The sequence below is a fragment of the Rhinolophus sinicus genome, linkage group LG05 (genome assembly GCF_036562045.2).
Source record: "Rhinolophus sinicus isolate RSC01 linkage group LG05, ASM3656204v1, whole genome shotgun sequence".
Taxonomy (NCBI): domain Eukaryota; kingdom Metazoa; phylum Chordata; class Mammalia; order Chiroptera; family Rhinolophidae; genus Rhinolophus; species Rhinolophus sinicus.
The window spans coordinates 102,246,937-102,319,025 of record NC_133755.1 but is presented as its reverse complement, the minus strand read 5'-3'; the positions used below and the strand labels follow the sequence as shown (position 1 = coordinate 102,319,025).

At 38.5% G+C, this 72,089-nt stretch overlaps 2 pseudogenes; both read left to right on the top strand.

The window, feature by feature from the left end:
- Positions 1-25,132: 25,132 nt before the first annotated feature.
- On the top strand, positions 25,133-26,155 carry LOC141571790 (sentrin-specific protease 6 pseudogene; annotated as a pseudogene).
- Positions 26,156-60,165: 34,010 nt separating this feature from the next.
- LOC141571789 (small ribosomal subunit protein uS2-like) lies at positions 60,166-60,957 on the top strand (annotated as a pseudogene).
- The last annotated feature ends 11,132 nt before the right edge of the window (positions 60,958-72,089 follow it).

Sequence of the window (72,089 nt, the reverse complement as noted above, 5' to 3'; positions counted from 1 at the left end):
ACAAAGAGATAGGAAACATGAAAATGCAAATATTAGGTTGGTACAAATGTAACTGCGGTTTAAAAGGTTAAAAATAATTGCAAAAACTGCAATTACTTTTGCACCAACCTAATAGGAAGGATAAAAAAGAGCCAGTCATAAATGAAGAAAACAATAACTGAAATAAAGAATACATTAGAGGGAATCGACAGTAGATTAGATGAAGCAGAGAATCAAATAAGTGATTTGGAAGGTAAAGTAGCAGAAAACACCCAACCAGAACAGAAAAAAAAAAAAAAAAAGGAATCCAAAAAAATGTGGACAGTTTAAGGGGCCTCTGGGACAACATCAAGCACACCAACATTCGCATCACAGGGCAACAAAAGGAGAAGAGACAGAACAAGGAATTGAAAACCTATTTGAAAAATTAATGATGGAAAACTTTCCGAACCTGGTAAAGGAAAGAGATAACAAGTTCAGGGAGCACAGAGAGTCACAAACAAGATGAAAACCAAAGAGGTCCACACCAAGGCACATCATAATTAAAATGCCAAAGGTTAAAGACAAAGAGAGAATCTTAAAAGCAGCTACAGAAAAGCAGTGAGTTACCTACAGGGAGCTCTCATAAGACTCTCAGCTGATATCTCAACAGAAACCTTGCAGGCCAGAAGCGATGGGCAGGAAATATTTAGTGATGAAAGCAAGGACCTACAACCAAGATTACCCTACCAAACAAAGCTATCATTTAGAATCAAAAGATAAAGAGCTTCCCAGACAAGAAAAAGCTAACAGAGTACATCACCACCAAACCAGGATTACAAAGAATCTTAGAGAGACTTTTTCAAAATGGAAAAAAAAAAGATTAAAAATATGGATAATAAAATGGCAATAACTACATATCAACAATTATTTTAAATATAAATGAATTAAATGCTACAATCAAAATACATAGGATGGCTGAATAGATAAGAAACCAAAGCCCTTACATATGCTGCCTACATAGGACCCACTTCAGATTAAAAGACACCCACAGACTGAAGGTAAGGGATGGAAAAGGATATTTCATAAAAATGGAAATGATAAAAAATCGGGTACTTATATCAGAGAAAATAAACGACAACAAAGGCTATCATAAGAGACAAAGAAGGACCCTGTAATCCCACTTCTGGGTGTTTATCCAAAGAAACCCAAAATATTACTTCAAACGGACATGTGCATCCATCCATATGTTTACTGCAGCATTATTTACAATAGCCACAATATGGAGGCAACCTGGATATCCATCAACAGATGAATGGATAAAAAAGAGGTGGTACATATATACAATGGAATATTACTCAGCCACGAAAAAGAATGAAAGCTTACCATCTGCAACAAAATGGATGGATCTAGAGGGCATTGTGCTGAGTGGAGTGAGTCAGACAACGACAAATGTTATATGATTTCACTCATATGCGAAATCTAAAGAACATGATAAATGAACAAACAAAACAGAAACAAGTTAATAGATATAGAGAACATTTCGATGATTTCCAGATTGGGGGAGAGGTTAAAGGGATGGGTGCAGAGAAGAGAGGATTAAAAGGTACAATTTGGTAGTTGTACAAAATGGTCATGGGGATGTAGAGTACAGCACGAGGAATATAGTCAGTAGTATTGTAAAATTGAGTGAAAATCTGGAATTTATTTTAACTCATTTCCAATGCTCAGTCCTGAATAGTCAATATCTAGAGAAATATTTCAGCATTTTATAATTCCTAAATTAAGTATCATAGAATGAAAATTTTGTTTTTTGTCTAATGTATGTCCTAAATGCTCTTAGAAATTTCTAATGTATTAAGCAATAGTTGTACCCTTATTAAATCTCGAATTTCCTGGTGAGACCAGATAGATAGATAGATAGATAGATAGATAGATAGATAGATAGATAGATAGATTCTAACCACATGGACTTTGAGGAAGGTAGCTATGTTCCACCCTTTCATTTTCAAACCAACTTCCAAATGAAAGCTGCTTTTTTTTATCTTTAAACCTCACTCAGATACAATACTAAATCCAGAATGTATTAAGACAACACATTTGTCCTTTCATTATCTCATTCAATCAACACAACCACCTAGAAACCTCAACTCTCTCCCTCATCTAGAAAGAATCTAGCATTTCTTCTTTCCTCAAGAGAGCTAGGCAATTAGTCATAAAAACTGCTTTCTTCTTTTAGCATTTTTTGTGTGCCAAAGTAGGAAGAAGTAAGATGGTGGAAGTCTCAAACTGCCTCTAGCTAGAGAGGGAAAAACTGAAATTGGCCTTTTACAGGCTTAAATGGCTTGAAGAATTCACACAACAGGTCACAATTATTCGATTTCCCCTTTCCTTTATAGCAATGAGTATCAGGTACAGGAGACAATAAGTATGTCAAGGTCATGTTTACCTAACTCTAATGAAGCTAGGAATAAATCTCAAATTGTTAATCATCTGCAGGGAATGACTGTTTTTTGTTTGTTTGTTTGTTTGTTTGTTTTTTCAGAAGCCAAGTAATTAAAATGGAAAAATCTGTTTAGTGTTAAAAGAAACCGGAATGTTACTATATTAGCTAAGGGAGCAGTCCATGACCACATAATGTCATTAAAGTGATCGGAAATTATGTAGTCCCTTAAATTGCTTTATTTCCATCAGCAGAATATTAATTTCAGGTGAGTAAATTAAATTGCATTAACAGCAGACTCCTTAAGATGACACTTCATTTAGTCTTGAAAGTTGATGCTGTTTAAGATATCACCCCAGCCTGCCATTTCACACTGGTGCTAACTTGTGACAGATTGTATGTTGTTTTTTCAAAATACCATGGGGACGTCCAATGCTTTATGGCAAACCTGCTATTTTATAGGAATATGCAACGTAAATAAACCAGAGAGACATTTCTGTAAATTGCCCTATTTTAGACGGAAAACATTTCAATTAGATGTATGAGATCAACTGACAGTTTTATGAACCAAATCATTTTAGAAATATCCTTTACCTGCACTGGGTATCATCATATTTTCAGAGACCATATGGTATGAAGTAGATCCACGAGATCTTCAAGGACAGGCGAACTTACACTCAGCACGATCTCGATTCCAGTGCCTGTGTCTCCTTCGCTGATAAAGGTCTAGGTGAGACAATTTTCAAAGTTGCTAATTTGGTGGAAAGGAAGTATCAAAAATACTTTTATAAGAAATTATTTATTGTGATTATTTTCCTTATAAAAACAAGGTGAATGCATATTCCTCGGCTCTTCCATGGACCACCAATCCAGTAACTCAAACAGTGACAGACCACTAGAGCCTAGGCTAAAATAGGTGACAAGGGCTATAGGATTAAGTATGTGTTTGCATAATCATTGCTTTGTTAGAACCCTTGCACATCAACTTTTAACATGAATAATCATTTGAGTGAGAATAGGTTTCATGAATGACTGAATGAGATTACTAAATGAGTCAAGAAACTTTAACCTAGTAGCTAATATATTACACAATTTAAATTTGCCTTTGACCTCCAAGCCCTCCTCAAATAAAGGGAAGGATATGTTCTAAATTGGATATGACAAAATCATTGATTCAACTCCCGTCTTTACCAAATAACTCTTTCTTCCACTTCTATGCCTTCTTTTCTAGCATTACAGAGGGTTATAAGCACCTTCCAAGAGATGTAACATTCATTTTATTACAATACAGGGCCTTTTCTTTCTCAACTGTAAATCCTGTTGCTGACCTTTTCTCCTATAAGCTCCTGTTCTAATCTGCAACACCTCTCTGCTATGACTTGCAGATGCACGCCAGAATTTTGCTTTTTGGCTGCTGGTATCCTTGGCGCCACTGCTTTTTTCTCTCAGGTGACTCCCATGCTGTTCAACTTGGTTGCTCTGATACTGCACTGTAATTGAAAAATTGCACTGTCCCTGACTGTCACTGCCTCCTGAATCAAGCTCACATATTCCAAGGCTATCTTCCCATCAAGGAAATTTCAGAGCGTAAATCCATACCAGCCTACAACTCATTTCACTGAGCACATCTTTCTAATTCTCATTCTCCAAAGGATGGAACAGATTCTCTCTCCAGAAACCCTAGGTTTGGAAAGAAGAAAAGCCCAGCCTTCCCAGATCACCAGCAGGAGTAACATTTCCAAACTCTAACTTCATATATGCTTCTTGTTAGCTCCTGGAGAGTAATCCTTGCCACGACTGTGAAACCACCCAGCCACAGGAGGTAGCAAAGCTTCCTGCCACCCAAGGGGTTAGGAGGGATAAGCACGCATTCTCTAACACATGCCCAGAGAGAAGTGCTCAAGTAAATGATGACAAAGAAGGATCTAAGTTACACAACAGGAGACCACTATCCAAGCAAGGAACATACGGCTATCTGGGATAATACGTAAATTATGGATAATCCAAAATTAGTCTCTGTTAAAAAATATAAGAAGTAACCTAGAAAGAAGGAAACACATTCTCTTTGTAATGATGAGGATCAGAATATGCTTCCCCGAAAACATGCCCCTTTGGCATAATGATTATTTTTGGCGGAAGGCAATTAAGAAACAGCAGATAGGAAGAACTCTCTGCCCTCCCCCTTTCTGTCTAAAAGCAGGGAATTAATTTCCCTGTGTGAAAGTTCCCCTCCTCACCTTTCCCTCACAAGGAAGAAGACATGACTCATCTTGGAGATGGCACTGACTTCAGTTTGAATAAACAAACCTTACTAAAATAACCCTTATCTTCCATTAGTTTCCCCCATATGTGTATATACAGAGGGTGCCAAAAAAATGTATACACATTTTAAGAAAGGAAAAAACTGTATTAAAATAGTAATACAATGAATGACGTTCACATTCATTTGATTAACGCCATCTTTTGAGCCAACGTCATACCACACATTGCTACTGTAATTCAATTCAACTTAGAAAAGTAATACATAGATAACATCTCTTAAAATGTGTATATTTTTTTGGCACCCCTGGTATTTACCTTCCCATAACTCACTGCCCCTAGAATCCCAAATCCGTTTTCCTTTGTTACGTCACTTCTCCACAATTTATTGCCCTGTATTAAAATGGTACATAAGCTCCTGGGCCTAATCACTCCTTTGGAATTTTTACTTCTTTTCTGTGAAGTTCCTGAGTGCATGCATAACAAACTTTTTCTCTTAATTTGCCTTTTGTCAGTTTAATTCACAGGCCCCTCCTACTGAATTTAAGAGGATATTAGGAAACGTTTCTTTCCTCTCCTACGCTGATAGTGATCACAATTACAATCATGTTTTATCCTTCAGCAAAAACTAGCAAAATGCTTCAGAAATTGGGTAGTTTCCTGTATAATAATGAAATGATGTAAACAAATAGAAGAAAATAATGAATCCTTTTAAGACTGTCTAAGTTATGGCATCATTATTCTATTTCCTTCCATTTGTATGTTGCTTTTAGGATGCTTCTTTTTTTTAAAGATTGTGGAGATGAGGAATCTAAATGAGAAAGCCTAAAGCCCTAACCCCTGTAAATATCATCTGGGTCATCTGTCGCTGTCATCTTGACACACTGTGTAGTTAAAAGCAATGGGATTCCAATGACTGATGCTGAACTCACACGGGCTGAGCAGCTGACAGAAATAACACCATTCAATCTCTGAGGAACTAAACACAATTTACAGGCTTATTTAATTTTAGCCCATCTTCTAACGACACTATAAAGTTGTAGGGGAGCAGATATTGTCATCATAGTGTGACAAGTAGGGAAAAACGAGGCTCCAGAAAAACAAAGTGAATAACGCCATTTGCAGGCCAAGGGGTTAGGAACTCAAGTTACATAGCAGGCCAGCACAGAAGCTGCTGTTTTAAGACGGACCCCAGGCTGGCAGGATGAACACTTAGATGAGCCTTCATTATACCAAGACTCTCCCTCTCCTTCTTTAGCATATAATGTTTTTATCCTGAGATGGTACCTAGAGTGGTTTGTGCTCACCTCTTCAACTATGGTCAGTCTATAATCCAGCCTTTCAGAAGATTCTTTCTCCAAATGAATGCAGCTTTTCTGTGTGTGTCCTCCCTCCCCCCAGAGCATTTTCTAATTCTTGCAAAGCTCATTCAGTTTAGACAAAGATTGCCTGCCTCTTAGGGATACTATTTGATATATCAGATTATTTTAAATTTTATTGTGACAAAGTGTACATAACAGAAAATTTACTATTTCTCATTTCTAGTGTAGAGTTGAATAGCAGTGAGTATATTCACTGTTGTGCACCATTCACCATCACCACTATTCACCGCCAGAAATGTGTCATCTTCCCAAAATTAAATTCTGCATCCATTAAATAGTAACTCCCCATTACCCTCTCCCCAACCCCTGGTAACCACTATTCTAATTAGTTTCTCTATGAATCTGAGTATTCACCACATGTAAGTTGAATCACACAATATTTGCCCTTTTGTGTCTGTCTTATTTCACTTATTATCTTCAAAGTTAATCTATTTTGCAGCATGTATCAGAATTTCATTCCTTTTTGAGGCTAAATAACACTCCATTGTATATCCATAAACAAATGAGTCACATTTTCTTTATCCATCCATCCTTTGATAGACATTTGGGTTATTTTCACAGTTTGGCTATTGTGAATAATGTTGCTATAAACACTGGTATCCAAATACCTGTTCAAGTCTCTGCTTTCAATTTTTTTGTTTACCTACCCACAAGTGGAATTTCTAGGTCATATGGTAATTCTATGTTTCATCTACTGAGGAACCGCCATACAGTTCTCCACAGCAGCTGTACCATTTTACATTCCCACCAGCAATGTACAAGGGTTCCAATTTTTCTACATCCTTACTATTACTCCTTGTCTTCTATTTTTTGTTTGCTTGTTTTTCATTTGTTTGTTTTGGGTAATAGGTATCTTAGTGGGTGTGAAGTTATACTTCACTGTGGTTTTGATTTGCATTTCTCTGATGATTAATGCTGAGGATATGATATATCAGATGCATGGCTATTTTATTCATTTACTTTTAATGGCACTTATCTAATTTTTTTTCTTTTTAGAGCTTTATTGAAGTTCTAATTTCTCTATATTCTTGTCAACATTTAGTATGGTCAGTCTATTAAATTTTAGTCATTCTACTGTGAGTACTGTAATATCTCACTGTGGTTTGATTTGCATTTCCCAATGACTAATGATGCTGAGCATCTTTTCATGTGTTCATTTTCCATCTGCATATCTTCTTCAGGGATGTATCTGTTCAAATATTTTATGCATATTTTAATTGGATTATTTTCTGTCTTATTGGTTGTGTTGTAAGAATAGTATGTGATTTTACAGATTTATTACATGTATCATACAATAGATATGTCATACATTGTTAGATATGTTTTACAAATATTTTCTCCTACTAGTTTGTCGCTTGCCTTTTCATTTTTTTACAGTATCTTTTGAAGAGCAAATGTTCGACTTTGATAAAGTTCAATTTCTTGATTTTTTTTCCTTCTGTAGCTTGTGCATTTTGCACTGTATTTAAGAAATATTTGCTAAACCCAAGGTCGCTAATATTTTCTCCTATATTTTCTTACATATAATATCTTATTTCCAAAAAAAATTAAGTAAAAAAAAAAAAAAAAGAAAAGAAAAAAGAAATGGCGGAAGACTGACTATCCAACACTACCCTGAAATAGCGTCACCGAATCTCTGTTAGTTACCCTTAGTATCCCTGATGATCCTATTGGCCTAAATGACTATAACGCTGAAGAAAGCTAACAACTTCATACATAAAAGTATACAAGGCCTAAGAACTGGGATAACAGAAACCAGTGTCCTCCATAAAAACAGGTCCTCAGTAATGCCTGATCCATCATTCCAACTTTCACCCAATTTTGTTCTTCTTTTTCAAATACTGTTATCATTCTGTATATCTACCTGACTATTTAATGACGTTTTCCCTTCCTCAGGACAGCTGGACTAGAATGTCCATAAACTCAAACTGCAATGAAGTTCCTATGGTTAGAGAAACTTACAATTAAACAAATTTAGTAAAACAGTAAGGAACATGCATTCCATTAGCTGAAAAGATTCCTTCAAATCTTTACAAATAGGAAGTAGAATCAACCATCAGATACAACAGAATCAAAACAATTTGCCATCTTAATCTTAAAGTGTTGAATGAAAGCCACATGGAGTAATGTGAAAATTTTACTGATGTCTTTATTCCAAAGGACCAGAGTTAGTTAATCATTAACACAAATTTTCAAGTATGACTGGATGGTTATGCACTTCTAAAGGCTAATGTGCAAACAAATATGCAAGTTTCCTCTTGTCTCTGAAATTCATTCTGATTCTCATTATCACTCTGTCTTCAATAAGTTCTGGTGATAAGTAAGAAATATGAGTCAAACTACCTTAGGCTACAGAGAAATTTATTATAAGAAAATAGGAGTATCACTCAGGACCCAAGATAGACATAAAATGTCACTGACACCCACGGCTCTTACCCTCTCTATCTCTGTCTCAGGTTATATGGTTTCATACATCTGCTTCTCTCAGAATGGCCACTTCTTCATTCAGTAGCTTTCTCTGATTCAGCATGAACACAGCAGATGATAATGCCTGACAACTTACAAGGTCACTTATCTTTAAGACAAGTGACCAACCTATAGAGTCTTGGTATCTTTCAATCCCAATTCTTAATTTGTAGGAGAAAGAAGCCAATTGGCTCAACTTTGTCCATCCAAAGCAACTATGGCCCAGAAGACAGCATTACGAGATACACACCTGGCTGATAGGGCCCTTCTTTGTGTATAAGGAGTAGGTAAGAGAAAGTTCGCGTAAAAAGAGGGACTGATAAGCTGAGGAGACATCGCATAATGTGTCCACTATATATATATTAATAGATTGAATTATAAAGTTAAAATAAGATGAGTAGAGTGTATGGAACTCTGTAATTAATCTAGAGATGAGCATTTCTAGCTGTCCATAATTAATGAATGCTAAAAAATTTACTCACGCACTCTACTAAATGGTTCCACCCTTTAATAATATCAAAAGAGATTATATATATTATTACATATAAGATACAAAAAATACTAACCACACCACTAGTAGGTAAAGATTGGTTCTCCTATCTACTGACTTTACCAGGAAGACAAGAAAATTAAAAATATCCTAGGAAATTTGGCAAGAGAGCACTTCAAAAGGAATTCAGCAGGGGACTTCCACTTTCAGCTCTGACATATAAAGAATTTAGAAGCTGTCACTCTCATTCTTACAACAATAAAAAAACTGAATAAATTGAAAATCTTTAACTTCTTGGACCTATCAGAAAACTGAGGTTACACAGCAAACCACCACCCCAAAATCTGGAGTGACAGGCACATCCAGAGATACAGCAACTGAGATCTGTTTACCTAGAGCAGAAGCCACTGGAACTACAAACTGGTAGAGGTGCTTAAACGGTAATTTTGATGAATTGCTAGAGGCTGAGCTTGGACTAGTGTGAGTAAGAATCTCCTGGGGACCCCCATACTTTCATTACCTTTCTCTCCAGGAATAGCATCAGGCTCTCAGCGAGGATTCAAGCAGGATCACCTCCTGGCTCTGGCAGTGGCAGGGAAGAGCAACCACAAAGCTTTCTACAGAAAACAGGCCTACTTTCCAGGGTAAAGGGCTTTCAGAGATCAATTCTGAAACCCTATCCCAGCTGGGCAAAGCAAATGCCTCTTTACTGCAGGCCTTCCATCCAGCTCTAGCCTTCTTGTTTCATTTAAGGGGTAAAAGAATCCATACTTAATGGGGTCAAGGCTTCAAGGATGTAGACTGGAAACACCTCATCTAAAAAAGGAAATAGTGGGCAAATTCTCCTTTACACTGAAGAAACACAGGAAGGCCCCAAGACACAGGCTTTCAAAAGGACTGAGATTATGGAATGCTCCCTTGCCCACACCTTACCACCCCAACAGGTCTCCAGTATAACAGTGGATTATAGCTGAAAGAGCTGTGAGACACAGACTCTATCTAAGGTGTATTCAGGGAAACCCCAAAAACAGGGGAGACCAAAAGAAAGACACTAGAGGAATTGGGGCCTCTAGTAGCTATAGATACAACAAACACTAAACATAGCCCGACTCCTAGCCAAATTAACATATATCCTCATGACAAAAGTCTATTTGCTTCAGTTTCTAGTACCTAATACAACATGTCCAGTTTTCAAGAAAAAAATTATAAAGTATGCCAAAAACAAGAAAACACCCCAAAGAGACAAATCAATAATCAGAACCAGATTCAGATATGATGCAGATGTCATAAATATCAGACATGGAATCGTAAATAAATATGATTAGTAGAATAAGGGTTCTAATGGAAAAAGTAGACAGCATGCAAGAACAGATGGGTAATGTAACAAGAAATACAGAAACTAAGAAATAATCAAAAGAAAATGCTAGAAATCAAAAATACAGTAACAGAAATGAAAAATGCCTTCAATGAGTTCAATAGCAAACTTGACATAACTGATGAAAGAATCAAGAGAACTTGAAAACAGCTTAATGGGAACTTCCCAAACTGAAATGCAAAGAGAAAAGAAGAAAAACAGTAACAAAGACATGCAAGAATTATGGGACAAAATCAAGAAGTATAATGTATGTATAATTGAAATAGCAAAAGAACAAGAAAAAGAACAAAGCAAAATAATATTTGAAATAACAATGACTGAGAACTTTTCAAAATTAATGACTCCACACCACAGATAAAGGAAGCCTTCAAAATACCAAGCAGGCTAAATGCCACAAAAAAAACACACCTCTGCAGATTATGTTTCAACTGCAGAAAACCAATGACAAAGAAAAAAATCTTGAAAGAAGCCAGAAGGAGTGTGTGTGTTGGGGGGTGTGGGGGAAAGAGTGTCTTAACCTACAGAATAACAAAGGATGATAAGTACAACCAACTTATCAGAAACCATGTAAGTAAGAGGAAAGTAGAGGAATTAAAGTGTTGAAAGAAAACCACCAACCTAAAATTCCATATCCAGAAAATTTATCCTTCAAAAATGGAGGAGGCATGAACACTTTCTCACACAAATAAAAAGTGAGGGAATGCGTCATCAGCAAACCAGCCCTGCAAGAAATGCTAAAAGAAGTTATTCAGGCAGAAAGAAAATGATATGTGTCAGGATCTACATAAAAAAAGAAAGTACGTCAGAGAAGTAATTAACGAAAGTAAAATAAAATCTACTTGTTCTTATTCTTAGTTGATCTAAAAAATCTCTTCAAAGAAATAATAGTAACAGTGTATTGAGTGATTATTGATTATAACATATGAATAAGTGAAATGAGTGACAACAATGCCACAAGAAACAGAAGGCATTGAGAACACACTGTTAGAAGGTAACTGTACTATATATGAAGTGGTATAGTGTTATTTAAAGATGGATTTAGATTATGTGTAAAAAATGTGTATTATAAACTGTAAGGCAATCACTAAATTTTTTTAAGTTATTGATATACTAAGAGAAGACACAGCGAAATCATAGAAAATGTTTGATTAGAAACCAAGAAGGTAGAAAAGGAGAAAAATGTAAGAAAACAGTTACAAACATGACTGACATTAATCCAACTACATTAATAATCAATTTAAATGTCAATAGCTAACTGGATAAATGCTGATTCTCTTACCTATCGACTTCACTGAAAATTTTGGATGAGGATTATATGGGAAGTCTCTACACTACCTTTGCAACTTTTCTGTAAATTTTAAAATATTCTAAAATAAATATTTTATGTATTCAAAAATAAAGAAGTTATTTTAAAAAGAAACCCAGTTAAAACCAAGAGTCCATAATCTTAGATACTTTTAAATACCCCCCCAAAATGCATTGCATTAAAAACCAATAGTATTTGAGTTCATCATCATCAGATTTAAAGACATTGAATAGCACTGCCCAATAAAACTTTCTGCAATGACAGCAACGTATTATAGCAGTGCAATCTAATATGGTAACCACTAACCACATGTAGCTGTTGAGGACTTGATATGTGCTAATGCGATGAAGCAAATTTTTAATTTTTTAAAGTAATAAAATTTTAAATTTAAATAGACAGATGTGGCTACTATCATGTTAGCACAAGTCTCTTGTACAAGTCAAACACAACTCTTCATTTAGACAATGAATTCACTCTCATACAGTTCTAGCATCAATTTTTTCTTTTTGTATTTTATAGATTCTAAGATTTTCATAGTTGGTATTTAATGACATCATGAATTTCAAGACATTATGTCAATCTTTACCAGCCTGTCTATATAATTTTGTGAGTACAATATCCTAAAAAGAAAAAGATTAATCCCAATTTTAGAAATACTTGTTTTTCCCCCAAATTACAGACTTCTATTTTGTTAGATCCTCTCTAACTCCAACTTTCACCAGAATAAGAGCCATCTATGAGCTAAACTGTGTGACTGTAGAATGGATTCTAAGTATTATCACATCTTTAAAGCTTATATCATACTAGCTTTCAGTGAGAACAGACTCTCAAATGGGGTAACCAAATTCCCATTAAATTATCTCAAGGCAGAGACAAAGATTATACACAATAGCACTGAAAACTAGAACCGACTTCACTGGAATTGGAAAGAATTCCAAGGAAATTGAAAGAATTTTCACTGGTCATGAAGCCAGTGAAATTGGATTGGGAAACATAGGCTTTGTCTTATGTCAACTTAGCCATAAGAAACGGGCAATTTATCTGCCTAAAGCAGGGCAAATGGCTATTAGTCCTCCAGGCATTACCTCTACTTCATGAAACTAATCTTTATTTACCATTCCTCAAAAGCAGCACCAATTAGTACTTGTCTTTCTTTACACATTGAGGAACCAAATTTTTCAACAACAAAAAGGGGGCTACAAATGAAGACACTGCAGGTAGCGCCAACCCCAGGAGGAAGAGCTATGCCCAAGAGGTGGAAGACGGACAGCCCTGGTGACACATGGTGGATGGTGCTGTCCAATACAGCCTGAGGTGATATGGAGAAAAACATCTCTGTTGGCAGACACACTCAATGACATTGGGAACTCAACCAGCACAGGGAACATCGACCCACTCACTTCAGAAGAGGGTTCACCTGGCATCAAATGGAAAATGAATTATAAATATAAAAAACTATGGGTTGTTCACAGATTGATCAAAAAGATGACGGGGCAGCTGAATGGCTCAGTTGGTTAAAGCACAAGCTCTGAACAACAGGGTTGCCTGTTCAATTCCCACATGGGCCAGTGAGCTGCGCCCTCCACAACTAGAGTGAAGACAGTGAGGTGCCACTGAGCTACAGGAGAGGCGGCCGGATGGCTCAATGGGTTAGAGCGCGAGCCCTCAACAACAAGGTTGCTGGTTCAATTCCTGCATGGGATGGTGGGCTGTGCCCCCTGCAACTAAAGATTGAAAACAGCAACTGGACTTGGAGCTGAGCTGTGCTGTCCACAACTAGATTTAAGGACAACGACTTGGAGCTGATGGGCCCTGGAGAAACACACTGTTCCCCAACATTCCACAATAAAATCTTTGCTTAAAAAAAGATGATCTGAAACCCACAAAAAATAAGAAGACATAAAAAACAATGAAAATCTGATAGATGTGGAGTTCAATCAATGAACAAACCAAGTTAAGAATTACAGTTTTTCCCAAAAAAACTGTCAGCATAAAACATGTAACAGAAATAATACAGACCGAAATGAAGAAAACCTGTCTAAGCTGATAAAAGAACTTATAACTTAATATAAAAGCCCAGCTATGTTCCAAGTAAATCTCAACCAACAGACGAAACTTCTGTTTCCTATTTTAAGCGCCCAATTAATAGGCTGAAACAAAGTCCATAAGACTCTAGGCAGAAAAAGCAAGTAAACTGGCTTCTCTACCAAGGAATATCAGGCTGGCCTGAGGTTTTTTTTTCCTCTGCAATACTTAGTGACCACACAATGACATTTTTAGGGCAAAAGGGCTATAACCCAAGACTGTAACCCTGACAAGTTGTCACTCACATGTGAAGATTCTGACATTTTCAATTACAAAGGGGATTTGTATGTTCAGAAAACGTACCACTATTATACCATTAGTTTTTAAAAGATCAAGAGCAGTTATGTTGGTGGAACCCTTTTCCTTCACTTTTCACATTCCCTCCTCAAACTACAAAACCACATTCCTGCTCAGCCCAACGTCTACCTTCCTGGGGAGGCCGGGGAGAGGGTGCCACCCCTCCATCCTTCTCTCCTCTCCAAGCAGGAAGCAGCTGCTGATCTAAGTGGAAGAGCCTATGCTTCCTTAGTCCTCACTTCTGAAGGGCAGTCACTGCGCCTCAAAGCAAGAAATGAGCTCCAGCACTCTCTCGGCTCCTCCTCTCTGACTCTGCTGTAAGGGTGTGCTCTGGTGGAAAATGCTGTCTTCTTTCTGTCCTCGAGTGGTAGGCCACCAGCACAGAGCCTCCAGGCTTAGGAAAACAAGGCTCGCAGTGCATCTCTGCTTTTCACTGAAAAGATAAATTAATTTCTGGATGATGTAGCCTCAGCTTTCTCAGCTATAATACTATGATAGATAAGAGATTTGGCTTTGGACATCCTTTTTCCAGAGAATATTCCTGTAAAGCAACGACTGAAAAACTAAACAATTCAATCCGTAGGCTTTTTGCAGCTAGAGTTTCCAGGTATGAGTTAGGTTGGACCAATCAAATACACTCGCAGACTTGGAAAAGAATTAGTGTTGCAGAAACCACCTTCTCCAGCTGCTATTTCTGCTGGCAAGCATGGCCATGCAGGCCCCTGGTTTTTCTGGGCAGCATTAGTAGTCCATTTCTAGCTTCATGGCTGCCAAGGGCAGGCCACAGGCCATCCACATTGCTGGCACACTTTGTAACAACTAGGACTAGGTTGTGTAGCCGGCAGCAGCAGCAGCAGTTCCCTGATCATGGCCTTGATAGGATCACTCGGGAACTGAACGCTTCCTGATGATACCAGAGGGAGAAGCTCCCTCGGGGCCTGGTTCTGGAGTGTGGCTTGCAAGTTGCTCTTGTAAGTTAACCTGGAGTCTGTTTCTTCAGGCTTTCTGATGATTTTATACACTATTTAAAATCTTATGACTTTTTCTGCATAAACCAGCAGCAGTGAATTTGTTTCTCTGCCACTGAATTCTCTGCCACTGAACTCTGACCAACACAGCCAGACAGTCATGTACTGTAGGCATTACTGATCCCACTTGGCTTCCTGTATCTGTTATCAATTCTTTAGAACTTAGAGAGGATGGGAGGTTAGGCTCTCACCTCCAAAGGTAGTCAACTGAGGATGGCATCAAAATTAAGAACTCAACATTTTAAACAACATTGTTGTATAAAAGGACTGGTGGTGAGCTCTGATATTAAACAATGATTAACTATACAAAATTATTATAAACATGATTGCATTAAAATGTTATGTAAGAATTAATTAATTTAACCACCCCTATGGCCTACTATTCAAGATAAAACTAATCAAGTTCAGGAATTTAATAGTGGGTCAAAAATGAAAGTGACATATAGGGATATCAAAGAAATGCAATTTCTTACTGAAGTACAGATTTAAATTGTAGATGGAAAGTTGTTTTTAAAAACAAAGTGAACATCTCAAATGCCTCCCACTTGTTGGAAGAGGAAGAAAAGCAAATAAAACATAGGACATTCATGGAACAAGTTGCAAAATTAGAAAATATTAATCACAACAGGGAAGATGAACCATAAAATAAGATGACAACAGTTCAAACACTTCAGATCATAAATATAAATAGTATAAATTGATCAATTAAATGATAAAAACACTATACACTGCTTACAAAAGAAACAATGAAATCGAATGATTAAAATGGGTTAAAAGTAAAAGCCTTGCGGAAAAAACATAAAATTCAAACCAAAAAAATACCAGGGGCAGCATATTAATTGTAGACAATGTCACATTTAAGATTTAAATTATTAAGTGGGCAAAAATCGTCATTTTAAAAATCGAATCCACAAAGAAGGGATATATATTATCATTTGATGAAATATATGAAACAAAAAATAAATACCAGGAGAAACGTACAGGCACACAATTGATGGGGAAGCTCATAAATTCAAGTTCTAGTAGACCATATTACTGTTTACATAGAAAAACACAGATATTTGAAACAATATATACAGGGAAAGAGAACATTTTTTCCATATAAAAAGGGTATAAACTCTCTTAGGAATACTCATCTGTTCCTGGTTATAGTGCAAAATGAAAAGACACCCGTTTTCAAAAAAAGTTGACACCTTATGTTAGAAATCTTAAAATGTTGATAATTCTACGTACAAAGATTCTATTTACACAGATGAATAAAGGCACTATAATTCTAAGTACACAGATATTAATAACAGTTACTATTTGAGTGCTTATAATCCCATTCATTAGGGCTCTACCTCATGACAATCACCTCCCAAAAGCCCTACCTCCTAATACCATCATATTGGGGGTTAAGATTTCAATATATGAATTTGCGGGGCACATAAACATTCCATCTATAACACTATCTACAAGGCTATGACAGGCCCAAAGACAGGACATAAGAATATCCTGGTTTTGTCAGATACCCCAAATAAAGACTGTACTCTTACTTAATTTGCCACTAAATGAACCTACACAAAACAAACATTACATCAGTATCTATTACCAAGGCACTTTATCTTTTAGTCCAAACAAAAGACCCACCCCAAATATTCAGATGAAATAAATATTCAGATGAAATAATGTATCTAATTACAAACCTAGCTGTAAAGATATATCGTTTATAGATGACCAGGATTGTACTATAAAGTCCACTATAAATAGCTGTAGTTTTTTAGTATGTGTATGATTTTTTAGTTGGAGAGGCGTTGGGATCAATTAAATTAAAAGTTATCTCACCAGATCAGTCAGTATGTTTTTGGTTGCAAGATACAGAATATACAAGTCAAATCGTTTTTTTTTATAAAAAGGGGGGGGCGGAATTAATTGGCTCATGGAACTTAAGAGTCAAAGGGCAAGAATGACTTTTAAACAAAGCTGAATCTAAGGGCTCAAACCATGTCACCAGGACCCAGTCTCTCCCCAGTCCTGCTGGCTCTGCCTCCCTCTGTACTGTTTCCACCCCTAGGAAGTCACTCCTATTATGGGGACAGTAAAGAGGATAAAATGGCTGCCAACAGCCTCACCCTTATATTCTTTTCTTCTCAACCAAAGCAAAATAGAAGGGCTTCTCTCACCCAACAGATTGAACAAAAGACCTGGACCTTGAATCCATTGGCCCAAACTGGGTCACATGCCTATTCCTAAATCCGTGCCTATGGTCACGGAGATGTAAGTTATACTGACAGGCTCAGGCCACATGCCAAATTCAGCCACATCCCAACAGCATTAAAATAACACCAATAACAACAACAATGATAAAAGGAATGGAGGTCTAGCAGACCCATAAGAATGTCTACTACTGCCAGATTTCCTATATAAAAAACCATATAGGAAATGAATTGAGATAAAGAAATGAGCTTAAGGAAACATTACCCCAGCTTTACTTTTTTAACATCTTGGTAATTGCTGAATACTCTGCCTTCCTTCAGCCATGCAGCACTAATGCTTTACTTCAGGTGTCTATGCAGCTGAGAAACACAGCCGAAGAATACTGACTAGATCTGGCAATGCACAATGTCCTGAAAATGTTCAGCTTTAAATAAAACCTTGTAGTAACCCACAAATTTCCAATCATACTTCCAGATAGATCAGCATTTGTAGCAGAAACTGTTCTCAATTTTTATTAAAAACCTCATTTGCCACTAGCCTCATATATTTTTTAAATGTCTGACCTAATTTCTTCAAATCTGCACATATTACATATTTTCTTGGCTGTAATTAGTCATTAAGACTTACTAGCACAGAAGTAGCTCCAAGAAACTCTAATTTACAGGTCAGCACTGATACCTGTTTTTCTGTTTTTCTTGACTCTCAGGAAAACTGTTTGCTTCCTCCTACTGGAAAAAGCCACCACATTAGGTTTCCTCTTTTTACCCTTTGAGAAGAGCTATTATTATTAGAAGGGAGCATTAGTATAAACTCTTAAAGTAACACATCAGAAGCATTAGGTAGAGTTTAAGCAGTCTCCCTCAAGTCTATGACTACTATGCAGCAAAACTTCCACAAGTCAGGAGAAAAGCCAGTTAAAACCAACCCTTTACCAGCTGCTACACGTGGGGTGGATCAATAACACCAACAACTTTTCATGTGAAATTCAAACAGTCTGAAGTTTCCCCTTTCTATCCCCTGAATATCTGTTCTCTCCATTTCAAAGGACTGTCTGCCGCTAAGCAAGGAGAGGTGGCTGATACACAACAGCAGCCCTCTTCCGTTTAAATTGTAACATCCCTCAGTCTGGGAGGCCAGGCTATGACAAAGGGGCACAGGGCTGACTGCTCATTCCTCAGCAGTGACGGCACAGGAGCCCTGTGAACACTGCAGGAGGTTAGGACTCAGGCATGGCTGGGTCCTAACCACAGCTCTGCCACCTACAGTCTTGTGTGTGACCTTGAGCAATTTACTTACCTCTCTGAGCTCTTCTTCTCCTCACCTGTAAAATTAATATTATAACAATAATATTTATCTTTCTTGGTTGGTAGGAGAATTAAGTATCTGTTGTGAAGTGCTTAACCCAAAACTTGCACTTTAAAATAACAGCTAATATTTACTAAGCATTTATTGTGTACCAGGTGTAAGAACCACCCAATTCATGTATTTATCCATTAAACAAATATTTATGAGTACTTATAATGTACCAGGAACGGTTCTAGAAGATTAGGATATCTCAGTAATGAAAATAAAGATTCCTGCCTGGAGCTTAATTCTTCTTGGATAGCTATTAAGATTATAATTAATAAGCATAATGCACATAATATATAAAACCAACAAGAAACATGAAAATTAAATTCCTCCAGGTTAATTCATATGATAGCGGCTTGCCTAAAGTCCTTAAGAGCAGTTGGCCTCTGCAAACACTTCAGGCCCAATGGCACAACGAAGTCTGCTGTCAGGAAACAGAGACTCTCCTGCAGCAGGGGTTCTGGTATCATTGTGCAGTCGAGTTCCTTTTGACTGGAGATAAATGCAAATGAAAGCATTATGAAGATTTTCTGCAATGTTGAAATGCTACAAACGTTCTGAAGATCTAAGGAAATGGAGTAGACTATTCATCTTTCTCAGTTCCTACAGGAGTTTTAGGATAGTCACTGCTCTCCCACAATTTCAAATTACAGCAAAGGGCCATTTAGCAATAGACAAAGGTTGAAGTGACACATGGAGCAGAGCTGTGACTTTCTGTTTCTATTTACTGGTATCTGCTCTCACACACAAAGTTAGATTTTCATTTTTGGACAGTACTCCTGTTCTTGACCTAGAATACATATTAAGCATCAGCCATCCAAATCAGGAACAGGATCAGTACTGTTTAAAGGGAAGCTGACATCCATTGTGTTCATCTCTATTGGTGGTTAGCTGGAAAAGGAAAACAAGAAATTTCACTCGACAAAAACAATGGAACCACGTCTATCTGTGGCAAAAGGAGGACAGTGCAAAAAGTATTGGGCAAGCCAACAGGGAAATGCAAATCAAAACCACACTGAAATACCACTTCACACCAACGGGGCTATATTAAAAGAGACATACAAAAACAAGTGTGGGAGAGGATGTGGAATAAATGGAACCCTCACACTTTGCTGGTGGGAATTTAAACTGGTACAGCTGCTTCGGAAACGGTCTGGCCATTCCTCAAAAGGTTAATAAACATAGTTACCAAAGGACCCAGCAATTTCACTCATTAAGTACATACATACCTAAGAGAAATGAAAACTTACGTCCACGCAAGAATGTGGACAGAAATGTTCATAGCAACAGGATTCAACATAGCCAAAATGTGAAAACAACCCATATGACCACCAACTGAAGAATGGATAAACAAAATGTAGAATATCCATACAATGGCGTATTGAACAATAAAAGGAAACGAAGCATCGTTAGCTGCTACAACGTGGGTTAACCTTAAAAACATGCTAAGTGAAAGAAGCCAGTCACAAAAGGTCACATATTGTATGATTCCATTTATATGAAATGATCAGAATAGGAACATTCATAGAGACAAAGTAGATTAGTGGTTGCCAGGGACTGGAGGGAGGAAAAAAGAAGGCAGCATGACCGCTAATGGGTACAGGATTTCTTTTTGGGGTGATGAAAATGTTCTAAAATTAGAGAGTGGTGATGGCTACAGAACTCTGTGAATATACTAAAAACCACTGAAATGTACACTTTAAACTGCTGAATTATATGGTATATCAATTATATCTCAATAAAGCCATTTTTCCAAAAGCATCGGTGCTGCAGGCAGAATAAATTTTGTCTTTATCCAAAATATCTTTTTGTCCTTATTCAGTGTTTCCCTCCCTGGTATGCTTTCACACTTAGGGGAGAGCTCTGTGTCCCTGCAATATCTCTTGCTCTTGCCCTACTCGTTTCACTAAGCTTGTGAAATGATACCTTATTAACTTCACACCTTTGGCTTAAGGCTTCGCTTCTAACAAATACTCAAAATAGCTCAGGGAAAGATTTCTCATTGAGCTTTATCAGTCATGTGCTGTGTAGTGTGAATGAGTTTGTCACATCTTTTGCTAACAGAAGGATTTGGTTGTGGGCAAACAGAATGAGGATAAAGTGCCACAGGACGGAGGAAGACACAAAGAAAAGCAGGTTGGGGACACACACATTTTCATTTCAATATTTTAATAGCATCAATCTTATTGTCTCTCTTTGCTAATGCTCGGACACATCTCTTTTTCTCCCTGTTTTCATCCAGTAATCCATAAAAACCTCTGCATCCTGCAGGGCCTGATTCAAAAGCCACTTATACCAAAAGCATGACTATATAAAATTACTACTCATATTTCTATTTTCTCTGTTTTTGGTGCATATCTTTATTGATTTTAATTTGAAACTTTATTGATTTTTTTTTTCATTCTGCTTCATATATACCAGCTCTGCTCTTAGTATAAAAACTTAGTTTTGTAATACACCTATGTCATAGAAGGCAGATAGGCTTTCTTCAGAGGATCAACTCAGCTGGTAGTCTGGAGTTCTTTGCAAAGGACTCCAAACCATATCCACCTTCAGCAAGGAGTATGCTGTGACCAATTAGCTAAGTCTGCACTGAGCATGGGAGGGGGTGAATGTCATCCCTGACAGTTGTCACTGCTTATGGAGCCCTTTGTTATTTCTCTGTACCTTAAAATCAGATTTTTACCTTCACAGCAGAGAAACTTTCCTCACTGTTGCATACAAGTATGGGGTGGTTTGCTAGTGATACCATGGTAATAACACTAATACTCTGTAGTCTAAAACAATGTGTTTCATCTTCCCACACTACCTAAGTGACCTAGATCTTCTGACCTCCATGAATAAGAAAAAAAATTTTAATATATAAATTTCACATGTTGTGTAGCAGACACTATTGGTTGCCTACACCTTCCATCTCCTTGCCCTTCCTGCCTCCTTCCGGAAACAATTACAGTGTCATTCTATTACCACCCATTTTCCATGGGTCCATGTGATTCAGGGGAGGCTGGTGCCACTACCACCCATAGAGTTGAAGCCTGTTTGGACGAAGCCAATCATGACAGTCCTGTTCCCCTGCCTAGGATTGGTTCAAACTAGTATGTGACACAATTCTGACAAGAGAGGAAGTCTCCCGGGCTGGGGGGCATTTGGGAGTCATCTCTTCTTTTCAAGACTCACAAAAATAGATGTTCTTTTTCTGGATATTGTTGGGTCTGGATGCTATGCCCAGAACTGCTATCGCCATCACACTGTGAGTCTGAAAACAAAGTTTACCCACAGAGGAGAGTAAAAAAGAGACAATGACTAAGAGGCAGAGCCAAAGTCATGTCAACCAGTACCTGGAGCTTGCCCTACCACTGGACTTCTTGTTAAGAGAGTTAATAATCCTTGTACTTTTTAAACCCACTTGAATACCATTTACTGATACTTGATATATTTACTGTGTGTGTATATGTGTGTATACGTATGTGTATGTGTGTATATGTATATATCTCCATATATGTATACAGTGCGTGTGTATCTCTCTCTATGTAACTATATATATATATGTGTGTGTGTATATATATGTACATATATACATATATATATGTCTCTATATACAAAGGGTGCCAAAAAAAAGTACACTTTTTTTTTTTTAAGAAGGGTGCAGCTAACAGTGGTCCACGTGGGGATCGAACCAACAAACTTGGTGTTATTAGCACCACGCTCTAACCAAGTGAGCCAACTGGCCACCCCTTAAGAAAGGAAAAAACTGCATTAAAATTGTAATAATATATACTGATAACAAAAGATGAATACAAGTCATGTCTATACATTTTTTGGTACCCCGTATATCTCTGTGTGTGTGTGTGTGTGTGTGTGTGAGAGAGAGAGTATGTATCTACTCTTTCCAAACTATAGCTATACCTATATATTTGACAGCACAGACATAAACATTTGTCATTAATCAAAATATCTTTATTTGGTGTGTGTGTGGTATGGGTGTGTGTGCACATGGACATATAAATGTACTTTCTAACACTTCTATATGTAGCTATTTTACAGAAATTATCATCTTCACTTCAAACCAATAACTGAGACCCATATGTGCCGAAGATCACACAATTGGTTAGTCGTATTCTTTATTCATTCCCCTAGGCCATCCGGCCTGAATCTAAGAGTGGCATTATTGAACAACACAATTAATCGGGGTTCCATCCAAGAAAAACAAATGCATTCTTCGTGCCAGAAATCAACCTAAGGACTGGTGGTGATACACTTGAAAGAACCATGATTTCATGGAGCTTTTAATTTGTAGTGAAGAAATACATTAGTCAAGTAATGGGAGAAAATGTTATGCAGTTAAAATTGTAGTAAGTCCTACAAAAGAAACAATCTTAAGAATGTTTAAGAGAATACCGAAGTGTATTAGAAAAACCTAATCGAGACCAGGATATCAGAGTGCCTTCCCCATGGAACTGAGCTTTAAACTAAGATCTGAGGATAGGAAGGAGTTAGTTCAGTGAGGTGGAGGGTTTGGGTACAAAGCATTACAAGGAGGAAGGACAGTATGTGAGTATGTGCAAGGCCCTAGGGCAGGAAGGAGCTTGGGTTTCCCTACAAACAAAGAGGAGGCCAATCGGTAGGAACATGATGCTCATAGATATGCGGATATAACCATGTCTGAAAGACAAGGTTACATGGAACAAGAATGTTAAGAAGAAACTCAAGCCATACTAAGTTTTAATTAGTAAGTAACAGGATTGGACTCATACTTTTAAAGACTTGTAGGATGGATTAAAGAGGCAAGAGTGGAAGGTGTAGATGTGATTATTGAAGAGTATGCAAGAAATGATGGCGGCTTAGACAAATTAATTTGTCTTTCTCTTTACAAAGTGCTTCTGCCACTCAAATCCTCCAGTACTGCAAAGCAGTGTGTGTCTCCTACCCTGAAAACAGCACAATCCACAAACATTTATAGCACTGGGATCAAGCCAAGATAGGGGATAAGAGTCATAGAGAAGCATTTCCTTGGGGCCTGAAGCATTAGTTACAAAAGTGGATATCAAGAGTCACAGGTAGCACTGTGCCAGTGCTTGAGCACATGTTCTTATAAACTTATCTTCCATGAGGTTGTGGTATGGCTCCTCTCACGCACAGAACTTGTGCCAGGGGCCGCTCAGGCTTGGGTGTAAGGTGGCCTTTTTGAGTAACACAGTTTCCTGTCTTTCACCCAAGATAAATTAATTACTAGGTGCGTGCCTAAGTAACTGAATGGACTGAGTTGCTAATAAGATCAGGATTGTTAAATATAAGCCCGTTAATTGTTGAGGAAGGACTATCACAAAGGACTGCCTAAGACCTGCAGCCCTTCTCTTTGTTAATTGTATGGCAGATTCAGTTTTATAGTAAGGATCCTGCTGTGACAATAAACGGGGGGCGGTGACAAAGGAGACCCACGCCTGTCCCCTTGGACAGTCTCCAAGGCCCGGCCAGATGCATCCGCATCTGAGGTAGGTGGGCCGACGGCCTCGGCAGCGGCTACAAAAGGCCGGAAGGGCTGAGGCCTAATGGCCGCGGAGTCCTCGCGGCCCGTGCGCGCGGGTGCAGCCATTTCATGGCCCGGGACGCCGAGAGGCGTGATTGTGTGCTCACCTTCAACCTTCCTGCCTGCAGCCCTCCGCGGGGAAACTTCTCAGGCGGCCCGGGTGGGCGGTGGACACGGAGTCGTGGGTGGAGAGGAACCGGGCCCAGGAAGCGCTGTCGCTGCCGGCGTCACTGGGCGCGTTTCTCCGGAGAGGCCTGAGGAGAAGCCCAGGCCGCTGTCCTCGCCGGCCGCCATCTCACGGATGGGCCTGGGCGTGGACGTGGGAGCACTGCCCGCCTGAGGAGCAGCCAAGGCCGAAGCCTCCGCGGCTCAGCCTCCTGACGCGCAGGGCCTCCCGCCGGCGGGCGCAGCCGCAGCGGCTTCTGGGCCGTGGGGAGCGCGAGGGCCGCAACGGAGGTTACTTCCCTAGAAATTAAATGGTAGATCCAAATTGTTACTAGTTCTGGTGGTTTCATCTTGAAGGCATGCGTAAGACAAAAGACTGGAAGTTTTAAAACTCTGGAAAGCCACGTAACTGGACTTAACATTTTTAGCAATCATTAGAAATGAATTAAAAACAACACAAAATGCAGAATTACGTTCTGGAACCTTCATAGAGGACTTTTCAATCAGCGGCCCAAAGGGAAGAATACCCACCTCATATCTGAACAGTTGAAATTAATCCTGTGAGATTCAATTGTCCCCAAGGTGTTGGGCCTACAATGAATACAACAAGAATCTGAATCACGACTGAAGCCTGAAATTGAGAGGAAAGTACAATAGAAATGTCACTGTAGTGCATATCTGTCTTCTCTGTCTTCTGCTTCAAAAGTCTGTTGGACTTTAATGACTGCCTTATTTTGTTCAGTGATGATTACTGTAACAGGACTAACAGAAAAGAGGACATATTGTCCTGAATCAAATGATTAGCATGTTCTTCCCTAGAGCTGAATCCGCTGGAAAAGTAGAAGCAGGACTAAATGAAAATACTTACAGAGTAAGTAGGGCATGAACTCAGAGCCATTATATCAGATTCGGAGTTAAACAGTTATGTTACCAAGGAAAACAAGAATCAAATTACCAGTTTGATAATTCTATTACCAACACACCTTTAAAATGTCATAAAGTGATATCTCAAGAAATTTTAGTTGATCTTATATCTTAAGCTGAAAGCACTTTTGAAAGTGTCATTCTAACTTGAGAAAGTGTACCTATAGGAGTACTCTTCTGACAAATTATTAGAGCCTGTAATTTTTTGTTGAGATTTTATTAAGATATAGCTACAGGAACCAGAAAATCATCCTGTACATATTACTTTAAATACCTATAGCCTAACTAAATGTGAATGGTGTAAAGTCTGAAAATTACCAGTAGTGTTTCTACAGATGGTACCAGCAGTTTATCAAAGGCTCAGAATAAGTCTACAAAGATAGAGTTTGGAATAATTGCAAAGGGATAAATGAGTTAACAATTCTAGAAGAACAACTATATTGCTTTAATTTTTCAAACTGGCCTTGATCCTCTGGCAAATGTGGCATTTGAAATTATTACTAACATTGATATAAGAAACAATGTTTCTAATTTCTCTGTGAAAATTTCCTTTGAAGAAGCCAATATCAGATGTGTTGTCTGTGAAAGGAACATCACAGGAACGTATGTGCAAAAAGAAAACAAAATTTTCAATGTGTTCTTTGAATCTAAAATACAACTTTGAAACAAACTAGAATTCCAATGTTTTTATGAGAAACTTGACAGAGCCACACCATTTCTCCTGGTCATATTAAAAAAAAAAAAATGAAGGTATATGAAGCACCTCCAATTAAGGGAAGCTCTTACTAATGAGGACTTGTCCTTCCTTATCATTAAAAACAAAAAAAACAACAAACAGATTTTGTGTTTTGTTTTGTTTTGTTTGTTTTTTAGTGATATTATCACAGATTTTTATTTGAAGTAAAATTTTCACTAAGCCTCTACCAAGTCTTCAACTTTCTATCAGATTCTATATGCTTTCTGATGTCAAACTGTCTGGGTTTTGAATTTTAACATTTTGTGACATTTGAGAAGTTAATCTGTTTCTACCAGTGTTTCCTCATTTTTAAAATGGGAATAATACTATCACTCTAAAAGAGTTGTTATGAGAAATGAGATGATCAAGCCATAGTTCCTGGTACATGCAAAGTGTTCAACAAATACAGCCTGTTATGTTATTTTTGATATAGTGTTTTAAACCTTTTACAAAAAATGTGGGGTACTTTTTAGATTAGGTGATAAATTGTTGAGCAAGTACAAAAGTATGATTTCATTCATTTTCTTCAATAAACATTCTAAGTGCCCAAAAAATATTACGTCACCATCACTATCATTATCACGTTTATTATTTTATGTGAGGGTATGCTTCCAGCTAATCCAAAATAACTATCAAGATACGGTAAAATTATTGAGAGGGAGGATCAGAAGTTTGCCTCTCTTTTCTGTACCAAAGCAATTGTTATCTGATTAATCATTACTAAAGATCATCACTAATAAGCCCAACTCTCACCGTAATATTGAAGGCACAATTTAACATAAACATTAATAACTGGGGGACATATCAATTTAGTTTTGCCCACAATCAAGTCTTGCCCACAAATTAAAGGTCAATTAATTCTTATCTACAATGTCAAATTGCAAACAAACTTATTATGAAAACATTCCTACAAGGTAATATAGAGTATTATAAGTCAATAATGGAACAGCCATATTTAAACCTTGACTGTTTCTTAGGAGGGACATTAGCACAAGAAATCAAATTTATAATTCATGTCCAAGAGGAACATGGCTTATTTTGCCAAAGGAATTTATTACACATAAACATGTCTGCATTTTTTTCCTTTAAAAAACAAACAGATGGGCTATACTTAGGTAAAATCTGACATTAACAAACAAAGAAAATTGACAAGGATAGAACACCCCACATGAAGTCTTTGAACAATTCAAAAGGCATGAAACCTTTCACAAATATCTTAAACTCTTAAATCAACTATAGAATATGAGAAGGCATTAGGAAACGGTTCAGTACAAAACTCAAGGCAGATGATTTTCTTTTGTAAAGCTGGCAAATACAAACATGTCACAAATCCACCAATCCTCTGCCTCACTTCCCAAAATTCTACCTCAAGTAATTCTATTTCAAAATTAATTTTAACGCTCATTTTGATGGAGCTTTCTACATAGTTGTATTCCACTGGAATTTCTGGAAGGTTTTAGGATTTAAATTTGATGAAATCACAAGTGGATCTTTCTACGTCAAGTACTAACTAGTTTCTTTTTGTTATAGTTTTATATTGTTTTGTTTGCTACCCAGAAGTCTTTGCAAAGCAAGGACTAAAAGGTGATTTCCACATTTTCTAGGTTACTAATGTTCACATCATTTTTAATTTATCAAATTCTTGACAAGATATAAAAGGAGAAATTTCTCTTTAGGCTACCATCGTGAATTGTGGTAACAGCAGGTAACCAATATATCTTAACGCCCCTTTTTTCATCTTAGTCTTCTCTGCCCTTTAATCTCATTAACCTAAGCATGGGTAATATTGGTTCTGTTTTTTGTTTTGTTTTTTTCCTCAAGATGAAAATAAGGGATACCATCTTTTAATCTACTGCAATCACTCCAGGAAATGCCTCGTTTAACCTGACTTCAGCCCTGAAAATCTGTGGCCAGTGATTAACTCAGGCAGGTGTGTAAAATTAATAAAAATTAAATCATCATCAAAAAGAGTACCAATATGTGCCCACAATAGAGAGTGCACCTTGAGTGTAGTAGTGTTAAGAAAAATCCCAGTCATATGAGCTCAACAGCAAATCCAGTCCGAATCTCAGCCAATCTTTTCACCTGTCAGCAGCAACAATAAAAAAACGAAAACATTGAATATTGAGAAGTGAATGCTTTAACTTATTTTATAGTTGTATAATATAAAAACTCAAGTAAAGCCACTACATTAGTGTCCTTTCTTTCATTATCCCAACTGGACATATTTCATTTTATAGGACAGCTAATGGATCTCAAAAGGTACAACCAGGTAGCTTAAAATCCATCAAATTTATTGTTCTAGTTGCAGAACCTTGTCTCAGATTTTAAAGGCTAAACTCATCCAGTTCAAAGTAGAAGCTTACAGGCTTCCAAGGACAATTCTTGTGCTTTAGATGATGTTGTTAGTGAGAGAGACAAATTAGGAAGAAAAACTCTCACCATGAAGACAAGGAAAAAAATTAATGGATTAAAAATACATTAAGAATAAGGCACAAATAAGAATAAACTAAAAGAGATTTTCACAAAGTAAGAAAACGAAAATCCCAATTAGGATTAAATATTAGATGTTAAAAATAGTGAGATGTGAGATGAAAAGTCTCAATGACAATAGAATTTTTTTTAAAGTATGCAAAAGAGATAATGGATTTTATTAAATGTGAGTTTAAAACTTGAAAATATAAAAATATGTGGGATTAAGGTTTAGAAACAGAATTAAGGACTTAAAAAGAAAATAATAGAACTGTAAGATAAAAGGAGAATGGGAAATGTGTATTTTAAACAATGAAAATCGTGTTTGAGAATTAGAAAAAAAAGGAACACAAGAAATAAAAGTACACAATTCAAATAGCAGAAATAAAATATTTGAAATACTAATAACCAACTTTGCAATTTATTAGTGTTCCTCTTGATCTATTATGGACTATGGAATGAATTAAAGTTTTTCTTTCTTCCTGTAGCTACCATAATTTCTAGTTTATGAATGTTGCTCCTAAGTAACCGTTTGGGTTTTAACCTTAATTGTCTCATCTACAAAATGGGGATGATAATAGTACCTCCTCCTATGGCTCTTGCAAACCTCAAATGAATTAACTCCTATAAAAAGGTTAGAACACTGGGCAGCCCAGATTCAAGGAGAGAGCAATCGAATCTTTCTCTGAATGGGGGGTGGCAACGTCACACTGCAAAAGAGCAGGTGGGATGGGATATGTGGCCATCTTTGCAAACCCAATCTGCCACAGAGGAGTACTTAAGAAACGTGTAACAGTGGTTACCAGAGGGAATGGGTGAACATAGGGTATTAGATAAGAGGAAGGGGGAAGAAATATGCAACTATATATAACTATGTATACATATATATGTGTATATATATATATATATATATATATATATATAGTTACATATTTCTATACATATATAGTTACATATACATATATATACATATATATTTTAAATGTGTTTGTCAATTAAACAAAACTGTTTCAAAGAAGGCATAGCTTCTTTGAAAAGTAAAACAAATATTGATTACAGAGCAAATTTTTTTCCTTGGATCTATTGCCTGCATTATTTATGCTCCCTAATCTCCATGCCCAGAGAACACCTCACTCCACCTTCAGGTTTATGTTTCCCAACGCTATGACTGAAATTCCACCAAAACATCCTTGTATGATTAATCCATTCTTTTGGAACCACACCACAGTTTAAATATTAATATCACAGTGAGTGTTTATCTTAATATACTTGGTATACTTCTTATATGTTATAAGCTGAGGTAAGAATTTAGAAGCTTTTACTCATCTTTATAAATATGTCATATATATTCTTTATAAATAATATCGCATATATTATTTTTAGATATTATTAAAATATCTGTATGCTTAAATTAAATATATTCAAAAACAAACATATTGCCACTGTGTGTTGTTAACGTCTGGGAAGATCGATACCTATTTGCCCTTTGCACAGACAAAATTTTGAAAAGATCCCCTCTTTAAATTTTCATGATTTAACAATGCAGAACTCAGGGCCATAATAACCTTCCTCTGCCCCCAAAATATATGAAACAAAATGTCAAATATAAAACCACAACAACTCTCACATTTCCTTTCAGGGTAGCAGAGTAGCTGAGCCATGCTACCTCTCCCTGGATAATACTAGCCTCCATCTTCCTAAAGTACTTAATCCTACTCAGTTCAAAAACCAAGGCTCCTGGGAGAGTGGCCAGAGACTGAGTGCATTCTAGGACCCATCATTGTCTCTTCAAGCCTTTCCCAATGGCCTCTGCTGCCCCTGGTGCATGGTTAGATCACACATAATTTTTTTGATAACTGGATTTCATGCCCAAGTTTTTCTCGGTTTTTTGTTGTTGTTGTGTTTTGTCAGAAATCCTCTCAACAGGCTCCCTAAGGATGCCATGGAGAAAAATAAGCAAGTAGAAAAATCAGGTTGAAATTAGCAGCTGTTGCATAACAGAGCATATTGTACAGAGTCCATCTCCAGAAAAATCAGTTTGCAGTGAAAGCCCACTTTGGTTCTTTTGATATGATTTGAAGATACATATGTGCATTACTGAGTCAAGTGACATCAATGTTACCCGTATTTCAGAATATAATGAATTTAGTACATTAAATGTTAATATAAACCCCCCAGTTAAAGTGGCCTCCCAAAATATATACCATGTTAATTAGAACGCCGAAGAAGAGTTTTTGGTTTGTTTTTGTTTTTCAAAACTCATTAAGGGTGCTCTCTCAACTTAAAGAGGAGAGTAAAAGTCACTTATATATGCAAAGGAAAATTTGCATATATTTCAGCAAGGAAAATTATCTCTCTGTGTAGCCTAAGAAATGCCATGCTTTCTTTGGCAGTCACATCTACTACTGCTGAGCTGCCATCCCTTCTATAGCATCTATCTTTTTGAATACTTTTGTTTAAAACAAATTTCATTATTTCCAATACCTGGGCTGAATCAACCACTGCAGTGTATAATAATTTTCCCATATTTTCTAACTAGTGCATTTTACTAGGACAAACACTGCATCTAGTATTCAGTTACAGAAACTAGTAATGTAACAATCTTTACAACATCTCCCAAACTAAACAGGATGCTTAATGGCTTTTTGGATACATACTGACGTAAGATCATGAATGTCGCAATAAACTCATATGGAAATGTTTTCCCTTTCTTTCTAGCTTTCTTCTTAAAAAAAAAAGAAAAAGAAAAAGAAAAAAAAAATCAGTCTCAAGTTAAAACCTGAAAATTCCATCGAAGTGTTCTAGAAAAAAAAGCCACATCATCAACCATTTGTTAGGTCTAAATAATATGTCTCTATTGTCCTCCCCACCTTGAGAACAGACTCTTTAACAAAGACAGGAGGAAAAAATAAATAGGTTAACCAGGAGAAGGGTCATGCCTTGTCTGTTGTAATATCATCTGACCACACAAAGTGATTGATTTCTTAAAAGAATCCATATCCATGACTCATATAGACATCCTGCCATCCTGCAGCCATCTATCTACAAGGTAGCTTGCACTTCTTAGGTCATTCAGAGTGCTTGAATCCCTGTGGTTCTCTCAGGAAATCCTGGAGGTTCTGTAGACTGATTATTTATTTATTTATTTACTTACTTATTTATTTTGGCGGGGGGTGGAGTGAGGTTTTCCAGTCCCTTCTTTACCCCCTCAAACAAAACAAAACAAAAACTATGAAAATAGAAGCATTAAATAAGAACGATTTAACAATACCATGTATTTTTGCATATCTCTAGTACCTTTGCCTCCATTCTCGAAATAAAATCAAGGAAAACTATTTCCCCTACAATAATCAATTTCTCCCTCTTCTCCTCGCTCTTGTTGAAAACACATGTGGTGGCAAAAACTAAACACACTTGGCCCCTGACCCAGTCATAACAGAGATTATTCAAAGGAACCACTGGTAATTTGACTGCTTAGTATAAAAATATAAACCATACGATGACTTCTCCCCTCTCGTCTAGTGCAGTCTTTCTGCTCCTCCATACCAGATTCTTTCTCCTCTGCCCCAAGAAACACAGTAATTTAAGATTCCTAATAGTCCTAAAATAAGTGAAAATAATAAACGCTGAGCTTGTCCCACAGTACCTGCCTGATTCATCTTCCTCCTCAAATGAAACAGGACAATAAACCAGAAATGGAGAAAAGTGAAAAATGCATTCACGCTATGCTATTTTTCTCTATCTATCTTGTGATCTTTTTTGTAATTACAATTCTTCTCTAACATTGTTACTACACCGCCACTATCAGCAATTATTTAACGTGGAAAAACCAAAACTTCGTCCAAGCTTAGTTTGATCCAAGCTTTCTCTGCATGTAACTCAGTCTCTGTTTATATGACTCCAATAAATCTTCCATGTTACATTCATCCTTCCCCTCCTCTTCATGATGGTATCAGGTGAATGAGAAAGGGGTGTGTCATACCCCTTTTCACATCAGAGGTTGTGAAGAGGGGTGTGAAGATAAAATCTGCAGAGCAGTTGGTCTTGTTTTCATGTACTACTCAGATGAGTATTTGATCACATTTATTTTTATTTTTGGTAGGAGGTAGGACTTTGCTGGCTCTCATCAACAAAATTCTTGAACTCACCCATTTGCCTCCAGTCATATAGTATCAGAGTACTGTCACCTCTGGCCACCACCTCCTGCTAGCCCTCTCCGCACTGCACAGCTCTCCCCAGGGCACAAAGACCTTTCCAGGTCCCTTTAATAACCAGCCTATATGAAACTGGTGTATTGAACAAACCCAATGTGATGAATATACAACTTTTTTTTAAATCCCCCTTCCTTTAAACATTTTTTAGATTAAGAACATCTTCCTTCTGCATTTAACAGTTTCACACTTACAAGCAATCCTTCAGTCATTATAATTCACAAAGCAATCTAATTTGGTGAATTAAGCTATTCTATGTGATAATTAAAACTCAAAATGTGACTAACATCTCTCCTCCCTCTTTCTGGGAGCTAGCCATTTGCAGTGAGAAGAGTCCTCCACTTTTCATGCTTAATCCTACTCTTCTTCCACTAGTGTAGACTGAGAACTCTGGAAGGTTGGACCTAGACGGAGAAAGGATTAAGGGAAAGGGCCCAGACAGTGACAGGCACCATTGTTGTCTCCTAAGGCAGCCTCCTGGGCAGTGGTTTAATACTGACTCTTTCTCACAGGGCATCTCATCAGCTCCTTGGAGATTGCATCCACTGAGGACTTCCATTTCTACCCCTTTGACATGTGAATCACTGCCCTTCTGGAGCCCGAAAGCTTCACAGTGGCTCATTCAATTTGGACTTTCACTATTAAAAAACCCTTCATCCTCTCAACTCTGAGCAAGATCTTCTTCCCACATGGGCTACGTGGGAAACCCTCACGCATCCTCTGTCCCAATAAGCTCTAGCAGTGTTAGCCACCTCTACCCTGCTAGCCCAGAAGGCACAGTTCTCTGTGGTGCCCAAGTGCTGGGAATGCCTTTCAAACTCTCTGAGTGGTCCCATTGAAGCCTCCTCCCAAACTGAACTTGAAGAGGAGATAGGACTCGCCCCACCCCCCACCCCAAACACACACAATCCCTTTCCCCTTCTCAACAATCTCCCTATATATACTTTCTGTACCTTTTCATAGTCTTGATGTAAATGAGGAAACCCTAGATGAGAGGCCTACGGAGTGTAACATTTGCTATTTTCCATTTCTTTTGTAAATTCAGTATATGATAATCTAGCACCTCACTTTGGAATTTCACATAATTTTATGTGTAGGAGTCCCCAAACTTGAATTTTAACCTCTTGTTACACATCTAACTGTTCTTCTCTTTCACTTATGTCATGCCACTGGTGTTAGGCACTGAACTGAAGGCTGGTTTCCTCCTAAGTTCCTTCAGTCTTTCTAATAAGTCCAGATAAACTGGCCACACACTTCCATATCCCTGGGCTGCTTCCAGCAACTATGTGGTTGTACCAAAGTAAACCTCTTCCACATCAAAGTTTAATGAGGGTAAGGGAATTAGACTCCCTGTTGATTGACATTTCCATCTCCCTCTGTCTTCCTGCCCACAATCCACCAAGATCACAAAGGGTGGGCTTTCTTCCAGTTCTCCTTCCGAGGGGCTGTGACTATCTTCTCATATTATTTCATTAAGTCTGCCAGGCTTTGTCATCTGGAAACAAAGTCATATGGTTTCTGCCAGGAATACTGTAATAAGCAACAGACCCATTGATGCAAATGTCCTTTATTACACGTATTGATATTGTAATTTCCTGAAATTCTACCCTTCTAAAAACATGAAGTTTCCCCCCTCACCCCTTTTCTGATTGCTGTAGTAGGAGATCTGGCCACCTCTATACTTAAATCCAAATCTGACTTATTACCAGAATCACATGGGGAGAGTGTTAAAATACTGATTTCTGCCCTCCTAATCCACACCAACATATCACTGAATAAGAATTTCTGAGGATGGACCTGGAGATCTTATGATTCTGACGGTCAACCATGACAACCATTATTTTTATCATTAAAATTGAAATGTCTCTACAGAGGTTACAAACTATTCTATACAAATAGAGAAAAATTAGGTATAGACAGAATCCTCTGTAAGACTATTACTTTTAATTTCCTCCGTATTTCCAGCAATTTCCAGAATATAAAGATTCACAGACATTTCTAAAGTTTTGCTACTAATCAGTAATCAATATAAGACTATTAATTAAGCCTTACTTTTGGGAAAGTCAAACATGTGCTTTTATTGGACAGTAGTTCATACAATACTTTCATCACAATAATTTGAATTGATTTGGTCGGGATATTTTTCATTGCCTTACCTTCATCTGTAGAAAGGTCATAGAAAGCATTAATAGATTTTGATAGAATTTTTTTAAATGCTACAGGAACGAAAGCTGACTAGCACTCTGACAAAAAAATTTAAAAAGATGTAATTCTCACACTATAAGAGAATTCAATATCTGCCTGACATTCAAGGGATACACAATATGTGAAAGAACTACATCCAAACTTTGTAATGCCTAAGCCTCACAACATAAGTCACAAAGAAGATAATGTTATTATCAAGAAGCTTTTGAGAATAAGAGTCCTTATTGTACCTATTCCCAAATACACTTGCTGATTTTACACAATGACATAAAAAGAGACTCCGGGTACAAATTTAACAGACTTTTATCTTAAGAAGTTAGACCGCGTGATGCTAGCCTCTTTTGTACAAATAAACTTGAATAGTTTGGATACATTTCAAAAATTCATAAATCACAATCTGAAGATAGCTTTAACATCCATTGTTCCTGCAAATAATATCAGGGAGGCCTTTTGGTGTTTCTATAGCATACAGTCACTTCTTCTACTATGTCTTATGCTTCAAAAATTAGAAGGCAATTACAAAATATTTAGAGAAAAAAATAGAACAGATTGTTTCATATTTATCCCTGGATTAGAGGAAGCCATTGTTGTCTTTCCCAGAGTTAAAAATGTTGTACCCTAAAGTCTTCAGAAAGTGCTTACAAAGAAATTAATTTTAATCCTATAGTTCTATAGAATGGTGATCTCCAAATGTATGTAAGAAACAAGTTATTTTAGCAATCTAAAATCAAGGGGAAGTAATCAGTTTTGTTTTTGATGTTTTCTGTCTCCAAAATAACATCCTTAATCTCATTTAAGCCTATTTTTTTTTGAACCAGTCTTTTAAAATCAGTTACATTAGTAAATGTTTCAGCTCTTCAACAGTCTCAGAGCATTTGTAGCTGTATCTTTATTAGAGCTACCTTGCAGGTCACAAACTCAGTTACGGGGTATTTTATCTGGATACATTCGATCCATAAGAGATTGATAACACTTCTCATAGATGTTACTTAATAGATTTAACACCATACCTTAGCACATGCATATTTGAGTTAACTTGTACTTTAAACAGCTTAATTATAACATATGTGCTAGACTTTTCTTTCCTAAGAAGCTACTCTTAATGAAATTCATACAGCTTTAAATGAGGTGATTCTTAATTGTGGTCAGGAATTGTAGCTACCTTATTAAGGACCTACTGAGATTTCTTGACTATGACACTGGTCTTTATCCATTACCATAAAATAAGACACCCCTTAAATGGATATATAGTTTTTATTACATTATCAACTCTATTACATTATTTAAAATAGTGGTCTCCAAGATAGTGTCCCCACTGTCAGGAAGTACACAAGGCAACCCATGTGAGTTGAGAAGAAAATATTAAAATTTCTATTTACTTTTTCATTAAAAAAAAAATCAGGCTTTATCAATTTTCTAGCACTTAATATTCAGACAAACACCCATATTCCAAACCATCCATGTATCAGGTGGTTGCCACCACAAATAGAAGATGAGGTGTCTTGAGAGAAAAGAACTGCTCTCCAACGTGGAGGGTTTAGAACTGGTGCCTCACTTGTCTGTTTGCTTGTAGTGTAATGGACAGTGAGCTTGAAGTGTGACAGCTATGTGGATTTATAGATTTTTCTAGTGTTAGTAAATAACTCTTGTAAACTGTGCAAGTAGTTTCAAAACACTCCTGCAAAGACTGTAGGTTGAATACAATACTAATAAGGTAAACATGGACGAACAATAAATACCAGAGCTGATACTTATACTCCTTACATGAAATTTTCCTTATAAAGTAAAAACAATAATCTGGCCACCAAAAGTAAGTTGAATTTATCAAAAATATTATTTGAAATATGGACTTACATTTACTATAGTTAACAATTACCCGTCTTAACTCTTTGGAGTGCCATAAACTATTAACAAATAATACGATCACCGATTGGTAACATGTTTTAAATAATTTATTAATCTATGCTTAACTTAGAGCTTTCTGTGTATGCTTTTTAATGCACAATATGTTAGTGTAATGGTAAATGAATTAACCATATAAGGAAATAAATATATAAAGATATTTGGGGAGTGCACATTAAAAATATTTTACCAACAGATGCATTACTAAAATAGTTTATAAATCATTGGCCTACAAAAATGGCAGAAAGAAGAAATATAGTACAAAATATCAAGTAACTCACAAATAAGGTTTATGTGTACACAGGCACAGGCACATACACACACACACATACTGCCTTGTAGGGGACCCTGCTCGCTCCGCCATTTGTCATGCGAGGCATCAGGTGGGGTCTCTGCTCCCGCTCCCCAAATAAGAATGCAGGATATGGCTAGTCCAAAAAGGAACACCCATGGAGACATAGATAGGGTAGTCATACCACTATAGTCTCACTGGAGGCACTATAGTCTCACTGGAGGCTGGATCCACATGACCTGCAACCTGCTGTCCGCTTTTCTGCCTGGCAACCCACCGACTTGCTAGCTGCAATCTGCCCTGCTAACTGCAATCTGCTGCTCTTGCTAGCTCAGCCACCATATTCTTGCTAGCCCCCATTTGCTGCTAGCATGGCCACGGCAGTTATATTAGTGGCCAAAGGCTCACTGGTTACAGCTGATGGTCAACTAGCCACAGCTGATGTCCATACAATCACAGTTGATGGCCATTTACTACCTGAGTGAGCACCTTTCCATGTGAGAGCGAGAGTCTGGAAACTGCACTCCTGGCTCTGTCCCCACTCATACAGAACACAGTTGGGATGTGTTTTCCTGTTTTCATACTTAGTGTGAATACAAGTGTGTTTTATGTTGTGGGAATACACACAAAGCAAAAAGTAGTAAGTCTCATCTCAAGATTTGACTTAGAGAGCTTAAGATGTCTAAATATTCCTTTTATCTTCCCTTCTTCAACACATTTCTTCATTGTCCAGTTCAGACTGAATGAGGAATTGCTCCCGAGAGCTAAGAAAAACAGCAACCTAAGTAGCAATACAACTAGCTGCTTCTGTATGTTTCTGGTTTCAAGGAAGCCACAGTTATTTAATCACAGATTAAAATATTCCCTGAAGAACTAAGGAAGTTGTTGGGACGGAGTCCCAGAGAGCAGTTTCCAGGCTCTTGGTCTCACGTGGAAAGGTGCTGGCTCGCTTATGCGACCCCCCCAAGGAAGCACTTATGTAACTGTTAGCCATCAGCTGTAACCAGTTTGCCATCCGCCACTGTTGCTCTGTTTGCTATAAAGCTGGTGGGGCTGCTCCAGCAAGCATGGATGGTGTGGATCTTGCGGGTCCTACTTCCTGTGTCTCGACCATCTGCCCTTGAGAATATAGTGGTATGAACCCCCTACCTATGGCTCCGTTGTCGTTCCTTTTCGGCCTCACCGTATCCTGCGTTCACCTACCGGGAGCTGAGCCCCAGCATTACTAATTACAGAAGTATTAGCAGGAAAATATCTCTGCACTAGTTTCACTGGCGATGCTTGAAATTATGACCCAGCACACAGCGCCTGGGGTAGAGGGAAGGAGTTTTCACTATATTGACATCTCCAAGGAAGACTGAGACAATGGTTGCCATCACCTGTGAGCAGAAAAGAAAAGACGTTATGACTAAAAGACCAAACACTTTAGAAAGAGCAAAAACTCCTTTGATTATAATGAAATTTAAAAACATGACACTTGTGAGCCACTTATCACCTGATCGAATGTCTCATCCTTTTACAGAAGTCAAAATATTCTCAGTCAGTTGCACTTTTCACTTTACTATGAGTTTCCCTAAGGGTAAATCTTGAATACAAATAATTTGATTGAGGTTCCTATTCCAAGGGTGGCAAAAACCTAAAAGAATTTCTCTTGCATATGAAAGCTATCTTTTCTTGTCTCCTATAATTTTAAAAGGTATTTTAAAAATGTTCCGGGAATCACACTTTATGTGCAACATGTCATGAGAGAGTGAATATTTATGATCAACTTGTTCTTCTAAAACGTATCATAAAATCAGGTTTATAGTAAATGTTCCTCAGACCATTAGCTACCATAATTCTCTAGCCCTTTTCTTAGCTGTTTTATTAATAGTGTACAATCCTCATTACTACTAACTGTTGCTTATTAAATACAGACCTGTCCACCATAAGCCAGATTCTTGTCCTGCTGCCTATTTTACCAGATATTATAAATAGCTTCTAACTTCATCTATCTGGGATTGTTGACGGCCTTCTCACATAGAGGAAAGGGGCTCAATGGTCTCTTCTAGACTTTTCTATTACTGGAACTTAGTAAGCCTCAAAACAAAACCCAGACTGAATTATAACTCATTTGGTGACATTATTTTAAAACAATTAAAGAATCACCTGATAACTAGCTGTGCAGAAAAGAAAAAGGAAATTGACATTCAGAGCAAAGAAAGAAGAGGAAAACCTAGAAACAAAAGATTAGTCCTTTCCTTCTTCCATTATGATTTTTGATGCTAGTGTCACATTATAAAGTCCACTTAGTAAACCTGACAGGAGTGGGTATGTTTTGCCTTCAGGCTCCGTCATGTGCTATCGGGAGTAAATGGAGGCACCTTCTAGAGGCGTCTGACAATCCCTGAGGAAATCTTTCTGCTTCCTCACTGAAGCCCAGTGGGGAAAGCTCATGGCAGTTCAGCTGAACCAGATAGCTTATGAGATGAAGACGGACAGCAGGAGGATACTGAAACCATTCTGCCGAGTGGATAGCAAATAATCAAAGAGAAAACAGATAGCAGGAACTTCAAAGACTCAAGAGACACCATCTGAAGCAAAGTGACATTGATATCAACATCTAGGAAATGACAGAAGCAGATAAATTGCTTGGGCAAGAAAAAAAGAGATGGGATGACCCAGTTTAAGCAAAAAGTAATTTGCTAATCACAAAGCAAAGAAATAATACAATAGACTCCTCTCTCCACTCACACACAGCAGGTAGAGCCATTATCCAGATACAGCAGTAGACACTAAAGGAGATCAACTCAGATGTGACTGGTGCTCAAACCACAGAGGGATTCTTTGGAACAACAGCTCACCCCAAAGAAAAATTGGCAGCCAGTGCCACCTGCAGAGGAAAGATATATCTTCTGCAGGCACCAGCTCTCCAAAGCTGACAGCCTGATATATTCTATTGAATAAATCGAAAAACTTTCAAGTGGTCTAAAAAAAATAGTGTGAAGTAGACTGCACTGCAGGGATCCAATCAAGCTAAGACTGTCAGGAGCCTGTGGCAACATCCACACCAGGAAAAAGGTCCCAAACTCCAAGTTAAGTGCAAATGAGAAAATATCATGGTGGGTTTTGCTTCTTTCTGTATGTTTGAGATTTTTTTCCCCAGGGTTTGTATGTTGTGATTTTTTTAAAAGACACAAAACAGCAAACTGTTCTTTTCATATAGGAGAAAAGCAGGCACAGAAAGTACTTTTTTCCTGGAACACAGAGCAGGTGTTCCTTTCTCCTTGAACTTTCTCTTCAGCTTTTTGACGCCACCCGGAACTGACTTTCCCTTCCTCCAGGCTCTCTGTTCAAGCCCTGCCTCTTCCATGAATCGCTCCTGAATGAATCTAACCCTCATTGATCTCTCCTCTGTCTCAACTTGTAATTTACTTATTGCTTGAACCATTCAATGTGGAGCTTAATTAAATAGTCATGCCTCACTTAACAACAGGTATAGGTTCTAAGAAATGCACCGTTAAGTGATTTCATCATTGTGTGAACATCATAGAGTGTACCTACACACGCCTCGATGGTACAGCCTATTCCACACCTAGGCTACGTGGCATAGCCTATTGCTGCTAGGCTATAAACCTGTACAGCACGTTACGGTACTGAACACTGTAGGTTCTTTTAACACAGAGACAAATATTTGTGTATCTAAACATATCTAAACATAGAAAAGGTACAGTCAAAATATGGAGTAAAAGATAAAAAACGGCATACTTATGTAGGGCACTTACCACAAATGGAGCTTGCAGGACTGAAAGTTGTTTAGGGTGAGTCATGAGCAAGAGTTTAGTGAATGTGAAGGCCCAGGACGTAATTGTATACCATTGTAGACTTTATAAACTCTGTACACTTCGGCTACACTAAATTTATAAAAATAGTTTTTCTTTCTCCAATAATAAATTAACCTTAGCTTACTGTAAGTTTTTTACTTTATAAACTTTTAAATTTTTTTTAACTTTTCAATTCCTTTTTAATAACAGCTTATAAAACAAACACGCTGTACAGCTAAACAAAAGTATTTTCTTCCTTTATATCAGGGGTGTCCAAACTTTTTTCTACGTTTTTCACTAAGGGCCATATGCGGTAAAACACACAAACAGCCGGGCCACTCACTCGAGGTGAAGTATGTATTGCCTCACCTGGTGTATTTAAGTAAACTAAATATATTTTTGGAATTTGCCACGGGCCAATTAACAATGGATTGCAGGCCGCAGCTGGCCCGTGGGCCGCAGTTTGGACACCCCTGCTTTATATCTTCATTCTATAAGCTTTCTGTTTCTTAACGTTTTAAAAAATTTTTGTTTAAAACCAAAACACAAACACATGTTAGCCTGGGCCTACACAGGGTCAGGATCATTAATATCCGGGTCCTCCACATCTTGTCCCACTACAAGGCTTTAGGGCAATAACCTGCATGGAGCTGCCATCTCCTATGATAACACGGCCTTTTTCTAGAATACCTCCTGAAGGACCTGCCTGAGGCTCTTCTTAAGGCCGTGGCACTCTTTTTAGAAATATGTCCATAGCGGTTTGTTGGTTTGTCTCTTTTCATCATAGATTTGCTTGTAAACAAATAATACTCCATGACCCATGTTTTCAATCTTTTTAAGGAGCTTACTGAGGTCTGCAAAAGAATTTGCTAAACCCTTCACTATGGATTTTCTTGGGGCTCTAATTCATTTTTTTTTCTCCTGCAGTTTCCTTTTTTCTTGCCACTTCCCCAGTGTGCATTCCTGTTCCAGTTCCAACAAGTCTTCGTTAGTCAGTTCCTTCACTAGTCAGTCACCTGTAGGAGCTCCACAATGTCTAACTCACGCACTGTCAGGTTAAAGTTGTTGGCCATCTCAACCACAGCCTTTTTTATTTTTGCGACCTCCTCATCCTTGGCCATTCTTTTGAAGTCATTACAAACTTCTTGAGTTTCTTCTTCCAGGTGCCATTCATCTACTTCTTGGTGACATCACCCCAAGCCCAAACAAGGTTCTTGATGCAGTCATCGATGTTGTAATCCTTCTACAATTTCATCGGTGTCTTTCTCAGTTGCAGCAATAGCCTGGGCAAAGGTCCTCCTCAGGTAGCAGACCTTAAAAGCTGCTTTAACTCCTTGATCCATTGGTTGGATCAAAGAGATGGTGTTTGGAGGGAAAAATACCACTACGATATTAGGATGAAGATCACCAATAAAAAGAGTATGTCCCAGAGCATTAGCAACAAGCAAACTCAGTGTTATTCTCCAAACAGTACTTCTCCATTTCGCTGGCACAGCAATTCAGGAGGGCATCCTGCAAGAGGAACTGGGTCATCCATGACTACTTATTGCTCCTGCAATGTGCCCTTATCGATATGCTTGAAAGCCCTGGAGTTCTCACTGTGCCAGATCCCAGGGGTTTCAATTTGTAGCCTGCAATATTGCCCCCAAGCAAGACTGTTTTCCTGTCCTTCGAAGCTGTGAGACCTGGCATTGACTTGGTCTCTTCATGGGTGAAAGTTCTTGAAGGTATTTGTTTCTAGAAAAGAGACATTTCATCCATATTGAATATGTGCTTTGGCAAGTAATTTCCATCCACAATCAACTTATCTAGAGTTTCCAAAAATTCTTTAGCTGCTTCACATCAGTGCTTGCCGACTCACCACTCACTGTCACATTATGTAATGAATTGTTTAAGCCACTCAGAGCTTACTGTTATTATTATTGTTAATAAAGCTAACATTTACTAAGTGCTTACTATGGGCTAAATATTACATGCATTTTTTTTTTCTTTTAGATGACACACAATCATCAGTAGAATCTTATTGCCCCATTTTGTAGATGAACAAACCACATGGAGATGTAAATAATTTGCCAAGATCACATCATCAAGAAGCGACAGAGTCATGAGTCAAACCCAGGTCTTGGAATCCAACAATTACCTTTGCATATCATTATAGAATAGTTCAACTTACTGCTAGCTCTGGGTTTAAATTAACATGAATCCTTTATTGGCTCACCAATACCTACATCCTCATCATGGCCCCTTCTACCTCTCTCGCCTTGCCCTGATTGCCACCCTTTAAGCACTGCACAGTCCTGACCTACACTGCGAAGTTTCCTCAGAATATACCAGTTCTTTCATTCCTTCTTGCCTTCTCACAGGCTCTAGCCTCTGTCCAGAAAGTACTGTCTCTCTCCTCCTACCCCTAGTCCCCACTACTTAGTCCTTTCCTTAGCCATCATCAAGACCCACATGAAACATTAACCCCTCAGGAATCCTCTCCTGGGCAGTTAAATGCTTCTTCCTGTGCAAGCACCTGGTGCCATACGCATCTCATAACAGGTATGCAACCGATACACTGTTTAATTATTTGTTTCTATCTCTCTTTGATATAAATCTTCATCGCTTGTGAAACCCTGGAAGGAAGGGACAATATCTTATTTTTTGCATATTTAGTGCTTATCACGTAATGGATATTTTATAAATGTTGGGTAAATAACTTGCTGGCTGGATAGATGGAAATTATTCAAATAAACTTTCCAATAGAAGGTAACTTCTAAAAGGAAATATATTTCTTAATCCTAGTTCATCTATTATCTTAATCTCTTCATTTAAAACACATGTACACACATGCACAACAAGAAATTGCTCTAAAAGGACATTACAAAATATGCTAAGCATTCACCAAAGCCATTAATCCTAAAATATTTAAAGGACACTTAGCTAACAATAATTCCATTTATGGAGTGTTTACTATGAGCCTCATGTATCATATTAGGTTGGTGCAAAAGTAACAGTGGTTTAAAAGGTTAAAAACAATTGCAAAAACTGCAATTACTTTTGCACCAACCTAATACGTAACACCCTGTGACGTATGTATTATTATTCTCATTTTATAGATGAAGGAACTGCCTCTTAGAGCACATACGGACACATGGCTAGGAAAGTCCAATGGGGATCTGAAACCATGAATTCCTGACCTAAAGTCAATGCTTTTATCCACTGCTAGACTCAGATTATCAAAATTGGGCAACACAGTTATATAGGATGTGACTATCTCTTTAGTAATTATGTAAACAGTATTAATATATTTTGGGGGCATGTTAAAGACAGGATTTAACCAACAGATCCACCATGAATACAGCAAGAAAGCAATAGCAGAATTGGTTAATATGAAAATTCATTTTACACCATACAGTTTACACTGCCGACTTATGTTTTGTGTGTGTGTGTGTTATTTTTTTAAGACAAGTTTGCAACAATAATCTGTAATTATTTCTGCAATAAATATGAATAAGACACCAATGTTCTGTTTCAGGCCATGTTCTCTAAATTATTTTCAAACAATCCAAAAACACTCCTAGCCTAATTCTCAGTAAATATTGTCATAACTTTCTAGTTTTAAGAAATGATGTTTTTTCTAATTTTTCCCCCTAATGAGAATAAAGAACACAAATAAATTGGAATTCGACTACACTGTGGCTAACCTTTTGTATAGAATTTGGTTTGCTCAGTTTGTCTTACATAACTGCTTAAAATATTGACAAATACTAAAAGTTCAAAATGTGAAGAAACACATATACCTCACCTTTAAAAACACTGTGGTAGGCAGCCTCCAAGGTGTCACCGCACCGATCCCTGCCTCCTGGTGTTCACACCCTTGTTTAGTTCTCTCCACCCTCAAGGTTGATCTGTGTGAATAACTGAATACAGAAGAAGTTACAATACATGATTTACAAGGCTAGGTCATGAAAGGTATTTTGGCTCCTCTATCTTTTTCCTCTTCTCTCCAGTTCCCATACTCCCTCTGAGGGAAGCTAATTTCCGTGACATGAGGTTAGCCTAGCTGCCTCTCAAGCAGCCCTATTGAAAGGTCCATGTGGTGGGGAACTGAGGCCTCCTGCCAAGAGCCGGTGAGAACTGAGGCTTCTGGCCAACAGCCACGTGAGTGAGCCGTCATGGAAGTGACCTTTCAGCCACAGTCAGTTTCCAGATGATGGTAGCTTTTCTCAGTATCTTGACTGCAACCACATGAGAGATTCTGAACCAAAGTTATCCAACTTAGCTGCTCTCAAATCGCGACTCTCAGGATCTGTGCAAGAAGATAAATATTTGTTGCTTTCAGCTGCTGCATTTTGGAGGTAATTCGTCACACAGCAATAGTTTCACGGTAAAGACACTATCCAGCAGTCACACACAATACTTCTGCTTGAATCCCCTTGCCCAAAAATGTAGCTTTCCAACCACAATTTGAGGAGTGTTAGGGTAGAAATAGTCTTAATTCTAGGAGGCAATGCATCTCATCGAAAATTAAAACTTTAATTACTATGAAAAAAGGCCATAGATACAGATATTAGGAAATAAATAGCAACCTGTGGGAGACTCTGACATTGGTAGCCCCCAATGAACCACACTTCCCAGTATTCACACCCATGTAAAGTTTCCTCCCATTTGTACTCAGTCATGTGATTTGCCTTGGCCAATAGAATGTTAGCAAGCATGATACAAGCAGAAACTTACATATTGGGTCTTACTCTTTTGACACTTGATCTTAAGAGCCTGGCTACCATTCTCTAAGGAAGTCCCAGCAATCCTGCTGGAAAGAGAGGCACTGTGAAGAATCCAGGTGTCCTAACCAGGCTCCCAGCTGACTGCCACTGCATGGGCAATCCCAGCTAATACCATGTCCTACACAAAAATCACTGCAGAACCATGACAAAGAAGCAATGTTTTTTAAAGCCATCAAATTTGGAGGTATTTTTTTATACAGAATAAATTACTAAAACACAACCCTACCACATATAAATTTACCTGAAAACTCACTACAAAGTGTTTTCTAAAAGAAAAGCATTTTTTCTTCTGTCATACAAAGGGTGTCTGCTATACTTGATTTTAATCAGCTAAGGCAATTGACTTACACAATTGAATCACACAATGAAGTGTTCTACACTAGAAAGAGTACATCTTATGGATTACAGAAATGAGCTACTCTTATACTAAGTCTAGTGTTTAGTTTTTTTCCCTAAAACATCATTTCTTAAACTGTGGCATGTGATCCATGGATTGCCTTCGGGGACCACATGAAACAGATACCAAACTTTTTTGTCTTTAATTTCTTCTAGATAATTCGAAACTTGACTTTGTGATAAATATTCCACTTATAACAAATTAAGTTATTAAAATACTGTTGACTCCAGATAATATAGAATAGCAGTACATATCTGTACTGTACATAGTCAGTTAATTTACACTCATCACTATTTCCTTGCTAAGATATACAGAATAATTTTCTTTTGAAAAGAATAAAAGAGACCCAAAATTGTAATTATACTTCTGGACAATGTGAATTTTACAAATTTGTTTTATAGAACTTAGCTGTAAAATAGCAAATGTAGTATGATAAAATTTATATATTTTTAGATTTTACTTCTATAATTGAACATAAGTTAAAAACAAAAATCTCAGTTTTGGTGTTAAAAATTTTGTTTCCAATAAAAATATGAAGCCAGCAAAATTCAAAGAAGTACCTCATGTCTGTCCATGATACACTAGACAATGTGAATCTTTGTGAAAAGAAGACTGGATTTGAAAAGGCTGGGATTTTGCTAACTCTTGGATTTGCCCCAACACAAAAGTCTTGTCTTGAAACATTTGAAAAGAAGCCACACCTGACTGAAAAGATTTCATTGAAGTCATGTGTTCTATTTTGTGATTTGGAGCAGAAAACTGACACTGAAGCAGTGTCCTTGTCAAATAATGTCCCTAACTCCATGAAGCAGGTCATGAATTACAGGCAGTTCTGCCATTTACCTCCACCTGAATGAAACCATCCAGAACTCATTGCAGCAAAAATCTTGGTTTCTTACATTAATACACACTGATTTGGTGAGGTTCTTTGGGATGTTGCAAAGGCTATCTTAAAAACAGCAAAAGATTAAGAAAGTATCTGACTTGAAAAAAATGATCATCTTTCAGAGATGCTGAGCCACAAAATTAAGTGTCCTTTGTTAGAGAAAGCAGCCCTACACATCACCTGGACATACTGCTTCCAATTACCATGCACGCTGGTATCAAAGACTCTGCCACATCCCCGAAAAAATTCAGATCTCTCTCTGAAAATCATTAATATGAACAGAGTCAAGGCCTCTACTCACAGAAGTTCACTGGCATTCAAGAGGATACAGTGTAAAGAGGCCAACAGAAGTAGATTTCAGTCCCAGATCGGTCACTTACTAGTAAGGAGATCTGGAACAACTTCTCTAACCCCTCTGAGTCTAGAGTTTTCCCATCTGTAAAGAGATAATAATACCTACTTAACAATAATGCTAAGGATCAAATAGGATTAAATGTAAATAGATCTAGTAATGTGTCTGGCACTCAGTAAATTTTTGATTGCTTTAAACTGAATAAAGATCTCAAAATTCCTCTTATTCCTTCTTCTGAGGCTCCAACTCTAAATTTTCCCCGTGGGCTAAAAGGTTTTTTTTCCCTTAGTCCTCATCACCATTACCTGCAGTGCTTCCAGGACGGGCAAAACAAAGAGTTTCTCCTAGATCCTCCAGCCAAGGGAGCCCTTTTCTTAAGGTCAGCCTACGCCTGCCCCGACAAGACTACCAGGTACAACCTCTCTCCGCTCTCAGATCTAGGCACTATTTCCACCCACACCCATCTATGCTCTTAGCTGCTCTTCCAAGGTATATAAGAAACCCCATCTGCTTAACAAGGCAGTTTTTCCTCTGAACTATGTATAGCTGTCTCCTCTGGATGAGCAAGACTGCTTCAACTCTACATCCGTCATTTTCATTTTTATTCAGTTAGCAGCTGAAATCCATTAATCTAACCATCCTCTATGCATATGGATATTGGGTTAAGGTAGCATATGACAAATACAATACTCAGCTGAACCCTTAATTTACTTTAGGTTTTAGAACTCACCATTTGACAATTGTATAATGCTATTATTTTTAATAACACGCATTGAGTGTTTTCCACTTCACCAAACACTTTCAAATATTTATTTGATCCTCACAAAAATCCTATGTGGTAGGTAAGCCAGATATTATTAATCTCATTTTTTAAAGATAAGAGGACAGAAAATTTAAGTCAACTAGCTAAAGTTACTTAGCTAATCCACTGTCAAATAAACTAGATCCCAGGTCTTATGGATTAAAATTCACGCCTTTCCCACTATATTATGCTGTCTCCCACTGTCACTGAGTATTATCTTTTATCTAATTGATAACACAAGTAGTCAAAACAAAAGGAAATCTCTGAAATTAACATCAGGGTATGTGTATCAAACCAAGTAATTAAAGAAAGCAAAATTGCACCAAGAAATGCTTTATTTAATTTGTATTTAAAATGTTATATCCTTTATACAAGCAAAAATGTAAAACCAAATTGTTTTCTGGGTTATACAAATTATACATGGTAATTATAGAAAATATTAAAAATGTAAATAAGAAAATTAAAAATCACCTTTGAGTGCACTCGGTATTTATTGATCGTTTGGTGTATGTGAATGATGTGAATCACATGATTTTAACGTATGCCTACGGCTGCTCTGTGGAGAGTAGCTGAAGAGCACAAGAGGCAGAAGAGAGACAGGGAGCTGCTGCAGATCCAGCAGAGCAATGAGGGAGGCTTGGACCAGGTGGGAGAACTGTAGATGCCGACATGTGATGTCTGGAACTGGGGTATATTCTGAAGGTACAGTTGATGGAGTAGATGTAGGGTGTGAGCAAAAGAGAGAAGTAAAGAATACCTCCGGATTTTGTTGCAATAGGAAATAGGAGAAGAGTAAGTTTTGCAGGCAGATATCAAGAATTCTGTTTGAATATGTTACAGTTGAAGTATCTTTGGGTCATTCATGTGGACTGTCCAGTGGGCATGTTAGCTGGATGTATGAGCCTAGAAAGCAGGGGAGAGCTGGGGCAAAGGATAGAAATGCAAATGTATTATTATTACACCACACTGTCTCAGTGCACTGATGGGGCATGAAATTTGTCTCAAACAGTGTCTATATGATTTGAATAGCTGAACAATCAGCACAGTTATTTCAGTCATCTAAAAAGGTCAATTTGAATCAACTCATTTAAATTAGTAAACTACCTGGCTGAAGTATTAAATTGATGATGCTACACTTGACCAAGCTGAATAGAACTTATATGAAGCCATTTACCTCCCTAATAATAATTTGTTTACTGATTATTATAGGAAATTTTTCCCAACATCACTTACTCCCACTTGCTTTTTAGTTTTGTTTTCTTGTTTTGGAATTGAGTACATCCTCATCTGTTGTACTTAGGAAGCAGAGAAAGTTGTCCAGACACATACAACAATTTTCTTCTATTTTTATTTTTAAATTATTAATTTTAGGTTGCTGCAATTGCATACCCTTTAGCTGTATATTAACTCAAAAATAATTTCTGAATAACAAAGTACCTTTATCGTCTCAAGCTTGCAGCAATGACGGCTGAAACACACAGCTGTGTGTGTGTTTAGGGGGGCAAGGGGCTGTGAGGGTCTCATCTTATGTCTCTTACACTGATTCCTGGATACCAAGCAACCTTCTGGTTATAATTTAACTTCCTATCTTATCCTGGTAAGAATATGCTGGTCTGCATGAGAGTTTCAATTCTCACTGAAATTATCACATTAATCTGAAATACAATACATACATATATACATAACTAAACATTTCACATGAGAAGAAGCAAAAAAGATGTGATTTGGAGGAAACAACAAAATAAAAGCTCAAGGGAAGATAGACTCAAATGAGCAGTTTCTAAATCACCAATTAGAAATAACAACAGGGATTTGACAGCCGATAGTGGTGACAGAGAAGAAAGAAGAGCAGCAATGATGCACAGCAGAAGAAGGAGAAAATTTTAAGTAACTTTAAAGCCTAAAAATCCTCTATGGACACCCGGACTAAACTAGGTGAATGTCATTGAAGAAATGACATATTGCTGTTGTGGGTTAATGTCTATCTCCCTGAACCTTGTTGGTCCTTGACAGTACCAGGGTGTCATGAAAAGGGCAAACCAAATGGTGTAATCGAGTAGCGGATGAGGAACAGGGAGAAACTGCTATACACAGCATAGTCCGGTGACAAGCTAGGCTGCTGATGATACAGTACTGGGTCCACAACAAGGCTTTCTAATGTGTACTTTATGACAAGCACCGCGCTAAATGCTTTCCATGTATTTCTTCATTTGCTCCTCAAACAATCTTGGAGATACATTCCATCACCCATTTACCGCTATGGCAGCAGAGTTCCTGAGAGAGCGTCTAAATGTGTTTCTAAAAGCGTTGTACCTAACCCAGCAGAGCTGCTTTAGGCAGGCCTGTGCTGGGTATCAGTGATAGAAAACCAGCCTGAGCAAGCTTAAGAAGAAACAGAAAGTAAGCTTGATTCATATAAGCAAACTGTGTTCACGAGGGGCGGGGCGGCTGTTTCAGGGGCACTGGCGCCAGGACTGGAAAGCTGCAGGACGCTGCCACTCCTCTCACCTTTCTCCACTGTGTTGACTCAACTCCCTCTTTCTTCAAAGTGGCTTGCTCTTCACGGTGGAAAACAGGGCGGCCAGCAGCTTCTAGCTCACATCTCCCAACTTCACCACCTCTTCCCAAACCTGGACCAGTTCACTGACTGGGGTGGGCCGCCTGACTAGCTCGGCTCTGTAGGTGTCTCTAACCTCTGCTCAGCAGTCATGCCAAGGGCCTGGGAGCAGCACCCACAGGTCCCCAGGGGATCCTAGTGCCGGACACCACCACAGACGATGTGTGCTACACTGTCCTAAGACATGAAATCACTTTCCAGACAAAGTCAAAGAGAAGCAGATCATGAAAGGAAAAGAAATGGCACCTCACCACATAACTTCAGAAATTTAGTTCCAGAACTATCATGATAGGTTAATTACTGGTTTGTCCACATTATGTGATAGCCGAACCCAGAAAAATGAAATACAGTTGAGCCTTGAACAAGGAGTTTAGGGGCGCTGACCTCTTGCAGTCAAAAATCCATGTATAGTTTCAGGTCTCCCAAAACTTTACTACGATGTTTCTCCTTAAATAAGACTTTGCCGGACAATCAGCTCTAATGCGTCTTTTGGAGCAAAAATAATATAAGACCCGGTATTATATTATATTAGATTATAGATTATATTATATTATATCCGGTCTTATAATAAAATAAGATCGGGTCTTATATTAATTTGCTCCAAAAGACGCATTAGAGCTGATTGTCCAGCTAAGTCTTATTTTTGGGGAAACACAGTAATAGCCTACTGTTGACCAGAAGCCTTACCAGTTACATGAGCAGAAAATTAACACACGTTTGTATGTTATGTGTATTATATACTGTATTCTTGCAATCAAGTAAGCTCAAGAAAAGAAAATGTTATTATGAAAATCAGAAGAGAAAATACATTTACAGTATTTTTTTTTTAATCTGCATATAAGTAGACCTGTGCAATTCAAACCTGGGCTGCTCAAGGATCAACTGCACTTTAGAATATTCAGATGTTCATTTATCTTTACCTGTGAAGCAACACTTCCATACATAAAATAATCCTCTTCCCTAAATATGAAGAAATAGAGAGTAAAGTTTTCACCTTTGGAGTTACAATCCCTTTTAAGAATTGGATTAAACCTGTGGACCACTGGGACCAGCAATGAAGCTATTACCTTTGAACTTTAAGTCTACCCAGCTTTGTGATGTTGCAAACCACATCTCTGCTTTGCCAGCTGATGCCTGTTAGAGTCCACCAATAGGGGGTGCTTCAGGGAGACTGCAAGACGGGAAAAGGAAGGGTCTTGTTTTTGTTTTTTTGGCATCTTGCAGGTTCCTTGAGCACCACCCCAGCAATGCTTTTTCACCCAGAAGAGGCAGTTTGTATCTGAAATCGCGGTTGAGTGTAATGTAAACAGATTCCACCACTCTCAGAAATAGCCCCATGGTGCCCCCTTAGCAGCCCCACTCAAACTGCCTGATGTTCCTGCTAAGAGATCTGGGTCTCAGCATCACTGAGATCTTAGTTTCAGGTCTGTAGGGACCCTTCCCCAAGTTTCTAAATTGTAGTTATCCTAGCCCTTTGTTTCTCCATCTCTAGGAATAGCAGCAGCTTCCTGCAATTGCTACTTCTGTGATAACTTAGAATTTTCTTTTCGCCTTTTCAGTTACCTCGCAATAATTTTACATTTGGTTAATAGTTCTTTGTATTAAATTCTCTCTAGTAAAATAACTGGTGTGGTTTCTGTCTCCTAAATAGATACTTATGGCCATATTCCCAGAAATACGTACATATTACACCCATGTACTCCATAAAAATTTTAATGTGTTCATTGATAAATTAAAATCCATCTACAGCCATTTATGGAATCCATGAACCCAAGATTAAGAATCTGATGCAGGACATGTTCAATAATGGTTCTTACTAAACAATTTGAAAATGCTGTGTTCTAGGTTATCACTCACTAAAAAGTCCAAACAATTTTATAACTAAATGTGTTTACCTGTGTTGTGTGCTGTTTCCTGAAAGGTGGCCTTGGAATTTCAGTGACACATTAGAAGACTGCATATTCACCAGTGAAAAATGGTTAATAAATCATGGTCCTGAAGGGGAATTTCATGGACTTGAAGAGCCTCTTTTTCATCATAGTTTATTCTCTGATTAATTTTAAAGAACTGATTTTTAAAAAAGTCTGTTCTTGTAATGTTTCACAACTTTTATTTTGGCAGGTCCCAATGAATCAAGTTCCCTTGCTTTAAGTAGACTCAAGGTAAAAGCTGATATTAACATCTTCTAGAAAATTATAGGGCTGGTGTCATGTGAGGTGTCATATTTTTCTTCAAATAGAGAACTACAAGATGAAATGTAGATTCCCCATGAAAATGGCAAGATGATCTCCTGAGGCACAAAAAGAACTAGAGCTTTTTATATCCATATTTTGTCTCATATTTTTTACATTTCTATTTTTGCATATTTTGTAAAGTACATAATTCATTAGTTTAGTAAAAATGTAAATATTTTATAAATAAAAATCATGGGTACCTTCTCAAAGCTTTTAATATGAGTTCACTTTTTAAAGCTTTGGAGACCACTGCTCTAATGGTAAAGAACTGAATGTTCTGGAGCAAGGATCAGCAAAATTCAGCTGCAGGCCAATTCTGATCCATGGTCTGTTTTGAGCAGCCCTCCAAGCTAAGAATGAAAGGAAGAGGAAGGGGAGAATACGTGACAGAGACTGTATGTGGCCCACGAAGACTGAAACACATACTTACTGTCCTTTACAGAAAATGTTTGCCAACCTCTACTTTGGAGTAAGCCTACTTAAGACACCTCCAAAGGTCTCTGAAAGGGTGAGGAAGATTCCTCTTCTCACTTCATTCAGGAAATTAGTACAAACGAGTAGGGAGGATGGATGCAAGATCGTACGTTAGTGCTTATGGTCCAACTATAGATGTCACAGACTTGAAAAATCATCATTGGAAGTGTGATAAAAAGTCAAGAGCAACTGGAACAACAGTGAAGACACTGGTAAGTTCTCTGAGGATGACAAAGGCCCTTGCAGGGGGTCCACTCCACAGGCCCAAAGGGGCTCACAGTCAGGCTTCATTCTATGAGAAAGAAGCAAGGAAGCAAAGAGTAGTTACCACTGGAGTTTTATATCAATATCCATGACTACAAAATTTCATAGCAACTGATGCTCAAAAGGTGATTGTGAATCATCACAATTAGGATAAATTATTTTCGCTATCCTGTCATTATGTGCAAAACACATTTTAACATGTATAGCAGAGAAAGTGGCTGAAATCAATATTCCTGAACTTAACAGTTTAATTCACATCCAAGAAACTTGGCTACACAGAATGACTTGGTACCCAGTTGACCAATTCTTGATAATATAAAGATGGAAACAGAAGCTTAAAGCCAAAATGCTGCGAGCCAATTCAATGAAGACGCCCTTTAGTACCTGTTAATGAAGAAGAGAAAATTAAAACATAAAGTAATTAGGCTACCTATGTTAGGGGCAATAAGGCTTTTCCAGTAGGCCTAATTAGCTTTGATATGTAAATTCTGTTCCATTTTCGAGTTCACCAAATAAGCTATTCATAGCATCTAAAATCTGGAAGCTGGAAATATAGCTGTCCTTTGAACACTGAATCAAGTAGAATTAACCTCTCCAAATTTAGATATAAATGCCTAATAAAAAGCATGCACTGGCTAGAGTCTGTCACCGCCCAGATGGAAAGTTTTTATTGCTCACTGAAGCACCATATTCGAATGTGAACAGTTTGGACACAGGGATGCTTTCTGTGGCACACACTGCCAGTCAATGACCAGTATCCATTCCACCTTCTTCCTATCTAACAGAGTTTCGTGTGGGGCAACTGTGTAACTAACTACAAATATCCAATCTCCCAGTAAGAGTGGCCATGTAACCCAGAGCCTGCTAATTAGTATATGGATGAAGTCCCTAAGAAGGGCATTCCCTCCAGAATAAAAAAGCAGAGCTTCAAAGCAGAAGGCTTTCAATCCTTGCACCTCGTTTCGGGCTGATGCAGATTTAGCCCTACAGGAACAGCAATCATTTGCCACCATAACAGGAGCCACATGCTTCGGCAGAGCAGCGAGAATGGAGAGCAAGCCTATCACTGGCAACACTGGTGAGGAGCTGAGCCAATTGGAGGATGAATCTCTGGCCTTGTTTTTAACGTGAGAAAAGAAAATGCCTTAATTTTTTAAGTTACTGCTGATCAAGTATTCTGTTACACTTGACCTAATGCAGTCCTAACTTTTACAATGGGTTATTATTATTGTGCTCAGTACGGTACTAACTGCTTTAAATATCTAATTTCATTTTTTAAATAGCTCTAGGAGAAAAATATTATTCCTCATTTTACAGAAATTTTAAAAAAGACCCTCAAGATGGCCCAACTGGTAAAGTACCAGAACTCAAACTGAAGTCCAGATGTGATGGGTCTCCATTGCCCCTTCCACATGCTGAACGCAGTGCATTGAACATAAGATGATAGTGCAATAACAGTTTTATTGGGGGCAAGTTTACGGAACAGTCAGCCATGGAAGCTACAGAGAGTGTCACTCCCCTGGTTGGGGAGCACATTTATTTATTCACTCCAGGATAATAAAGTCACTCTTCTTTCCTCAGAGGAGATCTGCTTACATTCCAAGGTAATATAAATGTCTTCCTTGGGAGCAAAGATTGGGCAGGTTCACCAACAGCCTCTTATAAGCTTAGGGGTTTCCTAAGCTCAGGGTTCCTCAGCTGTAACATGTACCCCTGTAAGCGCAGTACCCACCTGGACCCACATCTGCACCACACCAGGACTTGGAGGCAAAAACACCTGATGTAAACACGAAGTTCATGCCTCACTTATCTAAACACACTTGGGCTTGTTGTCTCTTTACGGAAGGAACCTATGGAAATGGGGCAAGTCGACCCAGCAACTGCAGTAGTCCTCGCTGCGTGGAGTCTGCTTCACCACTTGACAACAGACAGGAGGTACTTAGGCGATCCCACTGATACAACCTCTTTTTGGCCCGAAAGGATAATGTTGTAAGAATCAAGAGCCTACCCTTCAAGAGCCTCGTACTGTATTTTTGAAGATTGTACTCTACCAAAGCAGTAGTTCTCAGCCTTTTGGAATTTGTCACTCTTGAATTCTACAATGTTGGCAACATACTTGAAGGGATTTAATACCAAAATCATCATCATCATCGAGTCATTAATCATAACACAAATCACTATTACAACATAACATCTCACAGGTCCCATAAAGCTTCCCTAGGATGGCTTCATTCGTTCCCTGTAGCCTTTCCACGGGGGCTGTTTGAGCGGAGCTGTCTCCTTCCTGACCTTATCCTTTTATATCCTCATGGTGCAAAAGATTTCACATGTCCCAATAAGCATATGCTCTTTCTTTAATGCCACTTTTATATCAACTAAACTGTATCACACAACCTATTCACTCTACATGACATCTCACAGAGCTCTGAGTGACAGTATTCCGTTGTAGCAAAGACAAAAATGTTATACTGTGATAAGAATGTAATTTGGTGAAGAGATATGGTACACTCTGTGCCTAGCGCACCAGTGGAGAAGCACCGTTCTGGCGGCTCTGGACAGTACATCAGTATTTACTAATCACTCACTGTGCGCAGAGAGTGATATTAAAGGCACAGTGCAAGATGACAGACCTTTTAAAATATTCCTTGCCATTAGAGACATAATCTACTTTGGAAAACAGGACGTATGTAAAACATCCAAAGAACATATTTATAAATAATATCATTACAATACCCAATCGGTGTAGTGGGTATAAATCTCAATCCACAATCCAGGTACACAGAACACACTGAATTTCTTCATTATCTTTAACTAAACTAAATCCAAGTCCAAATACCCAGCTTCCTAAGTTTTCCCTCCTTCCAGAATGCACAGAGGCTGTGTGCTAGAGCACCAAGGGGAGTGAGGAACCCTCTCGCCCCCAGTCCTGGCTCATCCATCTGATCACTGCTGAGGCCTGGCTGAGATCATCCTTTCACTGGGACGTGGGAGTCTTTGGCAAAGCTGTGAGGCCCCACGCCCAAGGTGAAGCCTCCGTGTGTGAACCATGCAGATGTCTTCTTCAAGAAAATTCTCCACCCACTCAGAGCTCATTTCCAGGGAGGAATGCCAGGGAACACACCCGCTGGGACCCGCCAACCTGTCTCCCCTTCCTCCTGGGGGAAGATGTTCTCTCTCGCCTTCATTTCTCTCTGTCTCCTTCTCTCCACTTATCTTTTTTCTTGGACACTTAGCATCATCTCAATTACAATTATACAACTATTATGCGGTACAACAAAAACTAACAATTAGATGATGCTTATTAAGTGCCAGGCACTATTCTAGTGCTTTATTATACTTACTCATCTAATCCTTATACAACTTTCTGAGAAAGCACTGTCATTCCCATCTCGTAGCTGAAGAAACTAAGGCTTAGGGAAGTGCTTTGTCCAAGGTCATATAACTGGTAAAACTAGCTGATAGCTAATTTTGACCCTTGTACAGATAAGTAGAGCCACTGACCTCAAGAAGCTTCTATTTTCAACATACCCCTGTTCATAGAGTGCTGTGGAAGCTTCCTTATATGAACCACAGACAAAAAAAAGGATATATATTTCCCCTTGTTTTTTTTGTTTGTTTGTTTTTTTTACCTGTAAATTAGAGTCAGCCATATCCTAAACACCATTCTCAAAACCTTACAGAATAGGAGTTTCCTTATGATAGTTTTTAAATTTAGAGTGGGTTTGGATTTGAATAACATTATTGGGCATAAAATGTTTAACTAAATGGTTCAAAAACAAGGAACATTTAACTTTCTGAATTTATTACTCAATTTTATCTGGATGTTGGACAGCTGGATAGTTATCCAGTGGTGATGAATTCTAGCAATATTCATTTGTGGTTTTATAGGAAGCAAGGTCAGAATGTTTAGATCGAAGGTTTTTCAGATCCACCATCCACAAGAAATTTCAAATAATACTCAAGTGAAAAACAATCTCCTGGACTCCCAAAAAGTACTACTTTGAGAGCTCCTGACCCTTTGGGATAGAGGAAAACTAGAAGTAATGATAGCTCTCTCTCTCTCTCTCTTCTCTCCCCCTTCTCCCTCTCTCCTCATTTAAAATAGTATAGTCTTAATACTCATTTTCATAAAGTTGTATTTCTGGGAATCTGAAATTTGTTCCCATCTAAAAGAACACTGAAAAACTCAACACTTATTTTCCCCTACAATTCAACCAATATGATGAAATGTGAAAATGATATAAATTTCTTGTGTCATATTTTTCTTACTCCCAATAGTAACTATTAAGAAGGAGCCTTCATTTTTTAAGGAGAAGTACAAAGTCTGATGGGTGTTTCAAGAAGAAAAACCAACAATAACTGATTCGCTCTATCACAGCCTGTCATGTAACAGCTGAGCCCAGGCACCACCAACAACAAACAAATGTGCCAAAGATAGCAAGATGCATTAGGGAGATAAAGCACAGCTTCCTTCTTGCCAAAGCACCCACTTGAACAGATGAAGAGATGGCACAAATACTGCCTGAAGGTGGATGCAGGGAAGGCAGTAGGGAGAATGCAACACTGGGCAGTAATTGAGAACTTCGGTCTCATTCCAGACCTCTGAGACAGGGCAACTGCAATGTGTCTTTTGACATTGCCACTTGGAACCAAGTCATCCTTCTCATTAGGCCCTTTAAATGCCACCTGGTCATGCTGAGAAACCTGCAACACAAAGATGCATTTCAATGTTTACCAAAGAAAGGTGTAAAAAGCTAAATAAAGACAATGTTAAAACACAATGCAAAACTCTAACTTGCCACTGACATTATCCTTCAGTGTTGTCACAAATTATGGCAGTTCAATCTGAAAACCTAAGTGCAAATTACAGAGTGATTTGGCAGTTTCTCCCTTCTATCATTGCTGGGAAAATTATTCATGTGCTCAATCTAACCAGGCCTATAACTAAGCTCTGAATGTCATCTTTTAAACTCAAATCGAGAATTTGGTGGCTGCCATCTCAGTTCCCAGATATAGGGCAGCCAGAATATGTTTTCATCCATTTCCAATCTATTACCACAAAGCGTCCAGAAAGCTTCCCAGTAAAGGTACTCAGAGAAGACCTTTGTGAACTTCTTAAAACACAGAAGGATAGTTATCACAAATGCCCTGACTCCATCTCTACCTCCTTGGCTGTCTTGCTACTCTAGAAAGAGTAAAGAAGAGGAAAAAAAAATAATTAAAACCTAAGCTAGAATAAGGTTGAAGTGATTGCTGTTATGCATCCTCTGACAGTGAAAAGCACGGAAATGCTAATTATTTAACAATTAGCAATGCTGTCCTTTTAATTAGGAGAAACTTGGTCAAAAACTTTCCAACTTGATTAAGATGGTAGTGGGCCTAAGGGAAAGGGATGGAATCAAGAAACTTTTCAATAGCAGAATCAATAAAACCTGGTGATTGATTGCATATGGGAGGCAAGAAAAAGGGAGAAATCAAAATAGATTTTCTATTCAGGTCCTGGATGGATGGTAATACCATTTACTAAGACAGAGCAACAGCAAGTATGCCAAATCATAATCCACTTGACGTTTGTTCAGGTCAATGAACAAAGAAGCATTTCCAGGGTACTTACTATATGCAAGACATTGGCTAGAATTGTGTCTTGCATATAGTAAGTAAATATAAAACTAAGGAAAATAAACATGCTGAAGATAGAATAATAATACCCCCAAACATGTCCACGTCCTAATCCCTTAAGATTGTAGCCTTACATGGTATGCAGAAAAGAGTTAACACAGCAGTCCTAAACTGCTATACTTGAAAAGACCTACTTGCAAGATTAGCTCTTGGCTAGCATCTGGGAATTTTGGGTCTGTAGAGTCCCCACCATTAACTGGTAAGAATAGCTCACTACCCAAAATGTTTGTGCAAACAACATGGTCTATGATGAACACCTGCTTACCTTCTGGGATATTCTGAAATTTTGGTATTTTGGTATATGGCAGGCAAAGAATGCCTATATGACCAGTCCCAATAATAACAATGGATGGACACTGAGTCTCTAATGAGCTTCTCTGATTAGCAACATTTTACATGTGTTGTCACAGCTCATTGCTGGAAGAACTAAGCACATCCTGTTACTCCCCTGGGAAACCACCCTTGAAAGTCCGTGCCTGTTTTCCCCCAGACTTTGCCCCATGTCCCCTTTCCCTTGGTTGACTTTGCTGTGTATTTTTTTGCCTTCATAAATCATAGCTGTATGACTATATGCTGAGATCTCTGAGTCCTCCTAACAAAGCATCAAACCTGACGGTGCTCTTGGGGACCCCCAACACAGAGCGATTTTTCAGATGTGATGAAGAGCCTTGATATGAGATTTTTCTCAAATTATTTGGGTTGGCCCAAGGATAATGACAATATTTATAAACAATCAGAAAGCAAAGCCTTTCTGAGAGAGGGGTCCACAAGGTGTTGTTCTCAGTTCCCCATGTAACTTAAAGGGAAACTTCCATGATGTTCAAAGCCCTTGATGTCCTGCAAATGAAGGAGAAGGATGTCCTTAAATTGCAGCAGGAACCCACTTAGGTGGTACCCACCTTGACTTCCCTATGCAAAAGGAAGAGCGATAGCATCTACATCATAAATCTAAAGAGAACTGGGAGAAGCTTCTGCTGCCTGCTTATGCCATTGATGCCACTGAAAACCTGGCTGACGTCGGTGTCATGTCGTCCAGGAACACCGGCCAGCAAGCTGTGCTGAAGTTTGCTGCTGCCACTGCAGCCACTCCTATTGCTGGAGGCTTCACTCCGGGGACCTTCACTACCCAGATCCCAGCAGCCTCCGGGAGCCATGCCACCCTCTGGTGGTTACCTATCCTAGAGTGGACCATGAGCCTCTCATAGAGGCGCCCTATGTTAACCTGCCTACCGCTGCTCTGTGTAACACAGACTCTCCTTTGGGCTATGTGGACATTGCCAGACTGTATAACACAGGAGAGCTCACTCAGTGGGTCTGAGGTGGTAGATGCTGGCTGGGAAGTTCTGCACATGCGTGGCACCATCTCCCATGAGCACCTGTGGAGGTCATGCCTGATCTCTACCTCTACAGAGATCCTGAAGAGACTGAAAAGGAAGAGCAGGCTGCTACTAAAAAGCCTGTGGCCAAGGAGTTTCAGGGTGGATTACCCGAGCTCCCAAATTTACTACTCTTCAATCCAAGGTCACAAACTGATCTGAAGGCATGCAGGTGCCCTGTGTGCTTATCCAGCGCTCCCTACTGAAGCCCCGAGGGCTCAGCTGCCCCTGAGACTGGTCCACAGCTCCCACTGCTCAGGCCACTGAGTGGGTAGGAACAACCAGAGGGGGCTTAAGCTGATCTTCTACAGACTCTTAAACAGAAAATGGAAATAAGGTTGTTGGAAAATAAACAGTATGTGAGAAAGGGAAGGAGGGAGAGAAAATTTTAAAAGAACAGTTTGTTACAGATTAAGAAAAGTTAAATAAAACTGGCTCACTGGACATCCAACTCATCATACACAACAATACTGTGCAATACAAAAGTTTAAATGACAAGCAGGTTTATTAAATCATGAGCCAGAAAATGTAATATATAGGCTTTAATGGCTGCTTTAAACATTTTTTAAGGGGTGAGAAAAAAACCCTAGCTGGCAGTGTTATCAGGTTAGAAAACTCTGGTAGGTTTTCATGATATAAAGTAGAAAGCAACATGATATTAATTGTTGTGAGACAGATAATTGATGAACTGGTCAATAATACATATAAAGCAAGGTTTCCACTACCATGAAATCAGGTGTCTGCTTGATGAAAGGCAAAGTTAGACAATACAATCACCTTTAATTTCACAGTCTGTGATTCTTCATAAAAATTTTAAAGATCAATTATGTCCCATCAATGTTAGATCCAAGCCAAAGTAAGTGATTTATGTACAAATACCCTCACACGTGGATTGTTGATTGAGTAACTTATCTTTATTAAATATGAACTCAAGAGATTATACTGGGAAGCAATTTACACTTATGACTTTCTCTATGCTTTTTAACACATCTCCACTTTCTGTTTAAAGAATATACCCTTAAATAACAAGCGGATAAGAGATACTGCTTTGATTTCAGAACTAAACACTTTAGTTTAATGAAGTGATTCAGATCTGTTCAAAAAATTTAGGTGATCTTATATTTAATCCATTGTTTCCAAATAAGAGCTTTCAATGGTGTTGCACAGTGATGAAAATTCGAGTCCCCAGAGTTGTCTTCATTTATTCATTATACAAACATTTATACAGTACGTACTACTACAATGAAGACACAGTGTTAGGCACAGATGAGTAAAGACCAGCCTTGTATCTCAAGGAGCTCATAATCTAATGGTGGAAACTGACACATGATCAGATAATTATAAACATGGGATGGAAAAATACAGTGACAGAGATATGCAACAGACAGGCACCTAACCAAGCCTGAGGGTAACAGAGAAATGTCATAGAGTCAGAAACACTTGCTACTAGCCTCAAGAACTGAGCAGGAGTTATGTAGGCTCCAGCCGATGAGACTAAATCAGTAAAGACAAAAGGGATTAAAACCACCTCGTGTGTGCAGGCAACCACAAACAGTTGAAGCTGCTGGAGGGTAGATCATGTCTCTGATCGCTACAGATCTAAGTTTGATTCGTCTCACAAATTATGTAACATTAATGAGCAATAGCTAAAATGCCTTAACATAGTACACAATTGGTTAGGAAAAAAGACATTTGAAACTCATTTCGTTTTAATAGTACCATTTTTGATAGATCCCTCTAACACCACCCAGTCCACTAAAAACAATTAATGTTTGGAGTCAGTTTAATACTTTCCCCAATTTTTATTGCCTTTCTTTTTACTGTATCCTGAGTGGTCTTACATTTAAGTATTTAGTCAAAGAGAATCCTATGTCTTCTGTTGCTATGCTTCTTAACAATCTTAAACACTGCAAAAAAAAATCCTTTAGAAATCATATTGTCTGAGAAGAATCTGGGAAAAACCCACCTGCAGCCTAACACACCAACAGCATTACTAAATTTTTATTGTCTCCCAGCTCTAATGTCATTCTGAGCTGTAAATGAGTTGAAGTGAATCTGCAAAATCCACCCTGTGGAGACAACTAGATTGCTAGGAACGTACTCCTGGAGCAGACTGCAGCAATAATAAACTTACCCACGCATCACCCCACAATACCCAGAACTTAAAAGGAAAACCCAAAGCTTCACAAAATAGCTGGACTCAATAATCCTACCATGAAAAATGGTGATAACAGGTTATATAACCACCTTATGAATAAATATATAAATAGAATAAGTAGAATCAATGATATGCCTTCCCAATTATTAATATGTTCTCAATAACCTATGAAGTAAAAAGAGAAAATCATATCTCTATTCTGTATTTTCTTCATTAAATTGTCAAGTACAACATTAAGAGCAACGTAGGATAGACTCTAAAGCAATCATGCTTTGCAAAATTTCAAAATGGTTTCAGTTCTTTTAACCCAGCTGCCGAAAAGCTGTGAGGCAACCGGACTATCTTGTGCAACTCCTCTATCACAACATACTTTAAAAAAGAAAAGCCCAGAAATATGAAAAAAATGAATTCTCTTTCTAATTGCCAGCTAAATGTAAACTCAGCAAGTCAAAGCTCACATTTCATATTTGCATTTACATCAATTAAACCTATCAACTGTTCAACAATTCAGTCTTTGCTAAGGTTAAAATAAGTTTTTAAGGGTCACATAGAAACAGAGGCTTATATATAAAAGTGTGATAAACTTTGCTTATTCAGCAGCAAAAAAAAAAAAAAAGAATTGATCATCTACTCTGCCAGACATTGGACAAGTTCCGGGGAATACAAAAACCATGTGAAAAGTGTTACAAGAGAAATATTAACAAATAATTGGTAGATATGGAGAATGTGGAGAATAGCTTCACAGATGAAGGCCTTTCACAGGAGAAGAATCTAGGCCTTGAAAGTTAAAGTTCAAGCACATGGAGAAAAAGAAAATTCCAGTCTCAGATGTCAACAGAGGCACCAAGACAGGGAAGACATGAGAGTATATGGGAATTCTGTCTAGTATGATGCAGCTAGGCATGAGTACATGACGAAAATGGTGGGAGACAACATATGGAAGGATTATAGGTTGTACTGAAAGTAAGCAGGAGAACAAGATGCAGAAAAGTACGAGTAGAAAACAACTCTGGAGTCATGTGATAACCTGGAAGCATGGACACAATTAAGAGGCTACTTAATGGGGAAGAGGCAATAAGGGGCTTTATAAGAGTGGAAATGGAGAGAAGAAAAGGGACCTGAGAAACATAGCAGAAGCAGAATAAACAGGAACTGGCAACTGAGTAGACACAGAGAGGAAGACAAACTTACTAATATGGAAGCATGGGATAGCGCTATTAGGTTGGTGCAAAAGTAATTGCGGTTTAAAAGATTAAAAATAATTGCCAAAACCGTGATTGCTTTTGCACCGACCTAATATTTAATAGAGAAAGGAAACACAAAGCATCGGTTTACAGGGAAAGAGAATGAGTTCAGCATTTTTCTACATTGGCTATGCAGTGCCTACAGGACTTCCACACAGACATGCTGAATGTATGGTTTGGGGTTGAGACTGCAGAGGTGAGGAACTGAATACAAGTGATTGTCAAATTTGTGAGAAGCTAGAAGGCCTTTGAGACCAGGGTCTTTGTCTTTTACCTCTTTTTCCCAGTGCTTTGCATACTGTCTGCCAATCTAGTAGGCACTCAATTAACATTTAATTGTATTTCTAAAGGAATGAACATAAAAGAAAAAAGATAAGGCATTAAGAATACAACCCTATAAATATAGTTGAGACACAACTATATTCAAGAGGCAGACAAAAGTAGAGATTCCAAAAAGGGAGAACAAGAAAATATCAGAGAAAAGGGGAGAGACCCAGGAAAGAGAAACATCTTAGAAGCCAAGACAGAGAACAATAATGTGTAGGGAACAAAATAAGGGAGATACAGTGTAAATGTTGGCAGCAAATTACAAGGAAGAAAGCTGATACCAAAATGCAAATTAATTCATCTCTAGAACATATTTAAGCTATGTGGGCAGATATCTGCTATGAACTAGCTTCAGGGACTGCAAAACTTTAATCTGGTAACTATTTAATATTTACATTTGCAAATTTCTCCAAAATATCCTTTATATTAGCACTACAATCATGCAGAGATAGTTTCATTTAATCCCATTTAGCTAATAAGATAACTGGGACCTAGAGAAACAAGTAATGTGCTGGAGTTCCAACAAAACAGAAATTCCACAGAATGGAAAATGCATTGTTCAACAATTTGTTACACATCCTTCATTACATCAGTTTTCAATACACGTATTTCGTTCTGAGCTATTTATAAAAGCCTGTCAGAGAACCACTCCCATCCCCACTCCCTGTTAAGGTAAGTACCCTCTAAACGCATCCTCCTTTGGGAATGCAGTTGAGATACTTTTTTCTCACATTTATTTCTCATCCTCAAAGGGTCATTGCATTTGTTGGAACGACTTCTCCAAAATGCAGTATCTTTGGCCAGAAACTAAATGTAATCAAATAAGTATTCAGAGAAAGAGAAAGATACTTAGGCATCCAAGAATCAATGAAACAATGGTATGAAAACCTGTAATCATCACGTCCTAAATTTCCCAAGCCTTATTGCTTCTCGGAGTCACCCAGGGAATTATTTATATATCTATCAGTGCTTCCTAACTTTTTCCTACCACACTTGCATCAGATCCTGAGGAGCCCCAAAGAGATTGATCATGGCTATGGCACCTGGCCTGGGGGCCATGGCTTCCTGAATGAAGGCTGAAGCGATCAATCTCTCAAGCCGTATCTGCAGCCTGTACAATAAGGGGTTAACTCAGCAGGCCTAGGTGGCTCAAACATTGGGCTTTCCAAAGAAAAGACTGGCCCTTGACTGGTGCTTGGGTGATCACCTCTGAGCAGTTGGAATAAACCAGATGAGAATGTTTTCTATGCCCGAGGCCCTGGACCGCGATGTGATCAGTGTGATCTCAGGGAGCTGGAGACTAAATAGCTAAGATCAGTCGCTCAGGTGCTGAGTGCTTTACTGACCCCAGTAAAAACCCTGGACACCAAGGCTTGGGGGAGCCTATCTGGTTGGCAATACTTTGCATATATTGTCACACATCACTGCTGGGAGAATTAAATGTATCTCTATCCAAGCAATTCCACTGAGAGAGATACCTAGACACTTGCACCTAGTTTCTTGTGGACTTTGCCCTATGCACCTTTTTTATTTGCCCTTGCAAACCTGTATCCTTTCACAACAGACCATAATCATGAGTGTAATAGCTTTCCTGAATCCTTTGAGTGCTTCTAGTGAATCAAGAGACTGGAGGTGGCCTTGGGACCTCCAACACAAGCCCATTCATGGCACCCCACATAACACCCGTTCGTAAACTCTGTATTATGTGTCTCTCCCAAAACTCACTGAATCAGAATGTCTACCCAGAAATATTTATATTTTACACACTACCTGGGTTAATCTAACACAGACAGTTTGCCACTAGTTTTAGAACAGGGTTTTAGAAGCTTTTGATCTAGTCAACAGGCCACGGGCTGCTTAAAATAACCTCAAAAAAAGAAAAAAAAAATCCGTCACTTGATTTCCTAATTTCTAGAGATAGGAAATTCACAGTTTCCCAAGACAGCCCTCTTCAATATTAAGTGGTTTACATTGTTGGAAAAATTTCCCTTATGTGTACATAAAATATCTCCACGACTTCTAATCTTTGCTTTTAGTTACATGCAATGAAGCCACAGTAAGTCTCTTCTGCCTTCCACATGACAGTCTAAACACTGTAGTTTTCGTGTTTCTCCTAAGTCTTCTTGTGTACTATCATCCAGAGTCTCTTTAATCGAGCAGATGAAACAGGAGCTCTCCAGCAATAGTCAATATCAAGATCCTCAGGACAATACAATGAAATATGAGGATATAATATATATTCATTGATCAGGGAAAGAGGTCACCATTTTTAAGTAATACAATCTTTATGCTAAAGATTTATTTTCATACTTTTAACACTGTATCAAACACAGAAAAACTAGTTTAACAAAACTATATATACATTCAATATGTGTGCATGGTAACATCACAAAAATGTACAGATTTACAGAAAGACAAATGATGCTGTTTGCTCGTTTGCTTGGATGCACAAAAATCAACTTACAGAGTCCATTAAAAATAGAATAAACTCTGAGCAATACTATTGGGCAGGTTGATGGGGGGAGATATATATATATTTCCAAGGGAGAAAAAAATCACTTTTCTGACTGGTGAACTTTGGAGAAAGCAATAAGCCAGTGTGGTACAGCACCTCTAGCTTTCTTACCTAGCTGCCTGCCTACAGACAGTAGGCATTTTATCTGCTCTCCGCCACGCATTAAGGTCCTGCCTCTGTGAAGTGGGGCCTGTGGTTGCCCAGCTCATCCAGTAATGGGCAGCTACTGTTGTCTATGTCAGCAGTAAAGTATTAAAATGAATGCAGCCAAACATCATTCACGTCCTCTAGTTGAGCTTCTATCAGTAATAAAACTGATAGTCTCCCCAAGTGTCTCATTCCTTTGCCTTTCCTCTTAATGTTTAAGCTTCAGAGAGCAGAAAGGGTACTTCTTAGGCCCCTAAAACCCATCTTCTTCTTCCATCCAGGCTTCATCTAGGTCACAAGCTTCTGTGTTTGCACAACCGCTGAGTGCAACACAGAACAAATATAAATTGATCCCTCCAAAGTTAAAGCTCCAATCCCACCTATTCCTAGAAGCTATCCGGACCCCTCTAGAGTAGACACAGAAGTAACCTTTCCTGTTACTCGTGTGGAACCTTCTTACTCCCAGCAAAAGTTTATTTCCATTTTATATACATACACTGTTGGATTGCAACCGTGGCTCGACACTTCCCAGGTGTAATTTGAAATTGGCCCCTATACAAGGAGGGCAGGGAGACCAAGAAAAAAGCAGACCACTCCAGATTGGTAGGTGGCAGGTTTAATAAGGGAGGGAATTTAGGGGGTTTGTCTTGGCAACTGCAAGACAAGTAGTTTGCCACAACCACCTCCCAAATCTTAAAACTCTGACATCTTAACTGGTTTCAATCACATACCCAGTCCAGATAATCTCAATACTACATTTCTGTCTCAAGGCTGTATCCTTGGAGCAGCTTCTGGAGCAGGGAAGGCAAGTAGAGTACACATTGCAAAGCACAGGGGAAGCAGTGGGGAGCCTTCAATTGTCGGGGTCCAGCTCATGAGTCCAACTGGAAGTCACGTCCTCCTCATGGCCTTCCCCAACATATATGTATTTCTCACATGTGACATGTGACTAAGTTTTCAGGGGAAAGGGTATAATGTTACACTTCTCCTTTCCGCCCCTTGGCTGCTTGCACAGTGCCATACACAGAGGAGGCAATCAGTAACTGTGGATGGCCAAGCAGTTCTTCCAAGCAGCTCGGACATCCACGATCGAAATGTTTTATGGGTCACATTAATCTCAGTCTACAAATAACTAAATTCTCCTCTTTTCCAATTTGATCCATGGCAGGATACAAAGCTTATTGCCATGGATTCTTGTCTCTCAACAGGGCTGCTCTGCTACTTTAAGTTAGGTGCCAGTGCGCGCTCGAAGCCTTTCTTCTTCCATTTCCCATACAATTACATCCCCTTAATTCACCACACACCAAGGGCCCTGGCATCCTGGTATCACCCATTCTCACTGCATTACTGGCCAAGCATCGTGGCATTGTAATAAGCTTGGCGTGAATGCCTATGGAAGGTCTCCGTTTCCAAACCTCTTTACTAAAGACCATTTGATGTGAAATAAAGCAAGCAGGTGTGGCGATGAACTCTTTCCTAAGCCAGAAGAGTACTGGCTGCTATGAGGTCCAAATGTCACACCCATACCATAACTAGAGCAAATATTGCTTTGTTGACCTTTGCATGCTTTAAAACCCAAGCTCTCTTCTCTGCTATAAAATCTGTTAGAAAATTGCCTTTTGGAGCCAACTGTAAAAAAACAAATGTTTCTGTACAGTGTGGAGCCTAGGAAAGAAGTGTTAGGTAATCCCAACATTTTTTAATCCGCCTAATATGCTCCCAATATTTTTTTGTTCTGTTCGTAGCGGGCAGTTGGGCATAGAACCTTCCAGCTGAGCTGCAAAGACATCAGGATGCAGAATATAATGTAAGACAGGCAATAAAACTGATACGCAAAGGCGTTAATGGAGATTTGGGGGTTAAATAAGCTGCTGGAGTCAGAAACATCAGGATCTGCATGCAAAGCAAACAGTGAAGGTCAGGATGTCGGCTGAGGCCGATACAGGACAGAGGCTCACAGGAGCACAGTCCACTGGCCACCAAGAAGCCAGGATAAGCAGAGGCCAGTGTCAGAGAGAACAAAGTCTCTTCCTGGGGCTCAGAGCCTGGAAGGGAAACTCAAATCAGCAGGAAGGCCCGACTCATCATAACCAAGGAGGCTAGTTAAAGCCAGCCTGAAATACCAAAGCCAACATTTACACAGCAATGCTTCTAAAACATTGCACTGACATCAACAGGGAGTTGGTTCAAATCCAGATTCTGACGCAGTAGCTCTGGAACAGCGCCTAGGAATCTGCATGTCTAATACACTGCCGCTGACGCTGCTGGCCTGCAGACCACACACTTTGAATAGCACCTATGTGCAGATATTGCCTGATACTCTTCCTATACGTTTCCTCATTCCATCCTCATTCCAGGGACTCAGCTGGAATAACCACCAAGCTGCACAGCTCTGCCAAGGCTATGCTGTGGGTACTTCTCAATATCCCTGAGTAGAACAAGTGCTAAGCCGAATCTGGATCCCCTGGCAAAGTTAAATCATTGTAACCATCACTATAGTGTCCAACTTAATCCAACAGGAAGAGAAAGTGACTAATAATATTCAGTTGAACAGGAGTCAGGTTATCTGCAGCGCGCTGGCTCCAGGCTTGTTGCACAAAATGGTGTGTGTTTGCACACACATTCTCCCATCATTTATTTATTGTATCATTTCTACCTGAATTTGGCCGAGTATTGAAAATATCAGATTAGCACAGCGAACAATACACATGGATTTGCTCTAATTCCCACCCTCCACCAAGAGAATCTGGCTCGACTTCCTCCTTAAGACTTTGTATCTTACCAGTTTCTGTATTTATACAGTTTGGTTTGTCTTTGTGAGGCAGAGAAATACTGGCATCGCCGATGGATTAAAATAACTGTAAAAACCCCGAAATGAAAGGACCTCTGGGCCTGTTGCCTGGCTGCTCCAGGCAACTAAAGATTTGAATTCTATTGAATTACAATCTATGGTGGTGGCTGGAGGCTGCCACAGCAAGGGAGGGAGTGCCAGGCTGGCCGCCTAGTAGCACAGCTGCCCCGAGCCTTTGCACCGGTTGCCAGAAGCTCTCCAGTCTTTAGCGAAGCTACAGCCACCAGCCAGGGGAGGGCTCCGGGCTCCATCTCTGAAATAGCAACCCTCAGAGGGAGGCTAAGCTTGATCCACGCATTCCCAAATGCGCCCAGAGAGGCTCCTCTTGTTACCACAGGCAGAAAGAACAGGGCCTTGGGGAGAGGTGGGGTTAGGAAGGGAAGGAGGAAGCATGGGAGGAAAGGAAAGAGGAGATGAGATCATGCCTCCTAGGTGCAGTTGCAGCTAATTGTAATAGATTATAATACTATTAGCATTGTGGGCAGGGAAATATCGCCACCCACCCCACCTCCCCGTGTCTCCCTGAGAGTTCCAACAAGGGCCACGTGAAAACAACGGAATCCCACCTCCCCATGATCAACGAGGACTCCCCTGGGAATGCCTGTGATGCCACCCTTAAATCTTGACTGTTTCACACCCTCATTCGAATAAAATCCTAAACTTCTTTGTTCTTCCGACAGTCGCCCTCCTTCTGGCCTGCCCACACGCATTATTTGGGGAGTGTACTCTTTCTCTACTTTAATAAATCCACTACCTGCTTGGCCTTGTTCACATAGCTTATTGCTACATCCTGGAATGCCTTCCTGCAACAACACAAGAACCCCTGTTCTCCAGTAACACTCTTAGTCACACTTATGCGTGGAAGCAGAGGGATAGAGTATGGCAGCTAGAAATCCTGAAATGACACTGTGTGCTACCCTGCAGAGGGAGAGGAAGAAATAAATAAAATATTTCCTTTTAAATAAGTGGAAACAAAAATTGCTCCCCTCCCCCTTACATGAGAATACACTTTAATATTTGAATTTTTTCTGATAAATGTATATTTTGGGCACAAAGTAAAGAACATGTGGAATTGGCAGGAAGCTTAAGTGTGGAAAACGGCATGTGACTTCAGTCAGTGTTAACAGCAGGCAAATATGTGATGATTTGCCTTTTATTGTGATGCTGTCAATTGTACAAAATGGAAGCAATTTTCTTATATTTTTAAAGATATATTTGAATTTTTGAGGTAATTTAAACTTATGTGTATATTAAATCAGCCTGTGAAGTATATTATAATGCTTAGAGAATATCCAATTTACATCTCTACCAAATGTTAAGATAAAGTGCTTTTTACTTATTATAATTGATTATTTTAGGATAAATGGATGTAAATATAAATGCATGTTCAGATAATACAACTATTTTCCAATTAGCTGAGAGTTTGAAATATAATAAAATTTTTACATGGTTTTCTTTTTAGATTTTCTTTTAATTCGTTAACCAGTATAGCAGAATGGCAAGTATTTAACTCAAATCAATTCAGATGTGCAGAGAAACTGTAATTTCTTAATCTGTCTATAATTAATAAGCCTTCCTTTCAAGCTGGTTAGCAATGAAAAAATAACCTACATGTCCAATCTGTTTATTTGAGGTCTGATCCTATAGTTTAAGTAGTGCCTTTGAGTATTACTCAGTCTCTCTTGGATAAAAGTGTTTCTCAGAGGCCTCCCCTCTTTCTGCTCCTCTCCATGATTTTGCCTCTAGGACTTTGGGAGTGACGTGAGACATGGGGCTTTGGGACTAGCTGTGGTCCTTGGACTGGGGGTTCGTTGTGGTCTTTGGATCCACAAGGAATCTTACTCAGGTCCCTCTGGTGTCAAGGACAGCATCCCTTGTCTGACTGAAAATTGTTGGCACTTCTGTCATTTAAAGCTGATGCTATAACAAGTATGAGTTACAGTTGATTTTCTTTAGGTCAGGGCCCTGAGTGACTCAGCCTCGCCTTAGTCGGCACTCACGGTACGGACTCCTCTGAGGTCTAAAGTGTACTTCCCAGTCATTGTGCTAAGTGAAATAAGCCAGTCACAGAAAGACAAACACTGCATGATTCCTCTTATATGAGATATGTGTGAATGTTAAA